At 31.2% G+C, this 72,089-nt stretch overlaps 4 protein-coding genes across 5 annotated transcripts in view; 1 reads left to right on the forward strand and 3 right to left on the reverse strand.

Annotated features, from left to right (window-relative positions):
• Positions 1-6: 6 nt before the first annotated feature.
• LOC132742363 (coadhesin-like) lies at positions 7-9,331 on the reverse strand. Its single transcript, XM_060730738.1, has 5 exons — positions 8,907-9,331; positions 3,043-3,213; positions 2,197-2,378; positions 964-1,147; positions 7-565 (listed from the first exon to the last, which is right to left on the reverse strand). Exons 1-5 carry the CDS (start codon positions 9,199-9,201, stop codon positions 144-146), a joined length of 1,254 nt encoding a protein of 417 aa, XP_060586721.1. The 5' UTR covers positions 9,202-9,331; the 3' UTR covers positions 7-143.
• A 4,519-nt stretch (positions 9,332-13,850) lies between these two features.
• Positions 13,851-38,132, reverse strand: LOC132742361 (coadhesin-like). Of its 2 annotated transcripts, none has more exons than XM_060730734.1 (7): positions 37,713-38,132; positions 37,405-37,575; positions 36,314-36,484; positions 34,656-34,826; positions 16,244-16,414; positions 15,562-15,732; positions 13,851-14,652 (listed from the first exon to the last, which is right to left on the reverse strand). In XM_060730734.1, exons 1-7 carry the CDS (start codon positions 38,005-38,007, stop codon positions 14,231-14,233), a joined length of 1,572 nt encoding a protein of 523 aa, XP_060586717.1. In that variant the 5' UTR covers positions 38,008-38,132; the 3' UTR covers positions 13,851-14,230. The 2 variants fall into 2 exon arrangements, with proteins under 2 accessions (XP_060586717.1, XP_060586718.1); XM_060730735.1 differs by lacking the exons at positions 13,851-14,652; positions 15,562-15,732; positions 16,244-16,414 and adding exons at positions 31,740-31,965; positions 32,373-32,543; positions 33,803-33,973.
• Positions 38,133-51,662: 13,530 nt separating this feature from the next.
• LOC132742362 (uncharacterized) lies at positions 51,663-55,188 on the forward strand. The gene is made up of 3 exons (XM_060730737.1): positions 51,663-51,857; positions 52,342-52,581; positions 53,483-55,188. The coding sequence occupies exons 1-3, from the start codon at positions 51,678-51,680 to the stop codon at positions 53,663-53,665; spliced, it is 603 nt and encodes a 200-aa protein (XP_060586720.1). The 5' UTR covers positions 51,663-51,677; the 3' UTR covers positions 53,666-55,188.
• A 2,475-nt stretch (positions 55,189-57,663) lies between these two features.
• The window catches only part of LOC132742360 (uncharacterized), a gene marked incomplete at its 5' end in the record, with an annotated part of 23,094 nt that continues 8,668 nt past the window's right edge, over positions 57,664-72,089 (reverse strand). The window contains 5 exon segments of the mRNA XM_060730733.1: positions 57,664-58,568; positions 62,987-63,157; positions 66,043-66,213; positions 67,812-67,982; positions 69,853-70,023. Coding sequence (XP_060586716.1) covers positions 58,144-58,568; positions 62,987-63,157; positions 66,043-66,213; positions 67,812-67,982; positions 69,853-70,023 — 1,109 coding nt within the window.

Consider the following 72,089-nt stretch of genomic DNA (forward strand, 5'->3'; position numbering starts at 1 on the left):
TTTAGCAAAAGTGCTTTTAATGTCATCACTAAATATTTGTTTTTTTCACAACCATAGACAAACATTGTTAATTTCCAAAACACTGTATTGGAAATTAGATTATTCTACACTATAGATTTGGTTTTGCCGGAAAAATACAAAATTCAATTGTTGTCATATAGGAGAAATCCAGTAAACGAGGACCAATCCTCCATGTGTGTGCTTGGATCGCTGCATTTAGTTAGGAACACAGTGTCTCCAACATCAAGACTTATCGCAATAGACTGAGATACAGCAGCATGACCTTTGTCTGTGTCATCGTCAGTTGGATCAACTCCTATGTAAATCAGAGATTGCCTATTCTTGTAAAGAAAACAATGAACCATATCAACTCTTGAAGATGCTCGTTTCTTTACCAATGTAACAGAAAAATGGTAAACACCGGATTTGCTACAGGTGTAAGTTCCTGTCGAGATACTAAAATCATTGCCATACTGGTAAATAGTATTAGAAAAGGTCAGTTTATTAATTTCATTGATGTTGCTGTAGGTATTTGGACTTTTGACAGAAAATGCAGACTTGAATGCTGAAAATATATAATACACATGAATAGTGTTGGCAGCATTGACTTGTTCAAACATACTTTATATGAAAATAATACATAGATTATATAGAAAAGACTGTTAAGGTGATACTCTACTAACGTAATGAAACTTAGCAAGAGATGGTCATAAATGTTACATATAAAGGTGCACATTGATATAAGAGGAAAACGATTACATTTATGATTACTTATAAACAAAATATTTTGTTAGTAAACATGAAACTTAAAAAGACACCAAACACAACTTGAAATTAAGTGTATACCTGCCTACACAGTAATGTTGTGAAAAACTTAAAAGCTATTAATTGGAAATCGCTTTTAAATTAGTGAAAGGTCCCAATTTATTTAAACTGTTTAATATACAATATATAATTACTTACTTGGGCAGATTCCTTTTGAGCATTGACGACTCTGTAAACTCTCTCCTAAACAATCCTTTCCTTTATGCTCGGGCATTGGATTCGTACATCTCCTTGTCCGTAGTTGCCTTCCGTTTCCACATGTAACGTCGCATGATGTCCAACTTGACCAATATGCCCATTGACCATCGACTTGAAATAATGAAAATGTTTGATGCGAAATTCATACTCTTTATAAGTTTTGCAACATACATTTGAGTTGAATTGAACGTATTTAACTTAATTTTCTTGAAAATTAATTAAACGTAAATGAACTAATACGAAAATTAATATGAATCGCGTCGTGATTGAATCAAACATGCTTGCAAGGACAGATCTACTAAACTCTAACAGACTAAAAATGAGATTAGCCAACGCCAAATGCACATTGCAAGTTTAAAATGGCCATAATTAAATGCACAACTTTATTTTGATAGTATTTTATTATCATTATTTCTTTTGACAATATTCATATTTATTGTGAATCATGAAAATCTAACAAACTAGTGGCAGAAAAAGACTGAAGATAGACATTTTCCTTAAACCAAGTTACGAGATTCTGTTGATCAGCCTCATTTCTACATTGATTACATTCATTACAATTTTCTTTCTTATAAAAAATTTGACAAACCTATTTTGATATATGGTTTCTAAGGTAAGTACGGAAGGATAACGCGATTTCAATATCCCTTTTCAAATTTTATCGGCGGATGTTAATAAATACTTTTCATCAATGCCTTACGTTTGATATGCATGTGATTAATGGTTTCCTTGACGTCGCATGTGACGTCGCATGAAGCCCCCGTAAAGGTATTTCCTAAATATCTCCTGTAAGATGATATTCGGCTTCGGCATATAAGTTTGCAATGTTTAGGTCATGCATATCTTGGCAAAAGTAAATGTATGAGCAATTGGTTAATTACGGTTAAGAGGTATATAAGCTGACATTACCATTAAATGTATGGCATACTTCTTTCTCAACAAAAGCCGAATTCAAGACATTATGAAAGCAAGTCAAGAATATTGAACTTGAAGCCATTATTGTATGATTATCTCGATTTTATTAAGAATGATAAAATTAACCCAAAGACATGTATTACATAAGAACTTTATTTAAACAAATATAAGAAGATTTTACTTATAATTGTGTGAAAATTATTTGAAGGTTGAATTTGAAATTCTACTATTTATTCCTTTTTATTTTCTATATTGTACTATGCAATGACCTGGACATGCGTCATTGGAACATTCATCTGTTTCTCTTATCGCTCCTGTACAATCGTGTCCACCATTAGCTGGAACTGGATTTGTACATGTTCTCGAACGTTGACGAGATCCTTTTCCGCATGTGACGTCACATGAAGTCCAGCTTGACCAGTGTGCCAATTGACCATTTACTGGAAACATTCTTTATCAATGTTAACAATGTAATAAGTTTATATCTACTTGACTTTCAAGATATTTTCACGAAGTGTTCCCTATTATTATGAAGTCTAAAGCTTATAGTCCGAGTCTATGCAAAGTAAAGTAGTATATTGTTTATTTCAAGATTTGCTAACTTTCAAAGATACATGCTATGATTGAATTAAGAAGTACTATATAGAAAAGTAAAAAAAAAAAAAAAACTATATATGGATATATATTGCCTAAAAACCGTAGGTGAACAAGAGTGCATTTGTTTTATCCGTTTAATGGGCAAAAGAACAAAAACTATTATATTAGTTAATCACGCATTGCCCAATTTCTGCAAGATGGAACTTAGCTTGACATGCTGACCTGAAAAGTTCGAATAATGAATACATGTTTTGCCAAACTATAAACAATATATATTGATAAAAATTCAAATATTGACAATAATTTGCTTGCGTATCTTTAAAATATTATCATGAAAACATAATAAGTTGTCTTTTACCTTTTGCAGATTTTGAAACACAACGAGTATGTGTAAGCAAGTGTGAACAGTAGAATAACTATTAAAAGTTCCTCAGAAAAAATGCGATGTGTGCATTTCTATGTCCCGTCGATATGCTCTTTTTTTATAAAATAATTTAAAGTAAAAACCTGGACAGTTGTCTTTTGAGCATTCACTGCTCTGCAAACTTTCTCCAATGCAGTTACTTCCCTTATTCATAGGCACTGGATTTGTACATGTTCTTAACCGTAGATGTTTTCCATTACCACACGTTACGTCACAGGTGGTCCAGCTTGTCCATTGTGCCCAACGACCGTCGACTGGATTTTAATAATAATGTAAAAGAAGTGTGTTTAGATATAAATAAATAAGATTAATACAGCTCGTATCAAAATCAAAGTGATTGTATTCCTATATGATCATCAATTTTCAGGCTTTGTTTATTCTGTTTCTGTTAAAGTTATAAAGTTATTGTAGGGAAAAAACATTATAATTACCAGACGTTAATAGAAAGTGTCGATTCCATTATTGCAACATTTTTCATAAACTTTTGTTGAAAAGGATCATAAAGAATGAATAGAATAGCTGAACTGACTGGATGTTTATATATTGAAATGTGCACCATATTAAAATATAAGTTGCCAGTCATAATGCAATATTCTAACACGACCAGTTCCCCCTATTGAGCATAGAAGAACCGAAATTGAGTTTTATTATCCAATCAAATCACTGTTGATATTCTATATACATGTATAGACATGTGACGTTAACATTTGATATATGACGTAACCATTAAAAATGCGACGCGCTGAAAATAAGTACGGATTTAAGCTTTAAATAAGGAACGGCAGCATTTATTTGTTGATATCGTTTGAGCATCGAAATAATATATTTCAAAATCACTCTTTGTCGTTCGGATGCGCATCATTATATTATTCCGTCTTTTTCTCTTAAGTACGCTGATTTACATATATAAACTTAATATAAACAAACACCTGGGTAGATGCTTTCCAGCCCATTGACCGTCTACTGGAGAAATATAATTTATAATAATTTATACAAAATCATAGTAAGTATGAATTGTTGTTTGCGTGACAAACAATCTTTCAATATTTGTAATAGTACTATTTAATTAGACTCTTTATTTACACAAGAAAACTGAACACACACGTACAGTGTGGCAATACCACGTGACATTGACGTCATTTTCGGCATCATTTCCAAGACAAATATTGCTCGATTCGGAAAAAAAAATAGCCGTAAATATTTTATTTCTGTACCAATTTCTTTGGGATATGCACCAGTCTACGGGGAAAAATATAAGCTTTCCATAGAATATTGGATCTTCGTCAGTTTATAAGCCGTTTTATCAAACACTTTGCATAACCTTTGAAGTTGCTTGTATTAGAGCGGGCTTCAGTTGCAAGCTATTTCGTTTTCTGGCGTTATCTGGTCTACGCCATGATTAAAAAGTCAGGTTTACATCAACCGGGAGTACGGAAGGCAAAACTCTACCTAAACTGTTCATATTTTTATTATGAATGACATAATTCTTACATTTTTCTTCAATTGTCAATTCTGGCACCAGTTCCAAGTCGAAAAAAAGGACTACAGTTTAAAGCAGATTTTAGAATCTGTTGCAAATGCGAAGCAACATGACTACAGTTCTCTTTCTACAATTTAGTTTTTCATTGTTGATCTTTCACATAGAGATTGTGAAAAAACTGATTGTTCCTTAAAGCAATAACACTTACTTGTATCGCAATAGTGCACGTCAAATCACGTAGATTTAGTCCTGTCGGAAAATAATATTTTGGTTTCGTTTTGAAGATGTTTAAAGTATTGCTTATCTTATCCTATGTAGAAAAATGTGTTTTATTCTATTTCACAATGGTGAAATTGATAAGAAATATATGTGCTCTCAGTGAGAGAAAGAGTTAAAATAAAAAAAAAACACTTTTGTATGTTATGGAAAGGGTAAACTTTAACGCGAGTGTTGTAAAGCTAAAGGTATTTTTTCAGTTTATTTTTGTAAAGAGTAACTGACAAACACTGACACTCGTGAATGTGACGAATAGGTTCTTCTGTCCTCAAAAGAGAGACTTTTAAAAGGTATATATTTTTTCTGGAATTGTTGTATAATAAATTTCTATATAGTTTGATAAACGAAATCACAATTTGAACTTGGAACTTTGTCGTGTAAATCTGATAGTGTTGTTACTTAGTTGCATTACTTATGATTCTCTATTTATCAAAAAGACCCAAAATAGCCATGAATAAGAACGAGAATGGACGCCATGTGGAGTAATCAAAGTAGAAAATAGTAAACAGATAAATAATTTTACAAACCAACAGCCATCGATCACAGTCAAATTTCTTGAAACAAAACATTCAAAAAGACGGAAATAACAATGATTATCAATAATTATATAAATATTTACATTAACATCTGTAATAGCAACATCGGCAAGATCTATGACTGGGGTCCATATGACACTGATGCGTCCATTGAATAATTGATAGCTAACATAAGCTTAGTAAAATTACGATTACATTTGAAGAGTATGTTCAATTTTTTATCCTTCAACTGTCAAATGACTTACTTCTTTATTTACATATCAGATAATTCACTTATTTAGTATATGCGTCATGTTAATCATGTTTTAGATTTTAATGTGTGGTCCTTTTTTAAATCTTAAAATGCTATAAAAAGCCTGTTGAGGACATCTGCAGGTCATGCCGCGTGCAATAATCCATGCATTTACAGCCAATGGCCACATCGATAAGAAATAGTCCCAAATAGCCCTATCAGTTTTATTCAGTTGAAAGAGACATTGTTAAAAAGTTCTACTCGATTTAAATGTGTTCAAACCATAAATATTCCGTTCCCTTCCTCTCTTTACAATGTATATTGGTGAGCTCTCTGATAAAGCTGAGTTGACTGATATAATTAACTAAATTTGTCAGATATGCAGTTTATCAACAGAAATAAATGCAATTATAAAATATATAGTGTTTAATAGTGTTCTTTAGTTAACGAATTTATATCCAGTTTACGAAAAACGGTTACCGTGGGTATGAAAACAGGATGTAAAAATACTTTTGTATAAGTGCCAATGTATTAAAAAGCTCAATCTATCATACTAAAACATTGCTATGGACAGGTTCTTTATATATATACATGTATATGGTTATTCGTATAAATAGCTCTTTACAAAAGAATAAACTTTGACTTTAAAATTGCCGCGTTGAGGCGTATTTTACAGCATACAAATCGAAGTGATCCTGAATGTGCACGTTCATTGGACAGGCTAGCTAAGTCAATCCGAGCCTGAAACATTTTCAATTTCGATATTTAGGGTTTCTGTTTTTTATTCCACGTTTAGTATTGCTAAATGACACAAATAAATTTTTCATAATCATTACCGTGAAAGAACAATGATTAAAGAGCAAATCAATTTCTTTACAAATGCAGACAACAATGTTACGACTTTTAAAATCACTTATAGCGCAGCGAGTAAAAATCATTTAAATATTCATTTGTGTTTATGTGAATCGTATAGTAAATAAAATGTTTTTCATGGTTAACATAATTATAGAAAGAGAACGGTAGGCATAAATTACTTTGCATTTGCAACGGATTCTAAAATCTGCTTTAAACTGTAGTCCTTTTTTTCGACTTGGAACTGGTGCCAGAATTGACAATTGAAGAAAAATGTAAGATTTATGTCATTCATAATAAAAATATGAACATATTTAGGTAGAGTTTTGCCTTCCGTACTCCCGGTTGTTGTAAACCTGACTTTTTAATCATGACGTAGACGAGATAACGCCAGAAAACGAAATAGCTTGCAACTGAAGCCCGCTCTAATACAAGCAACTTCCAAGGTTATGCAAAGTGTTTGATAAAACGGCTTATAAACTAACGAATATCCAATATTCTGTGGAAAGCTTATATTTTTCCCCGTAGACTGGTGCATAGCCCAAAGACATTGGTACAAAAATAAAATATTTACGGCTATTTTCTTTTCCGAATCGAGCAACATTTGTCTTGGAAATGATGCCGAAAATGACGTCATAGTCACGTTGTATTGCCACACTGACGTAAACGTTCTTAAAATACTAAATTTATATTCATTATTTGTACATTCCTATTAACTGCTGTTGAAATTAAAAAGGTCATCCAGAATCAAAATAATAACTTTACTGACAGAATATTGGCACTGGATACGTACGTACAAATGTATGTATTCTAGGCTTAATGAGGGTCCATCCGCCCTTTCAGGCACTGAGAGTACGGACCCCGGACATGTCACCATTCATGTTCTTAAAGGTTGTCAACCATAAAGATGACCTATAAATAACTATTGTATATACAATTTTTTTAACCTTTAGTGTTACCGTTTAAAGTTAAAGTTTCTGAACAATATTAAAATAGACTGTTTTGCCTATTTCAAATCAAATTTCACTCTTTTCATCCAGTAAATGTATATCATTCCTATCTTTTCCAAAAAAAATAATTTAAAGATCGAATCCAAACACATTCAAAGCAATTTTTGTATTCTTATATTTTATAATTTTATAATACATATACCTTGACAGCTTCCTTTTGAGCATTCAGCACGTTGTAAATTCTCTCCAGTACAATGGAGTCCATGATAAGTCGGAACTGGATTTGTACATGTCCTCGAACGTAGATGAGTTCCACGTCCACAAGTGACGTCACAAGAAGTCCAGCTTGACCAATGTGACCATTGACCATCGACTAAATATGATTTGAAATGTGTTTTATTTTGTGAATTTAAATATCAAAATAGTTTCATGAAAGCAACCTTTATATTTTGAACTTTTACTATAGAGATTCAAACTCCATTGTTCTAAAGTTTTTTTTAAAAAAAAAAAAAAAAAAAAAAAAAAAAAAAAGAATCAAATTTTATTTAAAGATAAACAATAAATTTTGAAGAGAAACAAAACAATATGTGAGTTTCATAGAAACAGGATATATTTTAAAATAAACAGTACAGTTTGTAATGCTTAAAGAAAACATTGAAAAAAACAACAACAAAAAAAAAAAAAAAAAAAAAAAACAAAAAAAAAAAACGCAAAGCAACTTACACTAAAGTTTTTTTGTATATGTAATGGTTACTTCTAATAAGACTTGTATTTTTTCTATTGTAGATATAAGAACCGAAAGTGTATAATTATGCAATAATAGAATCGCTGTTGACGTTCTATAATAAGATTTATGATCTAATCATTATACATGTGAGGTAAACACTAAAGATGCGACGCGCTGAAAATAGGCACGGAAATTAATCAGGCCAGATTTAGCTTAATATCAGACACGGCATCAATAAATTGTTGTTTTCCTGTTAGAATCGAAATAACATATCCAAATTGGTGATTTTATCGCTTGATAACATCACTGTTTGTCGTTCGGATGCGCATCATTATATCTCTTGGATTACGTCCTAGTGATATAATTCCTCGCATCTGAACTCCCAAACAATGGCAAAAGTTATTGAGCTTGGGTTATATTATTTTTTTAAATACAGTTCAGTAGTAGAAGTCTTTTAAACTACCCAAGCAAAGTGAGTTTAAAATAATATGATTATATTTCTTAATCTCGAATTTCGTATATTTTCTATATAAAATAATTTAAAGTTAACACATGGACAGTTGTCTTTTGAGCATTCACTGCTCTGCAAACTTTCTCCAATACAGTAACTTCCCTTATTTGCAGGCATTGGATTCGTACATGTTCTCGTTCGTAGTTGTGTTCAGTTACCACACGTTACGTCACACGAGGTCCAGCTTGACCATTGTGCCCAATGACCGTCGACTTGATTTGTATAATGATAAACATATATTCAATGTATGCAGCTAGATAAAAAAACTTAAGTAAGCATGACTTAAAAATTATTGCAATTATTTTTGTACTAAATCATCATTAATTTTTTAAGCTTTTGATATTTGTGACAGTGCTACAAATATAAACTACAATTCAAAGTACCTGGTTCTTTCGGAACGAACAGTACAATGACTAACGTGATAAGAGTGATGTAAACAACACTTATCAACACTATCAATACATAAATCACATATTTCAGTCGCTTCACAGTGTCGTCATCTCCACTTTCAACTTTTCTTTTATCATAATCACCATATTTTAATGTCTCATAATGTTCCTCTTCAGTTTTCTTTGACTGTGATTCGGTAGCGGAATTGTCGGTCGAAATCTTTAAGTTCTCATATACAATCTCATTATTTGATCTACTTGTGTCCATTTCAATATCATCCAATTCCATTTTGAAAGATTATAATTCAACTTACAATATATTTGATTGGAGTTGTAACGATATAACATTATTATTTTAATCTTTATATCTTTTACATATCAATAAGGTTAAGACAAAACAAAATACCCTATTGTTTTAAATTATAGATTTTCAGAATGGTATAAAGACAAATTATTTTCAAACTTCCTTGTGTCAAACCACAACTTGTGTGTAACGATTTGTTAAAAACGGAAACCTACAAAGGCCATCACATTTGCATTCATAATCAATAATTTCATTATAAGTATACGGAACCAAAACTTTAGAATTCAGAGTCTATAAATCAGACAGAAGAGAGTACGGGAACTGACACTTTGTCGACGAAAGAAGTAAACAACAAGTCCAGAAAATAAGATAAATAAAATAAAGAAAAATAGAATCCATAAAGAAAGCCCAACAAGACTAAATTGTAAACTGTTGCAGGCTCGGTTTGATTGAGCCAGTTCATGGACGGTACTGGAAAGTATAAGTTACCATCCATGCCCTCTAGCACGGCTTTAGCAGAATTCAAACATTTAAACATAAATATGTTGAAATGTTGAATTAAGAAACATCCGCAGATGTGTTCATACGGCGGTTATCATGGAACCTTCAATGTGACACTGTAGTGTCATTCCATGAAAAGTGGCGTATGGCCCCCAAGTAAAAAAATGTGTGTGCCCTAAACGAGAAAACAATGAGCGGAACTAAATAAATGGAATTTTGAAAGGGGATCGCCCATAATTGTAACCTATATGATAATAAGGTGATGTTACATGCCAAATACCCAAGCTCTTGGACATATCTTTCTAGTTTAGTTTTTTTAACATTGTTTACATGAAGATTTACGTATCAGATTTGTTGTCTATTCGTACTATTTCCGAAAATGCCGAATTGTTGAAGATTCCAAAATAATCAATTTAATTCTTGATTGATTTGTGTTACATATCTTCCGCCGTAAACACAACATATGAAACATTTAACATGAAACATTTAAAGATTTGATCTTTTAAAAAGTGTACATATTGAAGTAAACATGCCCTCGCTTAGCAACATACTGTGGTTAATATATCTCGAAGCAGAATAGGCATATTTAACTGATATTTGATACCCTACTTACAAACATAAATGTTCAAAGGATTTCAATAGTATCTTTACATTCAATATACAAGATATATAAGTAAATATAAGAACTATTTATGTTCCTTCCTCTACATTGCGGTTGCTTAAAAGTCTAAAGCTCAGATCCATAGACATTTCTAATTTTTTCGTTCACCTGATATTGCAAGGCGTTAATATCAATTTGCATGGTTGATGTGACCACAATGTGCTTCCATAAAAAATATATATCGATCGAATATTAATTAATTAACCACCGACACATCTTGCAATTAACGTCATATGAAGTCAGTCAAGCATAACGTATATTGGTTTGAGTTAATAATAAACTTACAGGTCTGATAAAATTTAATTTATAAAATTTCAAAAAAGTTATACATTATTCAAGTATACACACAATTCATGCATCAATCATTAGTTTATACATTTCATTGATCCTTTACATGTTAATATATCATTTTCTTATTCAAAAAGGAAACTCAATTTATATAAAGGTTTCAGTAGATGCATCGAATATCTTCATTCTTACTCATAATTATCTTTCTGTATGAATTCATCAATTTTTTTGTTATATATATATAAAGGATATTGAACGAGTGCAGATTTAATACCAAAGTTATTGAAGTTATAATAAAACCGACAAATATTATCTTCCATATAATTGTATACGGTTTGAATTGACAAGTAAATTTACACCCTTGAACGCTTACACTTAGCAATTGCAACACTCTCTAGAAATAAATTATTTTAGTGCAGTGTTATTTCATTGCCGATTTGCCAACCCAGTACTTGCAATTTCATTTCGTGATAACGATTTGAAAATGCAGTAAAATAACCTTGGATATAATTTCCGTAAATATATTTTACAGACTTTATTTGTTATATTTAGTTAACAAGTAAAAATTGTTCGAATTTCGATAATTATCTGTATGTCTTAAACATAATTAATCTATAAAAGTGAATGACACATGTACGAAAACATAAAAAAAAAAACAACAGCAAAATGTATCTCTGGAACATTTAATTTTGTTTACCTACAACATTCAGGTGTGTTAAATAATATAAACGTAATATATTTAATTTATTGAACGAGTTGAATAAAAACATCCTTTTCGAGCCTCCAGAGAGCATTATCATGTATAAATGGATGATTTCAATAAGTTTAACATTGAATCGGCACAAATATTATATTCTACCTATCACAAACTCAAAAAAGAATGGTTTGCAGTTAAAAAGAGTATTTTTTTATTGACGCACCTACAGTGGAACATTAGCGAGCTTTATATAAAAAGATTATACTTTCGGCAGTTAAATAGGTCTGTGTTAAATATATCTAAAAGGCTCAATTTCATTTATTATTGGACACATTTGTTGTTGATGACTTTGACAAAACAACTTAAATTAAAAATGAAAGATCATAATATTATAAAGAATGCAATCATTGAACATTACTTCAAATGAATCAGTTGTTGATACTATGATGTATTTTATAAGTTTAGATATCTATTTTCAGTAAACACAATAATGTGTTATATTACGCGTTAACAACACAATAAACGCTATATTCAGTGTAAACTAAAAACTTAAACGTTAACCTTCGTTAACAGAAAAATGAGGTATTTAGTGATCTATTAGAAACATTGTACGCCAAAATTAAATGGTAGCAATATGTTTTTATTTTGAATTCAATACTAGTAGGTATTATTAGATAACTTATATTCAGAATATGTTCGCGTGTTACGGGTAAAATATTGAAAGTCTCCTTGCCATATAGCAAATTATAACCTCGCTTATTTGCCTGCGCTTGATATCTGCAAAAACAAAATACCGAAGTCACTTCCTTATCACCGTGGTGGACTCGAATTCTGTCAGGTAAGTTGGAGAAGTAGAGTTTGAACGAATTGTGAAAATTGACACAAATTGACATTTCAATACTCTTTTCTCAAAGAAGAGCACAAGTTTACAGTTTTTAATTTATTTTTGAGTATATTTCATAATTATACTTTGCATATTTTTTTCTTTTTATCTGTCCCCAAGTTGATCGATGTGTGAAATTCAAATTTTGTGCTCAGTCGAGGTCCTTTAAGGATAGATAGAAAATAAGTTTTATTAAATATTTTAGAAATTTTTGAGTTATCACGAGATCCAGGTTTTGCGGAAGAACGGACTGATTGACTGTGACTGACAGGTAGACAGGTTGGATATTTAATAAACACAGAATCTGTACAACATATCTAACGAGTAACGCGGTAAGAACATGTAAACGTAGCAATAAACGACTTCCCAAACTACAAATGTCTGTGTGTTTAAAAGACAATGTACTTTGTCGTTATAAATTTGTACAACAACGCATATTTTATTTTTTTCGGTATGCCTGAGACAATTGCAAATGCTGTCTCGGTGCAACATTAACGAAATTTGCGTTACCTCAGAAAAAAGGTTCGATCATATATTGCCTGCTAATTTCAGGGTTACTAGTTACACGAGTTGGTAAATTTCATGGGTATATTCAAATAAAAAATTATTAAGTAATATATGCTCTAATTGTATAAATATCGACGAAATAAACTAGAAGTCGTCCGTATGATAGCCAGGTTGTCATTATCACAAATTATATTGAAAAGCAAACATTTTCCTGGATTCTATAATATATATATAATATTAGATTTTCAAATCGATTTACCAGGAATATATTGATCCGTTCATCTACCATATTGCTCGTTTGGACATATATGTATATTGCACAGATTCGGTGTTATTATTTCACATTTTCTGCTTTATTTTCATACACTTGTGTTGCGGTTATACACGGTGACAGCGCTACGGCAATTACGGTGATTTCGTTGGTGCACACGATCACTGATATTATACGATTTGACAGTAAAGCCGAAACTTAGCAAGAAAAAAGTACAATATATGAATGATAAAATAGTTTAATATGATTATAAGATTCACATTTTAGATAAAATAGTAAAGATAAAGTGAAATAGAAAACTTAATATTATTTCGATATTCGAACATAGGTGTAGATTCAGAACTCGGTTATCGATTGTTGTTAACCGATATGCGTAATGATATTGTTACAACTGAGATAAAAATCTAAGTTTTGTTATCAAATTTATCCATTTAACATGTACACATTGTCTTTAACCTTTTCCCTTATATAAGCGTGTTTCGACGGCTTTTTGCCCCCCCCCTTTTTGAGGCCTCAAACAGTGAAAAAATGCCCTATTTAGGCCCCAAACACTGTCTTTTGTTTGAGAAATGTTGTTAAAAAAAGTGACCATTTTTTCGGCGCCGTCCCCCATCCAAATATTACATCAGGGGGTTGCCAGAAGGGGGATGTGCCCCCTTCTGTTTGGGGGGGTTTGAAGGGGGGCGGAGTCCCCCTCATCGCCAAGAAAATTTTGGACTTGTGAGAGACTTAACAGGAGGCTTTTTAGTGAAAATGGCCATTTTTCACAATATGCTCATGGGGGAAAGGGTTAATAACATAATTAATATACAATTATAGTGAAAAATAAGCACCAGTATATCAGTTGTCAACAATACACTCTTTAATCAGTTTAATAAAAAAATCATCTCTCCATCAGAGTTGCATTCATTCACACAAAAATTGTTAGAACCAGTACTATCACCAAGCCTTGAAAATTCTACTGTAAGAAATACTTAGTAATATAAATGTATTACATATACTAAAAACTTGATTTTAAAATATATTCAAAACTTTGTTGGGCGGCTTTCGTTTCATATTAACAGGATGAGGTCACTATTTAGTATCATTGCCACTAAACTTTTAATATTTCAAGGCAACTGAAAACGTAAGGTTATTTTCAAACACATAATATTGCAAATAAGAATAATCGAGTAAAGAACAATATATTCTGGATTAACAGCGGTTTTAACTGTTGTCATATAGGAGAAATCCAGTAAACGAGGACCAATATTCCATGCTTGTGCTTGGATTTGTGCAACCAGATAGGTACACAGTGTCTCCAACACCAAGATTTACCACTATAGACTGAGATACAGCAGCATTTCCATTGTCTGTATCATCATCAGTTGGATCAACCGATATGTAAATCAGAGACTGCCTATTCTTATATAGGTGACAATAAACCTGATCAACCCTCGATGATGACCGTTTCTTTACAAACGTAACAGAAAAATGGTACACGCCAGGTTTGTAGCATGTGTAAGTTCCTGTCGAGATATCAAAATCATTGCCATACTGATAAATTGTACGGGAAAACGTCAGTCTTTTAATGCCATTGATAATCCTGTTGGTATTTGGATTTGTAGCAGAAAATGCAGTCTTGCATACTGAAATATAAAATATACATACATATTTTTACAACACTGACTAACCTTTTACAAACTTAATAAATATAATACATGAAGTAAAGGTGTTTCCGGAGGTAAGTGGTTAATGTCTTCGATTTCAAATCACTTGCCCATAACCGCTTAGTGTACAAAATGGATTCCGATGTTAAACTTTTTTTTTCAGAATTATCCGCAGAAAAATGCATTAATATTTCAAGGACTGACATTTTCTAATAGTCTCGTGTGTGCTGACCTGCTTTCAATTTTCGCCTAGATCCAGTTATCATGCATTGATTGTCTCAGGATGAAGGGAATTATGGCTTTGTGTATACCAATTTACGACAGATCAAGATTCAGTTGTATTTCTTCGAATATTTCGTAATCTAGAACAGTAGTGTCCGCATATAATATATGTTTATGTCTGGAAAGGCAAACGCTGTTATATACTATATAATAAAAAGGATAAAGGTCCCAATATGTATCATTGATTGACTCTTGGCTATGAGCATTTACGAATGTGATCTTTCAACTTTTAATATCTTATAAACTTTTAATAGGGTTGAACACGTTTTAATTTATACAGATGTATATCATGGTCAAGTATCAGACATTTCTAAATCAAGAAATACGTTCCAACTATTTTTTTCGGCAGTTGACAATAGTTAACCAGGCATAGATTAGTATTGTTAATGCTGTATAATCGAATGTTCTTTTTCTAAAGACGGACAGTACCTTAAACATTATACCAGTGTGCACAAAATAACGGTATAGTTGGAAAGGCAATGTGTCGTAAAAATTTCTGAGCCTCCTTAGCACCAGATTTAAAAATAGGCAAACCCGAGCTGCTGTCAGCTTACCGGCCTGCCCTAACTTTTAAAGACGGTTCTTTATTTCAACTAAATAATATACTTGAACAATTTCCTCTTGAGCATTGACTACTCTCTAAACCTTCCCCTAAACAATCCTTTCCTTTATGCTCGGGCGTTGGATTTGTACATGTTCTTATCCGTAGTTGCCGTCCCTTACCACATGTTACGTCACATGAAGTCCAGTTTGACCACTGTGTCCATCGACCATCGACTGTAATTTAACAAAACGTTTAACAAACGTATGGATATTATATACGAGTATGTTGAGATTCAAACTAAATGAAATGCAGCTTATTTTTTAAAACTTTTTTCAATACTAGTAGTTATCTTAACTGTCCTATCATCCTTAAGAAACATAAGCGCTTACACTAGATATTTTTTACAAACCTTAGATATTCTTTAAACAGATGCAGCTGTGTTACGAAATTAATGTTTCACGTCATATAGTATTAAATTGGCACGAACGCTTTAAAAAAGGGTGCATAGGTCACGAAGATGATGGAGTAGAGCAAGCACAGAGCGTTTCGAGAACGGTTGAACAATAAAAGCTCATTTTGCTATTGCAAATCCTTAAAGAAAAAACAACTGTGGCGTTTAAAAATCATAGATGCCATTTAAATAGGATACAATGAAGTAATTTGTTCAGGTTGAACTTAAAATCAAATTCATTTAGGGTTTTTTTCTCTATTTTTTTCAGAAGTATATTCTAGCAATACGAGTACCTGGACAACTGCCTTTTGAGCATTCAGCGGTTTGTAACGTTTCTCCTATACATTTGATTTCAGTACTTGCTGGAACTTGATTTGTGCAAGTTCTCGTACGTTGATGAGTTCCTTTGCCACACGTGACGTCACATTCGGTCCAGCTTGACCACTGTGTCAATTGACCATCGACTAGAAATATTTTATGCTTTTAATACGCTCCCTTAGCAGCTTATTGAATACACAACGTTCCATAAGAAAGTGAACGGTAGTGGAACTTTTCACCGATGCGCAGGAGAGTATGCTTTTATATATAAACTATATTTTTGGACATTATAATGCTAAGGGAAATGCTTTTAACAATATAGATTTGATTTTTTTCACGGTATATGATATAGACCCATTGCACGATGACATCACAAGCACCTGCTACAAGAATTTAGCAAATTTACTGGTTGGCAAGAAGAACCAATATTTATATACATTATATAGCAGCAGAATTTTTAAATTCTTATAACTTTTTTATTTATGGATCGATTTTTTAGATTCTTATATCATTTGAAAATTCTTTATATTCATATTTTTAAAATATAAGCGGAATTTTCTTTTTTTTTGCTTTTAAAAAAGAAAGCTCAGCTATTTTTCAACTGTTATTTCAATTGTTTTCTAGCACCAAGTTTAACTCCTTACCAAGAAAAAATGACAACGCTTTGTTAATTTATTTTTTAATATATAAAATATGAGTAAAATAACCTTTCTAATGATATTAAATACTAAGCTGTTTCATGAAAAATAGGTTTGTTATTATAAATATAACATTACTATATTTTGCATTTTATCAGCCACCATATTTTTTGCCAACCATCCGAAAGTTACCTGTATCTCTTATCAGCAATTTGTTACTATTTGTTACTGTTTCGCTCCATAATACATACCAGATTGTTTTACGTATTTTACATAATAGGCCCTTTGCATGTTATTGTTATGAAATCTATTAATAGTAACAAATTGCTGATAAGAGATACAGGTAACTTTCAGATGGTTTTCCAATTATATACAACATACACTAAAGCACATAATACTATTCAGCTTTAAGACACCAATTTTAAGGAATCAAGTTTTGGGCTTGGTCACATAAGGATAAATCAGCATCTAGTTTTGGGCGGATGCTTATAAAAAGTCATTTAACAAAATATATGTAGGTTCATTTTAACGACCAGGCTAGTACATGTGATTGGGCGTCCAGTTTTGGGCTGGTGCTCATGCAAACTAATTTTTATGTGCAGCCGGATAGTACACCAAAATAAATTAGATACAGGTTGATGTCAATAGTTTTATATCTATCTTTCCTATATGTATAAATATATATATATATATTGTTGCCTTTTGAGTTCATATATTAAGTAGTAGAATAGCAGAGATGGAGTTTTGGGCTTCATTCTCTTTTACAGTATTTTTTTTTACATATTTCAATTAGAAATTACAAACATGTGGATAATGTGCCGAAATTTTTTGTGAAATGTCTAAAACATAATACATGTATAGCAATTTCCTTTATATTTTTCATATCATGTTGTAAATATAGTTAACTATTTTTCTTCATATATTAAGTAGTAGGGTAGCAGAGATGGAGTTTTCGGCTTCATTCTCCTTTCCAGTAGCTTTTTTAAATCTTTCAATTAGAAATTACATACATGTGGATAATGTGCCAATATTTTTTTGTGAAATGTCTTCAACATAATACATGTATAACAATTTCCTTTATATTTTTCATATCTTGGTGTAAATATAGTTAACTATTTTTCTAGTCATATAGTTGTCTTAGTTAGGAATTTATTAGCATTTACTTTGTGAGCTGTATGCCAGCTGATATCTTAAAATGTATTTGAGACGAACTCTAGATATCTTCAACTTAATTATGTTAAATCATTTATTGCGCTTATAAAACCTTAATTATCAACCACCTCTACACTCAGATTGGTTGGGGGATTGATTCACAATTTTTATCAAAATTGTTCACAATTATGGCGGTTTTTCCCCCAAACTTTGTCTTTCAAGGAAAACTTTTTATAGTTGAATTCTTTCTTGTCACATTGTATTTGTTTTATGCAATATTATATTTTCACTTTATCCGTCATTTTATCATTAAAATGACAATTTTCAATTCAACTAACTTTTGTTGTTTCTTTTCCTCTCAATTCAAATATAACCATCTGAGCTTACGGAGGTGGATTCATAAAGAAATATATTGATAGGGCACATTATAAGAGTTCAGGTATTTTACACATGCATTTGTCATTGCCTTATAGAATTAAATAAATATACAATAATTATGGTAGTCGGTTTAGGGATTGAACTGTTTTTGAAACTTCTAACTCAAATGTCTTAGCAAAACCGTGAATAAAATTTGTTTAAGATTTTATGTCAAGAGATTTCGTATGTTCAAGTATGAAATAACAGTAAATCATTATATTTCTTTTCAAACTTTCTATAGAAAAACGTGAATTAAAAAAAATCTTCCTATGTCTTGAAATTAAGATATTTTCTATTACACTTTAGACACACTACCTTGACAGTTGTCTTTTAGGCACTCACTGCTCTGAACACTTTCTCCAATACAGTCACTTCCCTTATTCGCAGGCAGTGGATTTGTACATGTTCTTGTCCGTATATGTGTTCCGTTACCACATGTTACGTCACAAAATGTCCAACTTGACCAATCTGTCCAATTACCATCAACTTGATTAATGAAAAAAAATTGTGTATAGATTTTAAAATATTAAACTGAAAAGCTATAAAGATTTTTTAACTAACATAAATTTAAAATGTATACATATAATCATTAATATACACATTTATGTATTGAATTTCATTCATTGAAATTGTAGGAAAACAACAAAAAACACTAACTTACCTGAATGTTTCGACACAAACAGGATTATAACTAAAGATATAAGTGAAATGTAAAGAACAATTATCAGCACTGCCATGGTATATATCACATATTTTAGTCGCTTTAAGTTATTTTCCTGAATTCCGGTATCAACTTTAGGTTTACTTAAATTTTCTAATTTAAGTGTTTCATAAGGCGAATCTTCAACAGTTTGTGTCCTGAATCTGTTTTGTCTTCTAGAGACGATTGTGGTGTTTTCATATGCAACAGTATCCCTCCATAAACTGGGTTCAGTAATATCAGATTCAATAGCATCCTGGTCCATTTTCATGAAACATAAGATTTGACTATCACCTTTACAATTAACAGACGTAAAGACATAACACTTCCGTTTTGATGCGACAGTTAAAACTTTTATCTAATTTTGACAAAATAAATAATCTTACAGATAAAAGCTTAGTTACGAAATATGTCGTAAGATAGATTCAAAGCTTTAATTACTTCCTGATGGCTTGTAATTTGATTTTGTGCACTGCTTTAAAGGCACATTAACTATAGTAAGGGGCAAAATGTGTTTTATAATGCTGTATTAATAAATTTAGAGCATGTGAATGGCTTACAACTAGTAGACAATAGCCCTGAATGTGAAATATTTTCTATTAAAGAAGTTAATGTTACAAGATGGTATTCCGGCTTCCATAAAAAAACATAAAATCATTACAATGGTAGTAATAACCAAATCGCAAAAAAATCAAACAATGGCTCAGATATATAGCCAAAGAGTAACTTTAATGAAATTGTTACAGGATAACAAAAATGAAAAGCTTTTGAAACGAAGAATTTTTGATCATTTATGGGCCTTATATAATGTAACAAATTATGCAAGAACTAACTAGTTGATAAAATACTGACGAAATATAGTAATGAAGTTAACACTTACCAATAAATGTCGACGGACTTATTTATCTTCATGCTTTTGACAAGATCTTAAAGATCCTGTATGGTTTTATATATACAAAATAATAATTATGATGTTAAAATTAAGATTTATCAATATTGTAAGTTCCAAAAAGCATTATTTGTAAAGATATTACAAAAATCAATATTTCATGTAAATAAAGGGAGGTAATTAGAAATTTGTTTTCTCTAAATTGTAAGTCAAAATTTCCAATTTGTAATGAATGCATATAATTTAATGATTACATTTAATATATACAATATTTGCAATATATATTTTTACATATTCTTCGATGTTTGAAAATTGTTGTATTAGCATAATCATATACATATATAAATTCACTTAAGAGTGGTATTCAACTTAAGATCACAGGTCCCTCACCACTGTAGGTTCGATCCTCACTCGGGTCGAAATCTTTCATGTGAGGAAGCCATCCAGCTGGCTTATGGAAGGTCGGTGGTTCTACCCATATATTTTGTCAATATATATATTTACTTGAACACTTTTTTCCAAGGTCAAAAACAATTACTATGTATGTTTTGAGATTCACCTGTGAAGGAAACAAAGGTAGCTAAATTTAAACCCCTAGACTTTAAAGTTAAGTTATTGAATTTCTATGTTATTCTATGATATATAAATACGACATGCTATATTTAGGAGTTGAAAAATATGCTTTTTAAATTGGAAGGATATTGATTAAATTGATAGACCTAGTTAATATGTAAATTTAAAGTGTCATCACTATATGTACGAATATATTAAATACTTGTGCCACTGCTGTTGTCAGTTTCATTCACATTATAATAAACGTCACTGTTGTATATCCTGTCAGAATTATGATAATTCGTCATGTTAAAAGGTAAAGAGGTAAAGGTAAAGGTCTTGTTTATTATAGTGTCACACCTACTGAAAGGGCCAGCCATTTTGACTTATGAGACACCTTTTGGTTGCATACCATGTACCTCCCAATTCCTACCACTATGCCAGGCGCCAGGCGGATAGAAATCGGTAACCATTCATTTTAACTACCTCGCGGCTCACGAAGTGGCCATTTCGGAACGAGTCCCACGAGAAACATTCATCCTTCAATTAACGCTCCCCGTGGGGCTCGAACCTTCGACCTCCCGATCCGAAGGCGGACGCCTTAACCACTAGGCCAACGGTACCGGTGTATCATGTTTTTGGTATCACACTTATGATATGGTTTGCCTTTTTACGTCTTATGTGTGATATGTACGATTCATAACCCCTGATCTCCTTTTAAAATTCCATTTTCTTTAGTTCCGCTCACTGTTTTAACATTTTAGGCACTCGCTTTCATTTAATTGGGGACCATACGCCGCTTTTCATGGAATGACACGAATGAAAACAAGTACCGTCCATTAACAGCCTTAATCAAAGCGAACCTGAAACATTTTCTGTTTTGTCGTTATGGGCGTTTTTAGTGATTCAGATTATTCACTTAACTATTTCACTGTCTCGAAACATATTTAACATATTTTTTTTCAAATTTTTAAATCACAAAGTGGAATTGTATTTGGGGGAAAGCGAAGACGCTTCAATAGCGACATTATTTTTGGCACGAGCGGATACCTGAGAAAAACCACCGACATTTCGTAAATTTCGTAAGTTAGTTGTATAGCTTTCTTTGTGCATTGCGAAATGTCAACCAATATTTATTCAAAATATCTGGACACTAATATGTAAATGCTTGTCTATGCAACTATCTTCAAAAATTGTTATGCTGTATGATAACGAGAATATATTTAAACATAATGCTTGTAAATATAGATTTATTAATTATTGTGTTATTATAATAAAATTAGATAAACGGTTTGACTTGTTTATCTCTATGAGCAGAAATTAAAGACAAGATAATCATACATGATAATTTTAACAGTTTTTAGAGCACAAAATATTCCAGATATGAACGATTTGCTAACAACGTCATAAAAAGCCCTGTACGAGATAGCTTAGTTGAAATAAACATTTTTAAGGTTCTTAAAAAGTTAATTATATTGATATAGTAGGGGAATGAGGTCAAAGAAGACCAATATTTCATGTGTGTACATGGATTGCTGCACAGAAAAAGGTACACTGTGTCCCCAACATCAGGATTATCTCGAAAGACTGAGAGATAGAAACATATCCGCCTCTTTACCAATGTTGCAGAAAAATGGTATACGCCGGGTTTGTTCCTCTTTAGCTATAAAAGTCATCGCCATACTGGTAAATTGTACTGGAGAAGGTCAGTATCGAATTCCATTGATGTTGCTGTTGGTATTTGGACTTTTGACAGAAATGCTTAAATATATAATACATTATAACATTGATAAAATTGACCAACCTTATGCTATTTATATATTTAATATGATACATGAAGTTTAGGGGCATTCGGGGAAAGTGGTAAAGGTTGTACACTTCCAAAGACTTGCATCTTTCCACTGTTGGTTCATGGGCTAGCTTACAGAAATTCGGGGGCTCTACTCAAGTGACAGCCCGTCTGAAATAAGTACAAAGAGGCACCTGAAGTTTTAAGTTTACCAGTCGAAGTAAAACCATTAGTGTGTGTGGATATCACTTAACATCTAGATGATAAAAGATAAAATAAAAAACACATCATGTTAACGGTTGCGTCTACCAGTTGCAAATTCATATCAGATCAAATAAACATTTATGAGTATCTACATACAAAGGAATTTGTAAATATTTGAAACGCTTGAAACTAAAGAAGACATCAAATACAACTCAATATTACGCGTCTGTCTTTCTACTAAACTGTGTCAAGCGTGTGAAGCTTAAATGTTAATAATGTAAATCGATATAAAATTGGCGGTACTAAGGTCTAATTCATTTATATGGTTCATCATTTCATCTATAATTATATACTTGAACAGTTTCCTCTTGAGCAATGACCACTTTGTAAACAATACAATATACAATCCCTTCCTTTATTCGCGAACATTTGATTTGTACATCTTCTTGTTCGTAATTGCCTTTCAATAACACATGTGACGTCACATTGGGTCCAACTTTACCAAAATGCCCACTGACCATCAACTGGATATAGAAAACAATTTTCTATGTGAGATAGTTATTTCGACTTACGTTATTTTGCCGATTCTGTTTAACCTATTCAATTTCTTTAAAGTTAGAACCTATATGTTTATGAAAGCAATTAGATATTAAAAAAAGTCTAAGATCTGTCAAATCACTTTAATTTATAATTTAATGATATACTATGCTCATCTTTGAGTAAAATATTTTAATTGGAGAAATTTATTAAAACCTATGAAAATCTCACAGAATATGTCTAATTTAAATAAAAAATGAATAATAAACTATATTGAAAGTCATGTTCTCTAATACAGGACAAGTAAAGTTGGTCTTTTCTTAAAAAAACTGCCAGTTTTTTAACGACACTATACTGTATATTCATATTGTGACGACCTAGGTGTGTAGAGTTTTAAACATGACATATTAACTTTGAGAGAAGTCAAAACATGTTTATTTCATATTTACAAAGAGACTGTGTAGCAATTATCAATATTTTTTGATATCATATTTTGGCATAGTATATCTTTAAAAGATATCTTTACATATTAAAAGGTTCATTTTGAATCCTTCACTAGTAAAGCTGGCAAGTCGCCATATGACATTTAAATGCGTTATAATTTAACAGAACTAAACGAAACATATTAGAATTCATTTTCTCAAAGGTTCTTCGTAAGTTTATATAAGTTTAATGTAGAGGAACACAAATACTTATATAATCTGTGAGGTTTCAGAGACGCAGACTATGATTTAATATGATTTGTTAAAAAACATTGTATAGAAAGGCATTAATAAATAAATTTTGTATAAATAGTTGAAAGAAATATGCGTTACATTAAAAATAAAAAGAATATCTAGGATTATTTCAAATATATCTTTATTAGAATTATTCTAAGGTTAAATTTGAAGTTCTTTTATTAATTCCCTTTTTCTGTTGATCTGGGCAGTTTTCTGGGCAGTTGTCTTTTAAGCGTTCGGCAGTTTGTGAATTTTTCCCAGCACCATTGTGTCCATTATTTGCTGCTGGAACTTGATTTGTACACGTTCTTATACGTTAATGAGTTCCTTTTCCACACATGACGTCACAGGAAGTCTAGCTTGACCAGTGTGCCCATTGACCTTGAACTGAAATATGTCAATGTTAACGCTTACCATATGATAAAAGTTCCCTCGGTGCATACCGTTCAACAACCAACGTGATAAGAGTGACATAAACAACACTTATCAACACTCTCAATACATTTATCACACAATTTAGATACTTCATATTATCATCAACTCCAGTTAAGAGAGTCACAAAATATTAATGTTCATAATATTCATTTTCGATGCCCCTTGGTTCGGTTGTAAATTATTCAAGGTATCACCCCCAGCCCTTTATGAATTGTTGTCAAGGGGTAGATTTACTGCCGAATCCCGTTGGTGAAAGGAATGTAAACTCACGTCGTTGTAAAACAAGAAGAGAAGCTGTTGGTGATTTTTTTGTCTTTCTGTCGTGATTCGTACAAGCGGATTGGCTATGCTGTTTGCCTACTTATCGATGCCAGAATTGTCATCATATGAAAGAAACAATAGATACATTCAATTTGATAGAAAAAGTTTGGTCAAAATCAATCAGGTGGTGGTTAATGAGAAGATTTTCTTTGAAGAAATTATGGACAACTACGAACGACGGACACACTGCCATTACAAAAGCTCACCTCTGAGCACTTAGTGCTCAACAGTGCTAAAAACATTAGGTAAATATCGGGGTAAAATCGTGTTGAAGTCCGCTTAAATTAACAAAATTTATAGATATCAGAGTAAGGACAATTTGAATGTATTAATTATAATGTAACTTGATGCTAATGGACATTTTTTATTAGATTCGGAATGTCAGATATGTGATATAATAATAATAATAATAATAATAATAATAATAATAATAATAATAATAATAATAATAATGGTAATAATTATAATGCATATAATACATATACGTGACTGTAAAGGTGATACATAATGTATATGATAATTAACGAAATATACATTTTCAAAGGAATGTTGCCGGTGATTTGCAATTCAAACATTTATGGCGGAATAACGGCGCCTTTTTGATATAATAAAATACACAGAGTACATGGAGTAATACTGTTCTGTATGCAACTTCTACATTTCTTAGGGGAAACTGTTACAAAAGATGGTCGTCAAGTGCCTTGGACAATATTGCCATTCAAATATCCTTATTTGCGAAATAATTGTCCTTTGTTTTTTTTAAACGGAGAAATACGCTTCTGTTGCAAATCCTCCTACAATTTTCAAGTGATATTGGCTAGATTTCACAGAATCTTTGTCATTAAGTACCCTTGCGCATATTGTTAGAATTTCTTGATCCACATATTTTGGCGAAATTCTGGGTCTTTATTAATTGTTGTTTAAAATCAAATGGACAAACAAACAAAAAAAAATAAAGATGTATATATAAAAACGATGAACTGGATTCATCACAAAGCGAATTGTCAACTGTTTTTAAGAATGAATTAAAAAGTTAATTGCTATGATAAGTAGGAATCCAGTAAAAAAAGACCAATATTCCATGTATCTGCTCGGCGGATTGTTGCAGTTTCCAAGATACACCGTATCTCCTATGCTAAGGTCAATGACAATAGACTGGGAAACCGCAGCATTTCCTTTGTCCGTATCATCGTTATATGGGTCAACTTTTATCAGAACCAGAGACTGTCTATTCTTGTAAATTCTACAGTAAACCTGATCTACCCTTGATGATGACATTTTCTTTACTAATGTAGAAGAAAATTGGTACACTCCGGGTATCCTACACTTATAAGTTCCTGTTGAGATGTCAAAATCATTTCCATACCGATAAATGGTACTGGAAAATATCAGTTTATAAATTCCATTAATACTTTTGTACATATAAGGACTCGTAACAGAGAATACAGACATGCTATCTGAAATAAATAATACAATAAATTATAGGCACAACTGAACAATATGATGTTTCTAAAATCTTATAGTCGATGCTTGATAGAGTTGTAATATAGTATTTAACAAAATATTATGCTCAAAGTTTTAGTAGTGATTCATACATTTAGCAGCAAAGATTTCATGAATGCGCCATTTGATTCTGAGAAAAAAAAACAAACACATATATATGTTTTAAAAAAAACAAACTTAAAATGGATATTACAGGCGTAAATATTTTTTTAAAAATATTTTTATGATTGAAAGGAAGGAATCATAATTGTAACAAATTGATTGAAAGAAAATAGTTGGAGTCATATTCCTACTTTGGAGTTATCAGGCCCTGAAAGTTATTTAATTTATTTTCAGTTCATTTTTAAGAGCAGATAACTCGCAGTCAACCATACCGTCATGTTATTTTATCTAAAATTATTCTAAAATAATGTTTTGTTTATTTTCAATCATGATGCAGATTAAATTTTTTTTATCATTCATCCATTTTTCTATGCTTCAATGATTAAACCTTCATCAATTTTCTTCTAAAAAGGGGTTATAAATGAAAAGAAAAATCAAACAAACAAAAACAAACAAATAAAACCACGGTCATTTCGCTCAAAACATATAGAACATAATATATTGCATTTGATATCAAATTAGGTTTTGAGACACCTACTTATGGAAATGACCTAAATAACTGGAAATTAACAAAACCTTATTTATGTAAGAGAAATATAATAATTTATGCTTAATAAATGCTTAAAATTAAATAAAACATATGCCCTTTTCCTTTTCAACTGTTATCACATGCTCACATAATTGACTTGACTTGACACATGAACAGTAAATGATTATTCCTAAATAAATGAGCAACATGCCCCTTTTTATATATTTGAATTTGCCAGACAAATGCTTGGAAAGGATACAAACATAACATAGGAAATGTTTACTGCTATGGTTGTACCTGAATATCATTTTAAATTACACTGAAATATGTTTCCTTGAAATCATATTTGAATATATACTGCATTTAAAATATATAGATTTAAGACAAAATAATATATGAGTGTGGCGTTACATAAACCTTTTTTCTCTAAAGTTTGCATTACCTTACATTCGATTATGTATTAAAGATTTGATTCCTCATATTTTAAATCATCATAATATCAAATACCTTGGCAACTGCTTTTTCACAAAGACTTCAATTTGGTCTGTAACACTTAAATAACTTTGTTATAATCTCTTGCAAATCCTTCTGTAAAATAAACTCTTGATTATATGCAATATAGGTTATGCATTTTATAATTTTCACTGTGAAATTATCTTATGTAAATTTAATTAATCAAATGCCTAAAATAAATGATTATGTGTTATATTTGTTTACTTGATGTAATCACCTGGACACTTGTCTATTGCGCATTCATTTTTCTGAACACTGTTTCCAATACAACCATTTCCTTTATTCGTAGGTACAGGGTTTGTGCAATCTCTTGTCCGTAGGTGCGTCCCGTTACCGCACGTAACGTCACACGAGGTCCAACTAGACCAATATCCCCGCTGACCATCAACTTGATTTTAAATTAATAAAGTGCGTAAAGATTTAAATATATTAAATTGTTACAGTTAAATACAAATCATAGCATAAATTATATTCACTAAATTTATTTTAGCAATTTCATATTATATAATTTATATTATTTTCTTACCTGTATCCTTCGGCACAAATATGATTATAATCAACGAGATGATTGTAATGTAAACAACAGTTATCAACACTTTTACGACATATATCATATTAGTCGCTCCAATTTTGTGTCATGAGTTCCTGTTTCGGCTCCAAATTGTAATGTTTCATAATACGAACTTTCATCTTCCTTTTTATTTCATACTTCAGGAAGGTCTTTCGAAGCTGAATCGTCTGTTTTCATATACATCATTATCATTCCATCTATTTGAATGAGTAATGTCAGCTTCAATAGTGCCCTGATCCATTTTCATACTACACTAGATACAAGCATTGAACACTTAGTACAATACGTTATGGAATTAAATGTAAGATTTATAACTACATTTGTAACTTATCTGTCACACTAAAATGTATTTTTTTCTCTAATTTACAATATCATAAGCAAACAACCATACGCGCGACAGTTTTGATATGAAATCTATATGCGACAAAATCAATTTTATATTATTTTTTTTGTCTTTTAGCAAATTAATGTACTGAAATAAGTTTTAGAACTTGCATGGCATAACCGGTAGATGAAATACGAGGGTTGTCCCAAAAGTCCATATTCAAATAAATTTATTGCTTCACCTCATGTAATATATCAAGTGATTGAAATTTATATTTACTGTTTGATGTCATTCTATTTTTACAAATGAATTGACGTAACTTTTTTATCTGGTTAAACACCAAAAACATATGCCTACAAAACCTACTCCTTGTTATTTTTACATTCATGCATACATATATCAGACCTGTAAAATAAGTAACGCTCGTATGTTGTTAAGTAAAAATAAGATAACGAAATGGTGTTTTGTGAACACATAATGTAATTATTATTTTAAATTCAATTTTTAAAAAGGAAGTTTGATTTATATTATCAAATATTATATAAAGAGGATAAGGTTAAGTTCAGTGTAAGATCGGGATATATTTCACCGATTGAGCACCAAAATGTATATTGCACAGCCACGAGTGAAATATGAACTTTTCGTGTTCACGAGGTGAAATATATTTCGATCTTACACAAACAAAACAAATTTTATTTCATTATATGCAAAGAAACGTTTAGCAAGGCATTTTAATTTAATACTAAATAAATAGCGCGTCAAATTATAATACAACGTCACGTCAATTTAAGACCTTACGTCATTAAGTTGTTTTGCAGTACTGTGCACGCTGTTATTTCACTGAAACAACGCAACGGAACAGTGAAAAATATCAAATTGATAATGTCAATGTTTCAAACAGTGAAATATCAGTTTTTTTATTTCACTGATATATTTCTATAAACCACAGATAAACATGTAACAACACTTTATTATTCTAGTGTGATTGCGCATTTATCAGTTCCATTTTACGAGTTCTCATATCATGTAAAAAAACATCTCCATAAAACCTTTCGTTTAAGTATTTTGTCTCATCCTGATGCAATTTAATGTCAAACTTGCTGTAATTAATGATATAATAAGCGAGAATACGTCCGAGCAGGGACCACTCTCGAAGTTTTCTTATTTCCAAAGGCATACACATCAGCGGAAGGACATTGAAGTTAAACATTTAAGCAACAACAACAACAACAATAAAAAAATACTTGTATACAAAATTCAATAAATATTACACATTTGACCTTGACAGCCGCTGTCACTTACTAATCAAAGTCATATTTTAAACTTTTAGCATGTCCATTGTCACGGTCTAGACCATGGTAAGTCAAGGACATTTTTGAATTGTTCAACATATCGGTTTTCATATTGATGTCATTTTATACAAGTGTGAATTTTTTCGTAAATAAGTAAAAAATTGTCTCAACTTAAGCAATATTCAATAATTTGACTTTGATGGTCAGAGTCATTTTAAGTTTAAGATGGAATCTGAAAAATTCAACATTTCGGTTTTGAATACGTGTTGTTTTGGCCAGTTTAAGTCTTTTAAATATTTAACTTTGACGGTCAAGGTCATTTAAAGGTCAGAGTCATATCTGAATTAATTATCATGTTGGTTTGGTCATAGTATGAATAAAATATGTTAGGAATGTTTAAATTAATTAACAATTAATTATTCGTATTCATTGTCAAGGTGATTTTTATTAAAATGTCATATTTGAGTTTTTTTCCATTATGTTGGTTAAGTCACTACAATGCCTTGTCATGATCATTAGGTATTTTAAGTTTCATGTTGATACATTGTATTTTATAGTTTGAAATCATACTATCAAAAAGGCAATTCTGAATAAGATTCTTAGTAAAAAAGGGAGATTACTTTAGAAATATAGCCTTCAGAATTTACGACCCTTGTCTTACAGCTGCCTCTTGTCATGTTAAGCAAGCATTTTCATTGGACGGACTGACTGACTGCCTTACGGACAGACAAACAGACGGACGGACGGACTAAAGTAAAACTATAGTCCCCTCCGGTTAAACCATTACTCACCAGATTAAAATGACTTACAGTTGGATAAATATTTGAAGCAATATTATACTTCTGATAGCATCAGTGCGAATTATTTGATAAAGCATATGAGAATTTTTGACGTGTTATTAACATTAAATAGAGCGACACAGATTTAAAGATTAAGAATTCACATGTATTGAAATTTATTTCACTACTAGCAATGTGCTTCATGAAACACAACATGCAATTGCAACGTTTGTGGATGTACAGTATTTCGTCATTTTGCCTTAGGCATATTGAAAGAAAATTGAAAGTCGAGTTTAGGAATATGTTTATTGAAAAGACAATCTATACCGAAATGAAACAAATCTGAAATCCGAGTCAATTTCTATCAATATATATTTAACGTACATTAAAACAAAAAAAGTATTGTAGTATGAAATATACATTACAAAAATCGGCTTTTATCTTAGTACCTATCCAATAAACAATGATGTCAGTAACAATATGTACTTGTACTTTTTTAATTGATAATGTTATAGGCTCGTCTATTATGCATTTAAGATTAGTATAAAAAGATAAAAAAAACAACACAATTTATTAAAACATGTTTCACTCAAACAAGCCTCTTCCTAAGTTGATCTGATAAAAAAACATAAAGGAAATGACGGAAACGTATTAAACCGACGCCTACTTTCAAAGACGCCACATCTGGCTCGTAAAAGAAACATTATATAAAAATGTAACTATTACTGTTTAATACAATAAAATATACATATGCATTAAATAATGATTTCTTACATGTTTATAAAGATAGATAACAACTTGTAAATATTTGATGGTGAAAATACTTAACAAAACCACGGGTTTTTTCATTTCTTTTCTCTGCGCTCTGATATCATTATATTGAAAACAAAGCGTTAATTCAGTAATCAATGATTAGAAAATATTCATACTAGCATACAACTAAAATAAAAAGTGACACAAAATAAATGTAATGCAAACATGGTACCCAACATATAAATAATATACATTTTGCACACTCGTATACCGTAATTTTTTGTCTTCTTGAAAACATGCTTGATAACTTTTTCCCAGATTCAAAATTTAAACTAAGTTTTGATGCAAAAAAGTACATCAACATCGAACTTCAAATATTGTTCATTAAGTACATAGCAATGTTCATAAAACTTATTTATAGTTTAACTTAGTTGTTATGATATAGTAGAAATCCGGTTTAAGGAAGACCAGTCTTCCATGTATTTGCGAGGTTGGCATATGCAGCGTGTCGCTAATGTTTAGTTCAATTACAAAAGACTGGGATATAGAAGAATGGCCATTGTCGGTAGCGTCGTCAGTTGGATCAACCTTTATCATTATAAGAGACTGTCTATTTTTGAAGAGTGTACAATAAACTTGATCTAATCTTGATATGATACCCTTTTCTTTACTAATGTTGAAGAAAAGTGGTACACACCATGTAATCTACATGAGTAAGTCCCAGTTGAGATATTGAAATCATTACCAACCTTTATCATTATAAGAGACTGTCTATTTTTGAAGAGTGTACAATAAACTTGATCTAATCTTGATATGATACCCTTTTCTTTACTAATGTTGTAGAAAAGTGGTACACACCATGTAATCTACATGAGTAAGTCCCAGTTGAGATATTGAAATCATTACCATACTGGTAAATGGTACTGGAAAAGTTTAGTTTTGTGGAGGTTCCTTCGATTCTTCTATAGGTGTGTCGACTTTTAACAGAAAATGCAGAAATATATAATAAACATACAGTGTTGGCAATATTGACTTGTTGAAACAAACTTTACATTAAATATAATACACAGAGTATAAAGAAAAGACTGTTAAAGTGAACTCTACTAATATAATGAAACATAACAAGAGATGGTCATAAAGGTTACATATAAATGGTGCACACTGATATAAGAAGAAATAGATTACATTTATGATTACTTATGAACAAAAGATTTTGTCAGTAAACATTAAACTTAAAAAGACACCAAACACCTTTGAAAAATAAGTGTATACCTGTCTACAAAACTGTGAAAAACTTCAAAGCCATTAATTGGAAATCGCTTTTAAATTGGTGTAAAGTCCCAATTTATTAAAACTGTTCAATATGTAATCTATAATAACTTACTTGGGAAGTTTTCATTTGAGCATTGACGACTCTGTATACTCTCTCCTAAACAGTCCTTTCCTTTATGCTCGGGCATTGGATTCGTACATCTCCTTGTCCGTAGTTGCCTTCCGATTCCATATGCAACGTCACATGATGTCCAACTTGACCAATTTGTCCATTGACCATCGACTTGAAGTAATGAAAATGTTTGATGCAAATTCATACTCTTTACAAGTTTTGCGTCATATTTATTTTGAACTTATTTAACTTATTCAATTTTCTGTAAAATACAATAAAAATATAGGAAAACTGTTTGGTTCCTGTTTTATTTCAATTCAAACAGCTAGTGAAACATAAATGAACTAAGATGCAAATTGATATGAGTCGTGTCGTTATTGAATAAAACGTGCTTGCAAAGGCAGATCTATTAAAATCTTATATACTTATAATGAGAATTGCCCATTCAAAATGCACATTTGCAAGTTTAAAATGGCCATAATGAAATGCACAATTTTATTTTTGTAGTATTTGATAATTATTATTTCTTTTAACTTCACTCATATTTGTTGAGTTTTATGTACATCTAACAAACTAGTTGCAGAAAGAGACTGAAGATAGACATTTTTTCTTAAACCATGTTACCAGATTCGGTTAATCAGCTTCATTTCGATATTGATTACATTCATTACAATTTTCTTTCTAATTAAAACTTTGACAAAGCAGTTTTGATATATGGTTCCGAGGGTAAGTACGGACGGACAACGCAATTTCAATATCCCTTTTCATAGGTTAATAACTACTTTTCATCATTTCCCTCAATGAAATGTTTTTTCCCCATTAAAAAAGACGGGTTTTATTTCATCATAAATTTCAAAAGAACATTTAATTTTTATAATCTTTCTTTGTAATGAATACAAACATTTCTTAACATAGAGACTTACAAGTATGGTCAAAATTAGAGGGGTCTTCAAGAATTGATTGTATAACAATAAAGGAAGGTATGCTTGAATGGCGAAATATGGGTGTACATTGAATGTATAAATTGTAGGAAACCACTCACGTTGGAATGCATGTAATTAACGTATTTCTTAGAACAATTCAACACAGCCCCCATAAAAGTCTTTCCCCAATTTCTCCTGTAAGAAAATATCCCGCTTCGGAATAAAGATTTGCAACCTTTATGTCATAAATGTCTTGGTAAGAGTATGTGCCTATGTGCATATGCATTTGGTAAAAAAAGGTGTAACAGTAGAGTTATATGTCATCATTGGCAATTCATTCACTAAATTTATGTCGTACTTCTTTCTTAAAAAATGTCGAATTAAGACATTATGAAGCATCATGAATATTTTACATAGATAAATTTGTTTTAAATTTCTGTGGAGGTTGAATTAAAAATTCTACTATGAAATCATTTTTTTATTTTCTATATTGTACTATGCAACGACCTGGACAGGCGTCTTTGGAACATTCATCAGTTTCTCTTATCGCTCCTGTACAATCAGGTCCACCATTAGCTGGAACTGGATTTGTACATGTTCTCGAACGTTGACGAGTTCCTTTTCCACATGTAACATCACATGAAGTCCAGCTTGACCAGTGTGCCCATTGCCCATTGACTGAAAACGTTCTATGTCAATATTAACAATGTAATAAGTTCATTTTGTACATAAATTATAAGATATATTCATGGATAGTTCACAATTATTATGAAGTTTTAAGCTTATAGTCCGATTAAATGCAAAGTAAAGTAGTTAGTTGCTTATACAAGATCTGATAGCATTTAAAGATACATGACATGATTGAATTAAGATGTAACAAATAATAATGTAAAACAAAACAACTTAATGTGGATATGTATTGCCTCAAAAATTGTAGGAAAACATATATGCTGAAACTGCATTAGCTTCAACCGTTTTATTGTAAACAAGAGCAAAATATAAAATATAATTTAATTAAGCATTGCAAATTTTCTGCAAGATTGTACTTAGCTTGACATGCTGATTTGAAACGTTCGAATAATGAATATATGTCTTGGCCAAAACTATAAACAATATTTTAAATCGATGATATTTTAGAAATTGACAATAAATTTGTCACAATTGCTTGTGTATCTTTAAAATATCATGAATACATGGCAGGTTGTCTTTCACTTTTTTAAGATTTTGAAACACAAGGAGTATGTGTAAGCAAGTGTGAATTAAGAGTACATAAGTAGAATTACTTTTAATAGTTCCTCAAAAAAAAATTCTCTGTCCTGTCGATATGCTCTTTTTTTATAAAATAGTTTAAAGTAAAAACCTGGACAGTTGTCTTTTGAGCATTCACTGCTCTGTAAGGTTTCTCCAATACAGTCACTTCCCTTATTCATAGGCACTGGATTTGTACATGTTCTTAACCGTAGATATTTTCCATTACCACATGTTACGTCACACGATGTCCAACTTGACCATTGAGCCCAATGTCCATTGACTTGATTTTTACATAATAATTAAAAAGTTATGAGAATAAAGTATATATACAGCTCGAACAAAATTGACATTGATTGCATTTTAATATCATTATCAATTAATCAATTTAATTTCATTATCCAAACAGTTTACAAAAACATTTGTTGAGAATTAGAGATCATAAAGAATCTGAGGTCATATATTTATCATTGAAATGTAAATCGTATGTTTCCTATCAAAATAAAAGTGGCTCATCATAATACAATAAAATGGCATTAATGAGCATTTATGTATCATATATTAATCACGGCAAATGGAGTCAAGGACCGGGTGCTCTCTATTATTTTGCATTTATACCGACAAGAATTAAACTATGAAATAAAAGATGGTTATATAAATACATGTAATATTTTTCAATGATTCTTAATCAAACTAGATTCAATATTGGGACAGACCTAGATCAAACTCCAAAACCATGAAATACAAAATCCCTAAATTATGGTGAAATGATAAATGTACACAAGCTTTTAAATTAAGAGAACAAACAGATGAAACTTAAAAGCTGAAAAAACACCTATACAATATGAACTATGAGAAAAGTGCAAGATCTACGACAGAAAAAAATCAAACTATTAAACAAGCTAAACGTCAATCGTGGAAACAATTCTGCTGTAAAATCATTACATATAACAAAGAATTCACTCTTTTTGAAATGAAAAAGGCCCTTCAAAACGGTAAATCTGGAACTCCCAGGGAAGACAAGATATAGTTTGATATCATAAAGAATTTCCCTGATGAAACTAAATTAATTTTATTAAATCTATTTAACAAATCTTGGAAAGTTATACATTTTAAGTTAAAATTTTACACCCATTTCTGACTTTTATAACGACCGAGATGCAGAACCATGAAATTCTTTCTCCCGTCATTAGAAAGATAGAAATGCTTGCAATCTTATAAATAATCGAGTGCAATTTGATTCATCATAAAATTGTTTGCTTTAGTCACATCATTTGTGCTTAAAAAGTATCTTCGTTATACAATAACGTCATATCATTTACTAAACGAACGCCATTGTTTATATAACAAGGCATTATCAATTAACATTAACAATTTTAACGCCTTTTTTGCATGATTATTAAGACATGTATGAAAGTAAATGAAATTCTTGCGATATTTTACATTTAATCCTTTCTTACTACAAAAAGTTATGTTGAAGACATCTACTTGGTTATAATTTCGTCATTCTTACCACTAAGCCACCTGGCAGTATTTATTAGTTAAATAATCACGACCTATAGTATCATTAAAATCTTAAGCGTATCATAGTCAATTACGGAAACTCACAAAAAGTCCCTAAAATAAATGATTCTAACGTGGCGTCGTTTTTGCATGCAGATAGAAAGATGTTTATGTTAATTAAAAGTAGAATGGAATATGTTTTGCACTAAGAATCCAAACACATCCATTTATGAATTTTTATATCAATGAACTTTATCATACAATTACCTTGACAGCTCTCTTTTGAGCATTCAGCACTTTGTAAATTATCTCCAGTACAATCGAGTCCATTATACGCTGGAACTGGATTTGTGCATGTCCTCGAACGCAGATGAGTTCCTTGTCCACAAGTGACATCACAAGACGTCCATGTTGACCAGGGTGTCCATTGACCATTGACTAAGTGTTATTTGGAGTGTGTTTAATTTTGTGAATTTAAAACTCGAAATAGTTCATGAAAACAACCTTATTATTTTAAACTTTCTTAGGGAGATTCAAACTCCATTGTTCTTTAAAAAAGTTCACCCAAAAAAAAGTAGCAAATATCATTTAAAGGAAAACAAAAATATAATGTAGAAAAAATCAGTGAGTTTCATAAATACATGATATATTTTAAAATAAGAAGTACAACTTGTAATGTTGAAAGAAAACATTGAAAGAAAAAAAAACAACAAAAAGAAACCGCAAAGGAACTTGAACTACATACTTTGTATGTGTAATAGTTAATTCTTACACGACCCGCATTTTTCCTTATTGAATATAGAAGAACCGAAAGTGTTGACGTTCTATAATTAGACATATGAAGTAATCATTATACATGTTACGTAACCAACAAAATGCGACGCGCTGAAAATAAGTGCGGAAACAAATCAGGCCCAATTTAGCTTAATATCAGGTACGGCATTATTTATTTGTTAATGTCGTGTTAGGATGGAAATTATATATCCAAATTGGTGATTTTATCGCTTGATAACATCACTGTTTGTCGTTCGGATGCGCACTTTTATATCACTTGGACTACGGGTAACGCCCTCGTGATATAATTCCTCGCATCCGAACACTAAACATAAACTAAAATCACTGTTTGGGATATATTATATCCAAAATATAGTACAGTTGTAGAAGTACTTTTAACGACCCGAGCAAGGTGATGTTATTGAGCGATAAAATCACTGTTTGGGATATATTATATCCAAAATACAGTACAGTTGTAAAAGTATTTTTAACGACCCGAGCAAAGTGAATTTAAAATAATATGATTATATATCTTTGTCTCGAAATTAATTAAATTTCTATATAAAATAATTTAAATTGAACACCTGGGCAGTTGTCTTTTGAGCATTCACTGCTCTGTAAATTTTCTCCAATACAGTCACTTCCCTTTTTCGCAGGCACTGGATTCGTACACATTCTTGTTCGCAGATGTGTTCCGTTACCACACGTTACGTCACACGAGGTCCAGCTCGACCATTGTGCCCAACGACCGTTGGCTGCTGTATTTTTATAATAATAAAAAGATAAAAAACTTAAGTTAGAATGACTTATTTTTGTACTAAATCATCATATATTTTTTAAGCGTTTTATACTAGTGACATTGCTAACAAATATAAAACTCAATAAAAAGTACCTGGTGTCTTCGGAACGAACAGTACAATGACCAACGTGACGAGAGTGATGTAAACAACACTTATCAACACTATCAATACATAAATCACATATTTCAGTCGCTTTACAGTAATGACATTTCCTGTTTCAATATTTCTTTTATCAGATTCACCATATTTCAATGTCTCGTAAGGTTCCTCTTCAATTTTCTTTGACTGTGATTCGGTAGCCGACTTTTCGGTCGTAATTTTTAAGTTCTCATATGCAATCTCATCATTTGATCTGGTTGTGATCATTTCAATATCATCCAATTCCATTTTGAAATATTATAAATTTAACTTAAAATATATTATGCATCTAATAATAATTTGTTGTTGAAACGATTTTACTTATTTTTTATCTTTATATCTTTATAGAAGTTATTGCGGTAAAAGACTTAACAAAGTCCCCAGAGTATTATAAACTTGAGGTTGACTATAAGTTTTAAAAAGCTTTTTTTTTTAAAACTTCCTTGTGTCAGACAGTTACTCCTTCATAACGATTTGCCATATACGGAAACATGTAAGGGCTATTTCATTTGAATTGCATTATAAGTATATAAAACTAAGCGCCTATAAATCAGACAGCCGAGAGTACGACGAAAGAAGAAACAGCACGTCCAGCTTTACAATCTTAACGAATAAGATAAGTACTACAAAATTATATAATAATTTGCACAGTAAAAATTTTACACTACCATTTAAAATTGTAACTTCTTGGGACTTTCCGTTAAACTTCGAATAGGAACATCAGAAACATTAGTATTTATAACACATTTAAACATACAAACAAAACAAAAGAGTAGTTATCGCCTTTTATCGCTCACAAGAGATATATTGCATGAAAATGTTAAAGCCAGTAATAAGGTCATATTTGGTTTGTCATTATTTTCCCAAGGCTGCATAATTGTAAACTAAGACCATCGGTTGCGGTAAGTTTTTGCCCTAGGGCATAATACAGAACTTAAATAAAAAAAAACATAAGGTGGTGCTACATGCCAAATATATAAGCTATTGGTATTGTAGTTTCAGCTGAGAATCCTTTTAAAATTTTTACTAAACAAATTAAACGATCCCAGGGATGCATCAAATTCTCATCCTAGGGATATTATTTATATCATTTTTAAAGAGGTGTACTTGGCGATATTACAAGACAAATATCTTAGATCTAGGCATTACAGTTTCATAAAAAAGACGTTATTTATTTTCCTATAATAGCCTATGCAAACTAAATGACTTACTATTTGCATCAATTTTATAGAAGAATACTTAAGGATAATTCCTGTAAATTTTGGTGGAAATCCATCAGGTTGTTTAGAGAAGATGTTGTTTAAAGCAATTTTGGACAAAGACGGACGACAAATGGTGGAAACACAGGCACAAAAAATACACGAAGCATTTATTTTCTTTTTTTTCGCTCATGCTGTCTAGCTTTTTGTGTGTATTTATTGGAAAGTAAAGTGCAGATTTATTTCAATAAATACACATATGAACCTAAGTATATTTATGGCTCTTTATGTTTTGGATTTTCTTATCCAAAAATATTACTGTGCGCAATTACGTTTCTTTCCGTCGAATTGTTAAATTGAATTTTTTATTGTTTTGTACTACATGGCCTTCGCTATTATCACAAAATATCAAACATATGAGTAACATGATGCATTATATCAATGAATATGAACATTTAATTTCATGAGGTGAAGCATTCAAGATAGTGTTCCCCTGGTAAAAAGAACAGTAAATACACATGGCAATATTTTAATTATAATTTCAATTTAGCTTGGCATCAAAGTATTACACTTTTTTTAGAGATGGGGCACTGACAATAATACATAAGTAGATATTTTTATGAATATAAAAGTACAAGCTCACTGCGAAAAAGACATGGATATACGGAAGTGTACGGAATTCCGTATATCATTAATATACGTGTAAGAATACGGGAAACTTGAAATACGGAGATGTACGGGACCGTATATTATATCAGTCCGTATATGACTAGTATACGAACTCCGTACACTCGTAATATACGGGAACTTTGATGTACGGAGTCCGTATTTTACTAATATACGGAATTTTTATAACAAGTCCGTATATTACTAAAATACGAAATTCCGTATTCGTGCAAATACGGATTCTGTATATAAAAATAGCGAATGAAAATTTACTTCTGAATAGCCTATTTCTTGTAAGAGTAAAGAAATAGTCTGATCATATATTTGTCAGACATTTGACAATTAACACAATGCAAAATTTCCTGGAGTTATTAACGCGTCAATTGCGTACAAATAATATCGTCAGTGCACAGAACGTGTAAGACATCCACCTGTAACATGCAGACGCGTTATTCTAGCTCAATAGCGCTTGGTTTGCTTTTTAGCATACACCCGCAGATAAATAGCGAATATTTTGCGATTGACGATTAGATAGTACTTTTTTGCATTTTGCATCTACGGTGAATCATGTTATTTTGTAATTTCCTTTTCATTAAACATGAGAAAATGATAAAGTTGAAATTGTGATGTTGAAAACATGAATTAATTATAATAAAATCGTGAATCGGTGAAGTTGAAATCGTGAAAGTTACAATAATTGTGAAATCACGAAGATGAAATCGGGATTGTCCACACAGCATTTAAATTTTACGTTTATATATGTCCTATTAAAAATAGGCTAAACATAATATAATACATATGTACTTGCATATGTAAAAAGAACAACAATGATATCTCATTCATTCATTCATTCATTCATTCATTCATTCATTCATTCATTCATTCATTCATTCATTCATTCATTCATTCATTCATTCATTCATTCATTGAATCAATCAACCAATCATTCATTCATTTATTTATTAATTCATACGTTCATTCATTCATTACTCCTTTACTCATATATTTCTTATTTATTTATTTTTTTTTTTTATTTATTTATTTATTTATTTATTTATTTATTTATTTATTTATTTATTTATTCAGGAAACAAAGATTTGCGTTTCTGTACACAAGTTTTGAATATAAATCTTATGAAGTTCCGAATTCCCTAATTTTGATTCTTTTCGCGCGGTCTCATTTATGACATAATATTGTGTATTAGCCACGTACTGTATTGCCATAATCGAAGACAATACTGATTAAGCCGGATATTGATCCGGATATTGATCATAAACGCAGCAGGGTATATCGAGTGTCGGTTTTCTCCGATTACGTAAGTTAGCGCAATTGGTGTTGAATGTCTTAACGGTATTTTTTACTGTCAATTTCTAATATAATTCATGTACGAAATAAGAGAATTAAATTGTGATCTCATAACCGAGTCTCTATGTGATTTTGTTCCAGATATTATAAAGACTCTAACCCGACATATTAAATGAAACAGACATAGCTGCTATATTCTTTCCAATGTTTTTCGTGTTGTTGTTATCCTTTTATTTGGCGGAATTCGTCATTTAAACAAGACACAATTAAGATTTATCTTAAAGTAAACTTTGAAGTACCCTGCCGCCAGGTCCATTGATATCTAAGTTAACAAGCTAGAATCAGATGGATGTCACTGGGGTGTATGTACATGTATTGTTGATAGATGATGTCAAATTATTCGAAATAGCATTTCTTTAAAAATGCCATCATCATCTCCCGAGTTTCCTCGTCTCCCATCAGCCGTGTTTCTGCATAATTCGGTGACTTGAACATTGTTCAAACAATTGTTATTGAGAATCTCGTCAGTTTAAATCTTGAACTTGATGTATTTTAACAAATAAATGCAATTGTTTTAAAAGATAATTTAATTAAGATTTAAATTTAAAGGTACAAAAGTTCTAATTTGATTTATTGTGTAATTTGTCCTTATAATTCATTGATGATATGAATGTTTTTATGTTTACTTTTTTATATATTGTGCAGTACAAATTAATGTAAATGAATATTTTCAGAGAATCGCTTTTCAAAGCTTATCAAGGAAATAAAAGTGAAAGGCGCATACTTGTTTAGAATTATTTGAAGTATAACCTAAGTTCCCGAACACTGGGCATGTAAAAAAGATAGTAGTAATCAGTCTGGTCTATAAACCTTAGGGGGGCTTTTGTTTGATGGACTGGGCGGCGGTCTTTTGTCCTTCCTGTTTTTTTTTATGGGGGGAGGGGGGCTTTTGTCCTATGTGTAAATTTAATGGGGGGGGAGGCTTTTGTTTTACCCGCTTCTTGTTGTTGTAACAAAAATTTGTGTAATTTATAAATATTTCTTAGTGCTTCTAAAACGTCTTTTATTATTGTCATAAATATTATTATTATTATTATTATCAATATTATCATCATCATCATCATCATCATCATCATCATTATTATTATCATTATTATTATTATCAATATTATCATCATCATCATAAGTATTATTATTGTTATTATTATTTATTATCATCATCATCATCATCATCATCATCATCATCATCATCATAAGTATTATTATTGTTATTATTATTTATTATTAATATTATTATTATTATTATCAAAAAAAATAAATAACCGATTGAGCATTAGAATCAAAGTTTTACCTATGAAAAAGTATCAATGGTTATGCTATACATGTATGCAAAGTTATCGTTTATGGATACATGATATTTCCAATTTAATATTGCATTATTTTGGATCGAATAAAGGTCTTATTATGCTGGTTTCTTCCGCATTATCACTGATCTAAATATAAATTCGTTGCATTATTAATGCTAAATGCTTTATTACACAAACGGTATCTAGGCATATCACGCGTTTTCAAAACAGCCAATGAGTTTAAAGCGTTGGTTTTGTATCACGTGAATCCTATCAACCAATCAGAAATAGCGCGGGCGAAATGAAAAAAGAAAAAACGGGATTGGAAATGGAGGTTAATAAAATTCAGAATATTGCAAAACAAGGTAGGTTAAAAGTTATTTTTTATCGTTGCAATATCAATATGCGATCAATAGAATAGTTGCATTTTGTGAACAACAGCTTATTTCAGGGTTAAACTGATTTGTTTTTAGAAAACTTTAACACTGTTTAATCTGTTTCGCTAGCCAATATGGCCGCCGGGTTAGATAATTAAAGCAGGGATATATCCCTAAATTTAGACTGGGAGGATACGAGTTTGATTTTGATTTCTAAACTGTATCTTGTTTAATTAATAATTTGTATGAAAAGTGCAAAAACAAAAAAATGAAAAGGGCATTTGATAAATGCGTGAATCATAACTTCCCTTCAGGGTAAAAAAGACACCGAGTTAAAATTACGACATTTAAACATCGAAGATGTCAAGGTATTACAGCCCCTGGACATGGTAGTACAAAGGGATTAATCAGTGTGTGTGACACGACCTATGTATGCTTGATTGGTCAACTAATTGGACTTTATAATCTTGAGCGATCTCTATTATCACTTAAAATCAGGGGTGCGAATCAATGTAAATCAAGCTGAAAAGAGACACTCAAATTCTATTTATTTTAATAGTAATTTATGAAATTGATAGCCGAAACATAGGTAATTTTTTTCTATTCAATATAATAAAAAAATTTATCAGATTAACATATTATAAAAGAAAATTGCTTAGTACTTCTAAAAAATAGGTTTATAAATTTTTAGATAAAATTGTTTCTCAGTCTTGATAATTTAACGAGCAGAATACTTGTTTTATATTCGCAGTTTTTATTTTTATACAAATCCCCATTATTTGATGCAAACATAAGTCAATTTAAAGACTCCGCTCTTTTCAATTTTATTCACTTTTTTAAGTTTCTGTACACATGTTATATATTTCTTATTTATATTAACCTATTCTTAAATGAATACAAATCTTAGCAAACAAATATTTCTTTGTTATTTAAATCATTATACATTTAAATGAATAAATAAAATGAAAATATTTGTCAAAATTTTTTATTTATATTAATACAAAGAATGACAGATACATATCTGTATGATTGCATGTTATATGGCCGACAGGTGTTAAGTTTAACAGTTAACTGTTAATTCACTTACCCTTGGTGTCAAAAGATATGAGCCGCGTCACGACAAAATCAACATAATGGGTTTGCGACCAGCATGGATCCAGACCAGCCTGCGCATCCGCGCAGTCTGATCAGAATCCATGCTGTTCACATTGATACGAAGATTAGATCAGGAACCTGTTGTCGGTGTAAAGTTTTTAAAACTCGTAAATATAACATATCGCAACGAACCAGAAGTTTTAAAACGGATTTGTTTGTATTGTTTTAGCATTAATAGTAATTAGCAAGATCGAGTTTACTCGCAATTCAGGACAGACAACTCTTGGTTTTCATTCGATATTTTTGGTTATTTATCTACGTTATTCAGGATTACCCAGATTTTAAATTGTATATACATGAACTGAGTTTTCAACATTTACATTGGATTTTTTATTGGACAAATTAAAATTTAATTATTTGTTTCTTACTATAATTAAAACTCTTTGTTTAGTTTTTAAGATAAACATTACGCATAAGGTGATATCGCATTGGTTAGTCACAAACACGCGCCTGTTTGAGGAAACAGTTATTTAATATTTCGTTATACATAAATATGACTTATATTTCACATAAAGCAATATGGTAACACACGCACGCACGCACGAACACACAAACATACATAACTGCACATGCACATAAAAGTGAACACGTTCCTACAGTATTAACACTTTCACACATGTGATCACTTATGAAATATTTTCAATGTGCTCTTTATCATTTTATGCTGAAGTTATATTATGATTTTTTCAGGACAGTGTACAGCGTGTTTAAATCTTCTAGAAATGCAGCTGTGCCCTCTTTACAGCAATTATAGATGAAGCAAAGTATGGTAGCAAGTCATATAGATGTAAGTTCACGTATATATATGTTGTGTTTTGTGAATAAAATAAGACAATTACACGGATGTACTGTCTGTAAAGAAGAGTTACCCAGACTCATATATTCCCATCTGTATTGACATCATGTGTTTTATTCTTTCTCAAGGCAAAGTCAAATTTTCTTAATTACACGCATTTATTTTGAATTGAATAAATGTGGTTAGTTATAAATACATTGGTTTTTAGAATCAATTCTTAGGCGGAATGATGTCACACTTCATAAAATGACGTCAATTAAGGCATATATGATAGAAGCATGTTGCCAAGATTTTGAAAATGCTAAAATATACTTGCTTTTAATATGCAAAAGTCAAATATATAAAATATAAGAATTAACTCGAACACACACAATGGTTTGATATAGATGCACCGTGCATGCAACTTTATTTTATTAAATTAGTTTTCTTTTCTTAAACATGTTACTGTATCAAAAAATATGAGCCGTGTCATGAAAAAAACAACATAATGGGTTTGCGACCAGCATGGATCCAGACCAGCCTGCGAATCCGCGCAGTCTGATCAGGATCCATGCTGTTCGCTTACCAAGTCTATTACAAGTAGAGAAACGGATAGCGAACAGCATGGATCCTGATCAGACTGCGCGGATGCGCAGGCTGGTCTGGATCCATGCTGGTCGCAAACCCATTATGTTGGTTTTGTCGTGACACGGCTCATATTATGTATTTCTTTACAGTTTAATCACTTTGATATATGTTAATGATAGTTTTTTTTAGTTACTACGTGCGTAAGCGATAAGTACGCCGCTTTGATAAAGTGAGAGTGACGTTACATTTTCTTTTGTACATGTACACTAAAGTTAACAACATTAGTCTGAGAAGGTAAAACAGGGGTTTCAAAGCGAATATAATGTAAGATAAGAAACAGAATTTGAAATGTCTTGATGGCAAAGTAAGTAAAGTCATTAGAACTTCATACATATTAAATTTTATCACAAGTTCGAGCCTCACAAGTTGTCTTACTTTTTTGCGTTTGTCTTTCAATATATTCTTTTTTAATTTTACATTAGAAAAATGAATTGGGATAGAAAGGCAGTTTTATTATGATATTTAATAATTTAGATATACATGCACGGATGATAGTGATTTTTAACCTGTATAGTATGTAGTAGTCATAGTACTTTTGCAGTACAATAGTATTTCGTGCAAACTTAACTATAGTTGAAACAGTCTGTGTACCGTATCATGCATTCCGTATAAGTTTGCACCAACTTGCTAAATAGGGCTAAATATAGCTACATTTAAAACAAAATGAGAAGTTAATAGAAAATATCACAGCATTTATAATCTTTACAATAAATGATACAAAACTTTCTTACCTGATTGATAATTATATAAAGCAATATTTTTGGAAAAAAGGTGCAATCCGAGACTAGCTGTCTTGCATTGATATTTACCACAACCTTACCTACTGCATTACGCTGAGAGTTGGTAAATTTGTTGATAATTTAATTTATATAGCCAGGCTGTTTGAAGATAATAAACACAATATGATAGCTGTTTTACACCTGGATAGTGGACTTGACCACCTCGTCACTTAATTATTATACTAAACGCACAGTACTTGTGCGCACGTAAAACATATTGCGTTGATACGTAAATGTTTCACGTGCGCACGTAATAGTCGAATTCGCATGTATTATCTAAAATATTTCCTATGTTATTTTAATGTTATTGTCACATATGATACGTATATTTTATCATCTGAATTTGATTTCATACTATCAGATTAATGCTATAGTATAGGCAAGGGAGGATAGTTTGATTTATATTTTGTGAGATTAATCACTTTATTTTTAGAGATAGCACACTGTTAGTTAAACAGTCTTAACAATAAAAAAATATTAATCTACACCATTGTATATTGAAGGTATTCAATCGTTGCTGAGATAGTTTTTGAAACAATTGAAATTGAAACAAACAATATTCCAAATTTGTTAAGATTAACGTTTTTATACAAATGAGAAGTATAGCTGGGTATTCCGCCTTTTACTTAACTGGATATCATTGTGCAAACACGGATCTACATATGAGTAGCAAATATCTGTACTTTTTAAGCCTTTTTTCAAACGAATTGAATCCTACTAACGATGCTAATATACATCGTAAAACGATCAAAAAGATTATGTCAGCACTTTTTCCCAATACAATGTTATTTTGTATTAATATATTTTTTATCAATAAAACACTCTTTACATAGAACAAAGATACCATTATCATTTATATTACAGGTGTGAAATAAATATATTCGTAAAGGTTTTATAACAAACACATATAACATATCATCCGTCATAGATTAATCATTTCATTTAAATCCTGTGTAAATGGTTGCTTATAAATGACATCTTTATCCTAATAATATATAATAATTTTGAAATTTGCGTAAGAAAAAAATGTATATATGTATACGCTTAAAAAATGCCTGTGTATAGTCTTTTTGAAAGATGTGATAACTATTTCAAGACACTATTTAAACAAGATTTTAAACTCTCTTTTTCAGATACACACATGCCGAAGAAGATTGTAATATCTGGAGATAACATTTCCTACGTCACGAAATAGACACCGTCACACTGGTCTACGTAGCATTCATATAGATGCTTGATATACATGTATTTAAGTGCTTTTAAGAACTGTGTTTGAATGACGAATTTCTGTGAATACGGATTTTTAGTTATAATGATTATTATTAAAACTTTCTGTAATAATCAATTTGTGCTATGGACTCATTTTCCTAAAATATTATGTGAATGTTAACACGAACAAATGATATGAATATCTTTAAAATGTTTTATAGGTGTAATACTAGTGGCTCATAAAAATCATTGTTAAGATAAATAGAAAAGAACTTCAAGTTGGTATAGTTGTTTCTAGATTTAAATAACATGCAATTCATAAAGGTTACGGCTTGAAAATATCGAAAACTGTACATGTATAATTCGATCTCTAAAGAAAATATCGCAGTGCGGATTTTCTCCACCGTGATGCGTATTTCATGACTCTGTATCGCAACATAACGGTATATCGCCGTTCCGTTGCAACGCTACATTAATTTGTCCCTCTGGAATAAGGCTTGCAACAATATATGACTGTTGTAGCGAAGACATGTTTATTTTGTTTAATATATGTATACATATTGAATATATGTTTATGAAATAATAAATATTTAAGAGTGACTCGATTTGGTTTTTACTTTATCATTTGAAATACTCCAATTGTGAAGATAAAGTTCTTAAGCATATGACTTTACAGTTCCCATTCAAAATGTGTAATAAAACATGTTCTATTGTACACGTCTGCATTTCGGTCTAGCATACGTGTCACTTATATGTAAATGCATGCTTTTGATATTATCTGTATCTTCTTTTATCACGAAAATACAGTTCTGTATTCCCTGTGGACAACTAAAAATGCAATTCCGTATATCCCCTGTATATATTGAAAATACGATTCCGTATATCCCCTGTATATGTAGAAAATACGATTCCGTACATCGTCTGTATATGTAGAAAATACGATTCCGTATATCATCTGTATATGTGGAAAATACGAGTCCGTATATCCTATGTATATGTAGAATATACGGTTCCGTATATCCTCTGTATACGTAGAAAATACGGGTCCGTATATCCTCTGTATATGTAGAAAATACGGTCCCGTATATCCTTGGTATATTTATAGTATACTAGGGATAACAACCTTGATATAGTCCGTATACGGGATTAAATTCTCCGTATACTTCAAAAGTACGAACAAATATACGTACATGTATATGGAGCAAATACGGAATTCCGTATATGCCTGATGCATATACGGACTTCCCGTATACCCGGTGTTCCCTATACGGACTCGTATACTTGGTCCGTATATTCGACGAATACATCCCGTACACGCCCGTATATGTCAAAAATACGGGACCGTATATTCCCGTATATCAGAATCTTTTTCGCAGTGAAGTGGCATACAATAATAATCATCTTGCAGAACAGTTGCACAGGAAATACATATACTATATTCCCTATGAACAGTGTATTATTTTACTTTCTCTGTTATTAGTTACGAGTTCTAGCCCTACCAGTATTTAATCAATCAATTCATATAACAGTGGTAAAATCTTCAACCTCACAATAATAACGACAGCTACATATTTTTCGATATACCATTACAGCCAAATTGCTAAGATTTGATCCTATCAAAAGTATATCTATTGAAGTAAATATAGTTTTGGTTAGCAGCATATTGTGTTTCACTAATTAATCTATTCAAACCATTTTTAATTAAGCCACACTTAAGGTGACCATTTTTTATATTGAATTTCTATTATATAGAGTCATTAAAATTAGCATCAGATAAAACATTTTGCATATTTATATCTCGAGGCAGATTAGGTAGTTTTAACCAAACACTACTTTTAATAGATTTAAATAGAATCCTCGTTTTAATTACATTCAATCTTTAAAGTATTTAAGCTACTTCTTGTACTGTTTTGTCCCTCTATATTGCGATTGCTTAAAGCCCTTAGGATCAGATCCGTATAACATGATAGACACAATTTGCAAATCAAAAACACTCTGATCCTGGTAATTGGACAACCCTTTATTCGAATACCCGGCATTATCCGAAGTAAATTGGCGGGTCATTGTTTATCTCTATAAATAAATATAAATACAAATGTGTTTTTTTGAAAAACGTTTGATATGGCAAACAGTATATTTGTACACTAAACATCAAATTCATTTCATATATCAACGTTCACGTACGAATATCAAATTCTGTAGTATATTTCCTATACTTCTTATTTATATGGCGCTTTTCATTTACATGATATTACAAAGCAAATCGATTAAGTATTTATATCAATTTGCAATGTTATTGTGACCATAACGCGCTTCCATAGAACATATCTTTGGGGATTAACCACCAGCTCATCTTGCATTTATCGTCAAATGTCATACATAGAAGTAAACAAAGTCAGTCAAGCGTTACTGATATAAGTTTGAATTTAAAATAAAATTTTAACCTACAGTTATTCATTGAAGGAAATTCAAATTATATAAAGGCTTAAGCTAATGCATAAATTTCTATATCCTCATTTTAAGCCATCATTATGAATTCTGTATGAATTAATAAAAAACGTCCTTTGAATAGTTTATCAAATTTATTTCATTTAAAATGTATAAATCCATAATTGTAAAACTTATAGATAACTAAATGTTTTGATTTTATAATGTTTTGGTCTATTCTTAATAGAGTTGTAACAGAGACTGATTATATTATTTAACACACATTCATGTTGTACATAGTCAACATTAAAGGTTCCAGAACAAAATGTTGCTTTTTAAGGTAAAGTATTTTTCTGCAATGATTTTGTGCATGTGCCATTCACTTAAAAATAAAAAGTACATATTTCATTCATACAGGCAGGGTTTTTCAAATAGAATGGTCTGGAGTCGGACCAATTTTATGAAAAAAGATGGCTCGGTTGAATCCAAGATTAGGTTATCTACGAACCGTGATCTGGCATATTACATCACCATTCAAAATCAAATAATAAGATAATGTTTTGTTAAATCAATCAAAAAAGTTACTGAAAACTAATCCTGGCTACTTAACATAATTAGGTTTTCTTTAAAAAGTAACAATTTTACAGATTTAAATGGAATTTGGAATTTTTCGTAGCTGGTGTCAAGGTAAAAATTTACTACTCATATTTGAAAATGCGTCCGAGTTTTATAACCTTTTTAAAATTTATGCATTGTTCAATGGGAAAAAATATTGATTTTACAGAGGAAAAATGTTGTTTAATCGTATCATGTAAAAAGTTTAAAGGTAATTTGAAATTCTTTTTTTGAATTACTTGTAACCTATATACATGTACAACAAATATAGAGGTTTCCAAACTTAAAATTATATTTACGGAAACAATTATTTTCAAAGGTAATGTTACTGCAGTTTTGATTCATTAACCCGAACTATTTTATATTGTAGGGTTATATTCGAATATTATTGTTGTTTCCTAATAAGCATGTATACTACTTAACTATTGCTTGGCACCAAACGTTTCTCCTTATATTATAAAATTTATTAAACAGATTCATTTGTTTTATTTAATTTAGCATTTTTTAGAGATGGTTCCGATGCAAGATGTCTTATCGGGTTCTCGCAAAGTAATAATGGAAAGCATGTATCCCACGTTTTTCAGTTGTTTAATTGGAGCAGAGACATATTATTGTCCCTATACACCAACAATACAACATTATGGTCATTCAAAGGTCAGACGTTTTTACATTGGTTACTTTGACATCATGGAAAACCCTATGATAACGACATTGGAGTGAAGCAGAAATGTGTGTGTTGGGGGGGGGGGGGCTTTAGCTTTTGCGGAGCTTTTGGGCATATACCGTGAAGTTAATGCGGCGCATTATCACCAGTTAGGACAAGCTACGAGCAGTACTATCAGTATGGTTGACCTGTCAGGAGGCATAACGGAGGCAGGCAAAAAGGTGAATACAGCAGGCCAAGACCGATTCCAGGACCGTCGTGAATGGTTTACAACAGCAACAAATCTTTTTAATGACCTTCTTTATCCGTGGAAATGTCTGCACACGCTGTCACTGCTAGGACTTTCGGAAACCTTATTATTACTTTTGTTAGTTTACAAACGTAAGTAATATACTTTATAAATGGAAATATTCTGTATGCAAAACTCTTTTTTTTCATATTGTTTTGTTCAATTTAAACAAACGCTTTGACTTTCAACATATTATCTGATTGACGTTTATGAAATAACAAATGACGAATCGTCCGTTTAACTATTTGCTCAACAAACGTGAGGTTAAATGTGGAAATAGAAACTTTGTCAAATAAAAACAAAATGTTTCAATAAAAACATTGCTACATGAATACATTTATTTACAACAAATTATACATAAAATATTGATCTACACAATCATTTGATACAAAAATTCTCATGATATTATAATATGTTTCACGAATTTTTGGATAACTTAATGTTATCCAAAAAAATCCCAGAAACATGTCAGTTACAGTAATTATCTATATTTATAGATGTGATGTTGAAGAGTTGCAACACCTGTGGTGTGAGGTCAGAAAGGAGGCCATCAAAATGGAGGAGCTACTGTCACAGCGTATAAAAGCCATCATGGCCGGCAATGAAACTTACAGTCCCTTAGATGCACTTGAAATTATACAATCTGTAAGTAGAATTTAAATGGTATAATTTTTTGGTAGAAATGAATTTTAATGGTATAAACTTGGTATGACTTTTGGTAGAAATGAGTGTTTAATGGTGTAAATTTGGTGGATTTGTATTGAATAATAATACTATGTATAAGTATGTTTTTCAGTAGCATAAAATCAATGATTTGGTTTTATAAGTTCAATGTTATAAACTTTGTGAAATTCGATATTTGTTCAATGGTATAAATTTGATGAAATTTATTCATGAAATGGTATGATGAAGTTTTTGAAAAAAATGTAAGTTGGATGATGAAAATTCAGTGGAATTTGTAATTTCACAGCTAAAATGCAACAGTATACATTTAATCTTCATAAATTGTTTGCATTATAGCATAAGTGTCTTTCATAAAGATATGAGTACACATGTTCTTTGACATCTTCACCAGTTTATATATTTGATTTGCATTTTTAGTGATGAAATAATTATAATTGAATTACAGATGATAGATTTGTTACGAGAACAATTGTACCACCAACAAATGTGTATCGGAAGGGACGTTAGTTTCACGGAAGATGAAATCGAGGCTGATACAACCAGGAGCCAATCAGCTTGCTCCAATATGTCGTCAGTAAGTGAGTCATGGATGTCGGATATATCCAATCAGATGTCAGATATCAAATCTTCACTGGCTTCAGCTGAACAGAAACAGGCTGAAGAACTGAATCAAAGAATAGCAGAGGTAAATATTGCAAAATTTCAGTAAAAGGCACATTATGACTCTGAAATCCATATGTATAAATTTCTTTAGAGCATGTTACATGTTAAACAGTGGAAGAAAGTGACGCTGAACTACAGTTATGTGTCGTAAAGGTAGCAAAACATAAAGTTATTTTGACTTCATACAAAATACTGATTCACAATGATTATAGCAATTTCCAACAAAGAAAAAGTAAAGATAGTTCCATCTGTTTGGCAAACCGCAACAAGATACCAAAAATAAAAAGTTTTTGAGAAATTAGAATGATAGCAATTCTGAGGCCTTGATGGGCCTTGAAATGCTGGAGACATTTCATTTTAGTTAAGAAGAAAGGCAGACATGTTAAACATAGTGTTTTCTATGCTACTGCTATAGTTATGTGTACAGCAAATAAGGCTATAAATTATTATACTGCTATATTTGTTCTGTTTTGAAACTGAACTTTACAATCAAGGATTTCAGTATGCAGTAATGAGCTTGGATATTAGGCCCCAGCCCAACTCTAGTAACTGCCACATTTTCTATAATGATGTAGAAAAAGGGCAATTCCTTGGAAGCATTAAATCACAAGTAAATTACATGAAAATTGCGGACTTGGTTTGATTGAGTCTGTACATGAGGGATAGTGAACAAGTGCAACATTGCTCATGCCCCCTAGCACCGACTTGAGTGGTACTTGGTTTTCACCAAGAATGAAATACTTGTGTTATTAGAGTAAGAAAAGGATAAACAAATATGGCAGCCAGAAAAAAACATCAATTTAATCAATAAGGGTAGAGTTTTTAATTGGCAAGCATGCATAAATTTGTTAATCACCATATAATAATATGCAAACAATTCTTTATTTTTCTAGCCTAAGAAAATTCTGCTACTTTAATTACAGTTGAAGAAAAGCCTGCTCTCCGAGGTCAAAGGTGAAATGTCAACGACACAGAATGCCAAAATGTTACAGCTGCAACTTCAGGCACGTGACAATGAAATTCGGCGTTTGAAAATGGAACTGTTGTTACAGAACGTTAATTCTGGCGGTACTCGAAAGAAGCAAATGTTTGAGAGTGATGTGTGAACAACCTTGGAATTAGACTCTATAGATAGAGAAGAGAAACAAATCTGGGGTTGAAACACGTGCCTGAAACGTGCTTGGGTGCTTTCTGGATTGTTAACATGCCTTGTCATGTAAACGGTGCTTTGTCGATAGATAAGAACATGAGATAAGTTTGTCATGAATAATGATGATGTGTTAACACGATTATGTGCTATATATTAAAATGTACCAAAAGTTGGCAAAATGCCATTAAAAGACTTAAACATTTTACACCAAAGCATTTTTAATGACTTTTCGTAACTTACAAAATTTATTCTTGTAAGATAGCAGTGTTAATGTAATTTAGAAACTAATAGTGGTTACTTTTACACACACACATACAAAGTTTTGTTTTGGAACTTTTTTGTGTGTCAACTAAGCTGAATAATTATCAAGAGTTATCACTCTTGGCAACTAAATCAATGTATTTATGAGATGAAGTAAATCAAACTAAGTTACATATTCCAAAGAAACTGCATTCCATAAATGATCATCTAAATTCATATATATTTTTAGAAACTTCTTCAAAATGTATTTTTTTACCCATATATTTTAAATGTAGTCAGAGTTTGTGTTTTGTGTCTGTTTTGTTCCGTTAATGAATTTCCCTCTCATGATATGTCTGTTATTATTTCTTTCTTTTGTCCCATTATCTATCCTTTGTCACTATCTATGTACTTTAACTTAATTTAAAGTCTTTGCTGAAGTTTCCTTACTTTTTCTTGATTTTGCTTTCTTTGTGTTAGTTTTCTTAGTCTTGCCCATCTTTCTTGTCTTAATTTTTTTCTCAAATCTTTCTTTCACTAAATGTCCCCCTTGCTTACACCTTTCTTTTTTCTGTTTTTTCTTTTAGCAGACTTTTTTTTTGTAGAGATCTTTGGTGTCATTTATGTTTTACACACTTATTTTTATTCTATATTTTCCATGAATATTGAGGTTTGAAAATCATAATTTCTTCTTGAAATTGGAACTCTTTGTCTGATTTTTCTTCTAGTCAGTTGATTATCATTTTCACATGTATAACATTCCATTTTGTCTATAGTTTTGAAATTATGCTCATGATAAAGTTCCTCTTACACTTCTCCTTGGTGCTTTGAATTACTTTGTAAAGGGAGGAGGAAACTTTATTCATATGTAATTTTTTTTTCAAGATGTCTACTTATTTTTTTAAATTGTTTTCAAAATTGCCTCATTTAGATACATTTGTTGTACTTTAAGGTTTTGAATAGAAAAACAACAATAAAAACATGTCTGAAAAAAATGTTTCTCTAACAACACAGGAGGTTTGAGCATGTATCTTCATTTTGAATGTAAGCCACTTTGACCAATTGCATATAAGCTGTTGCTTACTTTTTGGCTATGATTTTACATGTTGAAAACGATTTGTGTTCTGTCTTCCAGGATTGACTCTTGTTATTGTTTGTTGATTTTTACATTATTGTTATTGCCTATTATGTAGATATACAATGTTTTATAAGGATATATTAAATATTCTGAAGAAATAATTCAATGTTTGTATTGATTTGTAGATACATTTTTTCGTTCTGCCCATAATTTAAAGCAGCATGCTTCCAGATTCATGCTAATTTTCATGAAAATTTTGAAAACATACTCTAAGTAAAATATTGTGAAGTGAACAAAGAAAGTAATTTACACTTACATTCCACGCAAATTACCAAAAAGAGGTTAAAACATGCAGTTACACAGTAGAAATTTGGTAATTCGAACATGTAAATTATTACTTTAATATTGAATCGTTTTACTTAAAATCTTAATACATTTTTGTGAAATTATTTGCCATGAACAAAGTAGTATTTTGACTTCGATATAAAATATTAAATCACTATAACTGTACTTATGGCCACAAATCAACAGAAGACTGAAGATGGCAGGTGAGTAATGTTTTGGAAACCATAGAAGTACACCAAAAAATAGAAAGATTTTAAGAAATGAGAATTAAAGCATTTTTTGGCCATAATGTGCCTTAAATAAAACAATATAGTAAAATTAAACAAATATCAAGAAACCATTACACAACAAGCACACAAACCAACGGATATAACCTATCAAATTAATTTGATATTAAATTAATAAATGTTTGAATTTGGGTGTCATTACCAGGATTCCAGTAAATTCGATTTTCTTTTCAAATACACAACATGTCTACATTGTTTATTTAAACAGCTATTATTCATATTCAGGCATTTTTAAGTTAAATAGCGTTTACATATCCGCAAAATACTGGGACCACTAAAAATCTGATAAATGTTGACTAACCACATGCAGTCGGTGCTTGCTTTTAATTTCATCCATATATTCTACAAATTATTCAAAGTATATATATGGATGAAATTAAAAGAACCACGCACCTATGGAACTAACTAGCATCTTTATGGAAGTTTAGAAAAATAAAAATATCATAACTTTACAAGTTGATCGAAATTTTGTGCTTGATCCTAAAATTGATCCTTACTTTGAATGAATTATCCTTATATTTTACAGTGTTATGTTTCTATATATCAGCAATAAATTTTATCTAAAACTATGGGTTGAAATAATAATTTATCCAACCAAATCGTTTTTATTTTCATAGTCTTTGATACAGTGATTTAATTCTTTAAATCTGCACCAACTTTTCATTTAATACTACATCGTTAAATCAGCGTGTCTTACTCTAGCTTTGTTAATTTCAACCAAGTGTTTGTTATATTGTCATTAACTCCATTAAATCTGTCGCGCGACTGTGTCGCTTCAGACAGATTTAAATTCATTAACGTTTGCTAACAAACACTTACCTGTTCAACGTTTTTTCATGTACTATAAAATTTAAGCCCGATGTGACCAATGTTGGTTTCAATATAATCAGGACGTTTGGTCCTATTTGGTGAACATGGAGCCTGGATAAGAAAAGAACATTGGGGCCTGAATAATAAAAGAACACTGGGACCTGAATAATAAAAGAACATTGACAAATAAATGTTTCGATAGGTTCAGGACTTCTATACGATGAGTGTTCTAGTTATTTTCTGAATAAACAAGGAGAGTAACCATCACTTTCGTCAGTAAAATATCAGTCAGAGTTAGTGTTCAAATATTGCATGTTAAACTGCTATTTAAATATATAATAAGATACCATAAACAAGGTAATAGCTGAATATACAATCTTATGCTCTACCAATACACATAGTTGTAAATAGAATATCAGCTTGTAAAGAAAAGAAATTATTTAATCTATGTTTAAACTAATATAACAAATCTATTACAAAGTTTCAAAACTCAAAACATTATATGCTATAATGGAAGTGCAATTCAGTAAAGTTTATGAGAAAGACGACAATTCCATGAAGACACCCAGCATGACAACTGAGGTAACCATGATACGTCAGTGGCTCCAATGTCAAGGTTAGTGTGTCAATGCTGTCATGGTAACTAAATATGTATAACATGTTCATTTACTGAAAAAGAAACTGCTGCAAAAAGTACTGCAATTTGTCAGTATAATACGAAAGACTTCTCGAGTTCTCCGGTTCAATTTCTTGAATTGACAATTTCAACTTCATAAATTCACGATTTCGACATACAGAATTCTGAATTTAAACATATAAGAATATACGAGATTCACTTTTGAATTCAATATTTCATCTTCATGAATTCACGATTTAAACTGAAGTCACGAATTCAACTCCATGAATTCACTATTTTAATTTCATGAATTCACAATTTCAGCTTCGTGAAAATGAAATCTTGAAATCGGGAAGTTGAAAACATGAATTCATGAAGTTGATTTTGTGAATTCGTGAAGTTTAAACAGTGAATTCATGAAGTTGAATTCGTAAGTTGAAGAGTTAAAATTGTGAATTCACGAAGATTAAATCGGAAATTCATGCAACGGTCTTTAGATGTTTTATCACATTTATAACTTAATAATAACTGCTCATTTGTTAACTACTAAAAACTTTATTCTGAAATTGAATACTATGTCTTGTACACAAATTTATTTATTTAGTGAACAGACATGAACTTTAATAACATAATCAGACACATATTTAGTGAGCAATTAGCATCAGTCAATCTTATTCCAACAATGCATTCTTATCAGTTTAATAAAAAAGAATACCATCTCCCTGATTCTGTTGCATTCAGCAAAAGCATAATTTCAGACAAAATTGTTATTTACAAGCACTGCAAATCTTTATAAATGCGTTACTAAGCATCAACGTCTTAGTTGAAAAAACTTGATATACAAAAAAAACCATCTAAAATCCGATGAGCGGCTTTAATTACATAACAGGATGAATTCGTACTTTTAGCAAAAGGGCTTTTAATGTCATCACTAAATATTTATTTTTTTCACAACCATAGACAAACATTGTTAATTTCATAAGCACCGTATTGAAAATAAGATTATTATAAACAACAGATTTAGTTAAGAACAATTTTTTTCCGGACAAATGCAAAATTCAATTGTTGTCATATAGGAGAAATCCAGTAAACGAAGACCAATATTCCATGTATTTGCTTGGCGGATTGCTGCAGTCAGTAAGGAACACAGTGTCTCCAACATCAAGATTTACCACTATAGACTGTGATATAGCAGCATTTCCTTTGTCTGTATCATCATCAGTTGGATCAACTCTTACTCTTATCAGAGTCTGCCAATTCTTGTAAAGATAACAAGAAACAAGATCAACCCTTGATGATGACCGTTTCTTTACCAACGTAACAGAAAAATGGTAAACACCGGATTTGCTACAGGTGTAAGTTCCTGTCGAGATACTAAAATCATTACCATACTGGTAAATGGTATAAGAAAAGGTCAGTTTGTAAAATCCATTGATGCTGCTGTAGAATTTTGGATTTGTAACAGAAAATGCAGACTTGAATGCTGAAATTTATAATACACACATTTTGACAATATTGACTAACATTATACAAACAAAATATTGTAATGTAATAGATGAAGTAAATGGGCCTCCGGAGTCGAGTGGTCAAGGTTGCCGACTTTAAATCATTTAAAGGATAAAAGGTTTTAAACAAAACAACATTAATGTTTGAAAGACTGTAGTGATGTACTTGATTTTACATGTATTATTCCATATCATCATGCTTTAGTAAGAAACATTAGCTTAATGTAGTTGGTACGCGGTCTGTATTTAACAGAGAATAGGATCGAAATGTATAATTGAAAGACGATCGCTCTAGTTTCTTAATGCGTTTTAAAAGGGCAATTTCAGTGTTTATTATTTACACACACTCTCAATCAGAGCTCCTTATACATTCTGCACAATAACATTTTCGAAATGTATCCGTCGTATGAAAATGTGTGAAACGTACAGGTGCTAATCAGTTGTAGGTGGTGCCGAACGTGATACGCCCCTGTTAACACTCTATCACGATTATTTTGATATTTGAACACGAATGGGACATCTTTTACAACGATAAAAAATGGTTTTCAAATTTTTTTACATATATGAGAAAAAACAACAAAAAACGTTTACCATCAAGTCTCAATAAAGTAAAGATTGCAGGCATATATATATCTATGTTGTCTGCGCTTTTTTACAAGTACTATATACTCTATATCGTCTGCATTTTACTATATGTTCTATACTGTTAATAAAAGAAATACGTGTCTGCAAAATTTATTTTCACTATATATCTATATTGTCTGCGCTTCTTTGCAATTACTATATACTCTATACAGTCTGCATTTTACTTAAGAAATAGCATCGGCCTGAGAGGTGTATATCGGCTATTTAACACCGGTTTGGACTTTTGATGCGTAGGAATTGACCACGAAGGCCGTAGGCCTGAGTGGTTAATTTTGACGCATCAAAACGACAAAACCGGTGTTAAATAGCCGATATACACCTCTCAGGCCGATGTTATTTCGATTCTAACACGATAAAATAAGGAAAATCACTAATGTTATTTTTCAAGCGGAAATAACTTCCGGTGCCGATTTTCGCATAACGCTGTTCGATCCTCGCATCCTACTGTGGCGAAGATATAGAAATTATTAAACAAAAGAAATAATAAGAAAAAAAAAAAACGTTATTTTATCAAGTTTTCAACAATAAAAACTTATGTCGTATTGTGTTTACATCAGCGCCCCATTTATCATTCTTGTATGTATGAAATAACGTCAGCTTGTTTATCAATGAGTTGTTTACTTAGGATGACGTCATTACGCTGCTTACGGATTGGCGTCGTTTTGTCAAAATATTTATTAACTGATATGGATCTAATATGTCGCGTTAGTGTATGTGAGATATAATTTCGGTATTGTATGAAAAAAAACATGATACGAACTGAAAATATAAATAAAAATGTTTTTTATTGTTGCTTTAAAATGCTTTGTAAACTATACAATCGAGGGTGAAAACATAACAGCGCATATACAAGTAGTCCCTAACCGGTGTTTATTGGCAGTTTAACACCAGTTTTTTTCCTTCTTTGTCTATAGTGACAAAATCACGTGAGTGTTAGAATATATATTTTATACTGTTAATAAAAGAAATACATGTCTGCAAAATTCATTTTCACTATATATCTATATTGTCTGCGCTTCTTTGCCAGTACTATATACTATATATCGTCCGCATTTTACTTCATGTTCTACACTGTTAATAAAAGAAATACATGTCTGCAAAATTCATTTTCACTATATATCTATATGTCTGCGTTTCTTAAAATTACTATATACTCTATATCGTCTGCATTTTACAGTATGTTTTACAATGTTCATAAAAGAAAAACATGTATGCAAAATTCATTTTCACTATATGAGCCGCGTCATGACAAAACCAATATCCAACATAGAGGGTTTGCGATCAGCATGGATCCAGACCAGCCTGCGCCTCCGCACAGTCTGATCATCATCCATGATGTTCGCTATCAGTTTCTCTACTTGTAATAGGGTTTGTAAGCGAACAGCATGGATCCTGATCAGACTGCGCGGAGGCGCAGGCTGGTCTGGATCCATGCTGGTCGCAAACGCATTATGTTGGTTTTGTCATGACGCGGCTTATATATCTATATTGTCTGCGTTTCTTACAATTACTATATACTCTATATCGTCTGCATTTTACTGCATGTTTCACACTGTTAATAAAAGAAATACATGTATGCAAAATTCTTTTTCACTATATACTATATTGTCTGCGTTTCTTGCAATTACTATATACTCTATATCGTCTGCATTTTACTGTATGTTTTACACTGTTAATAAAAGAAATACATGTCTGGAAAATTCATTTTCACTATATATCTATATTGTCTGCGTTTCTTTGCAAGTAATAAAAAATCATAAAAAAATATTTTATTTTTAAGTTCTAATTTATTATCAAATATTCATACCTACAAATCTCTAATATCTTAAAATTTTAATCTTAAAAATAATACATATACACATGTTTTATTGTATTACTTATTGTAATATTATAACGTTCCTTTTACGCGCCAAATGTGACGTCTATTAACGTAGACGTTTGTTTTGTACGTTTACGTCATTTTTATTTATGTATTAACTGAGGAAGCTGAATAAAGCGAAATATGTTTTGATACTTAATTTGTGTTGGTTTTTGATCCAATTATCCAATCTTAAAAATACAAATCTAAACATCTTTTTAGTGTCTTATTTACACCTTCTTATTCTATATTGTCTGCGTTTTGTGAAAACACTCTATATCTATATTGTCTGCGTTTTACTATATATCCTATATTCTCTGCATAAGCGTCTGAGTTTTAGACCGACCCAAGATTGCAGACTCCAAAATGTAAACACTAATAAAACCGTACAAGTAAAATGGTTTCCTGCGGGAAACATTTTTAATGATATAAAGATATTTCATTTAACTATTTTCAACATTGTTTGGGGAAAAAATAAATAAACGTTTGTATCAGTAATATAGTTGAAAATAATCGATCAATAGAAGAAGGTCTATGGAGACTGGTGACCGTTGAAGACCGGCGACCGGAGAGAATGTCGAACATAAAACCATTACGATATTTCTTTTTAAGAAAATGATTAAATACCATTGTATGAATAATTCCGTGCAAAAATAAAGATAACACACAAGTTTACACAGAAAATATCTCTATTTATTATCGCAGATGCAACCACGAATGTTTTAATTGAGTAGATTTTCACTATAAACAATTTATTGTTTGTAAAATTTGAGATAGATATTAAAGAAACATTGATAATATTTTTTTTCAAACACATCATACAAGATTTTTCACCTTAAACGTTAAAATAATTATAGAAAATTGGAAATATCACGTAATAGTTTATTGTGTAATTCGAGGTAAATCCGTAACGTACCGGCGAACGGTATTTAGCTAGGTTTTCGAAATGGTCAATTAACCAATCATGTACGGTAAATAGATCACATGCTCCTCCATGTACCGAAAACAGGTCACGTGCTCCTCCATGCATCAAAAATTAAACGCGTACCAATACCCTGCGGGCCCCGGCCCGCAGGGAATAAATCATTATTAGATAAAGCTTATCGCGACTTTTCTGGTGTAAATCAATAGAAAAACCGAAAATAAATTTTGCGTTCTGTCCAGAGTTCCCGGTCTTGCGTAGAGCGCTTGTCAAGCCGGTAAATAAACGGTGTACATGCTGTCGACTATTTGAGCATTCTGTCGTCATGTTCCGGGGTTATCTGTCTGCAAGCGCTCGTTTTAAAGACAATTATTTGTAATAACACTAATACCAAGATGCACAGTGTGTTGTTTCCCAAGTTTGTTATTCTATATAATGTACAATATAGATATTTGAATTTGGCGGTCATATTGGGTCTCCCGAAAGTGACGATTTTGATACAAATTTCGTCGTGAGAAAATTATAGTGTTTGGTCCCGGCTCAAAAAAGCGAAACGAGAGCGCAGACATATGCTAGGCTCAGGTCGCGTTCGCAATCTTAACTTTATTGAGACTTGATGGTATACGGTATTTTGTCATATAAAAATGTGTAAAAACCAGTTTTAATGTTGTAACAGATGTCCCATTCGTGTTAAAAATATTAAAGAAGTTTTGATAGAGTGTTTACAGGGGCATATGACGTTGGGGGCGTATTGAGCCTTGATGGTATACGGTATTTTTTCATGTACTAGTATGTAAAAAGTTTGAAAACCAGTTTTATCTTTGTAACATATGTCCCATTCGTGTTTAAATATTAAAATAGTTTTGATGGAGTATTTACAGGGGCATATCGTGTTGGGGTAGGATCTAACCCCATGCGTCTGTGGTAGGAACAAACACAATTGGCGCGTTATTTCATCTATTAATTTTTACCTGTACAGCTTTCTTTTGAACACCGATTAATCTGTAGACTTTCTCCAATACAATCCCTTCCTTTATTCTCGGGCATTGGATTTGTGCATCGTCTTGTCCGTAATTGTCTCCCATTGCCACACGTGACGTCACATGAGGTCCAGCTGGACCAGTTTGCCCACTGACCATCGACTGGAAATCAACAAATTAACAAAACATTTGACACGACACAAGTATTGCATGCTTAAACAAGAATAAATACAGCGTCACAATTTCATATTTCAAAATAGATACTTGTTGCTCAAATCGTTCTATATGATGACCATTTTCGGTTTTCTAGAAAATAACTTCATGTTACTTTTACCTTCAATATAAAATCAGTATGATTACTTATTTGATAAACGAAGGGTCCACGAATGGAATACCTTGTATTTAATTAGACGAGTTTTTCCCCTTATTTAAATACAAATTCTTGACAAGATAATTGAATTAAAATCTCGCAATTAGTATAATTATTTCCTCTTACAAATGTATTTCAAAAAAAGCTTAAAGGCACAGTATGCGTCAGAAGTGCTATCTTATTTTATTTCTCAAAAACCTTTTTATTTTATTATTATTATACAGTTTTAAAAACAATACTCATTTGCCATATACATAAACTATCTTTTGCCGCTTTTGTTATGTTGGCAATTGGTTTAATTATGGTGAATTGGTATTTTATATGGAAGTCAAAATACTACTTTTTTTACATTTTGCTACCTTTACACACATTACTTCATGTTCAGTGCTATTTCTTCAGCAGAAAAACATGTTTTATTCTCTTTATCCATTCACAAAAAATATTAAAAAGCATTTCAAAGGAATGTAAAAAAATATGAATTCCTGAGGCAAAGTGTGCCTGCACAGTGCGATTTTTATGGTATGGTAATCATAATATCTTTAGTTCTCAAAATAATCTCACTCATATACTTCTTATGCTATAAAATGCACGTATAATACGCTCACAGTCTTTCGGGGTAAAACACTATACATTGTTAATCATATATCAACTCAGAAAGATGTCAAACCTGCGAGACAATATGCCGTCTTTTATGTGACTGGTAAGACAAATTTAAGCTTTTCCCATAATTCAACTCGATTATGACAATGTAATGTAATATATGGGACGTTTGATACTGGCTTACCTTAAAGCAAGTTCAAAAACTAGTATTCACTTACACACAGACCTGACAAACATTAATATCAAAGGAATATAAAATGTATCAGTCCAAAGAGTTTAATTCTAATGCATATTGCACCGGATACAATTTTTAGAGGTCCCAAAAATCAATATCAAATGTATATTGTAATTACAGGAACAAAGTTCTGTAAAAATGTCAAAGAATGTGGTATTAAATAATGAGGACATTCACATTGATGAGAACGATACTGATAACACAGCTACATAATCTATACCGGACTCGGATAGCACCGATAATTTTGACAGCTCTGACATTGTCCAATAGAATTCAGTATTATACTAACTATATATCATAACCTTACATTATTTTATATTAACAAGTTAGAAACTGTGTTTTACCCGTGTGATAAAGTCCATATCACTGTTATCACTGTATACCTGTTTATAATCCGTATATTTTGTAAATTAACGTGAAAGCTAATTGGTGTGTTTTATTCTAAATGACACATATCATGATTCAAATATCATTATTTCTCTAAAAATGTTCAAAGCAATGTTGACCAAAAACTTGAATAATTTTTGCAGTATTTTCGTAACTGTCGAACGTATGACGTCATCTTTGCATGTGTCCTAGTCCCGCTCTTCAACGAAAATTGTCAAAATTTCTGTTGTTTTACTTCTTATGTATAAAAATGTAATGCTATAAAAATATGTTGGTTTTTCGGGCAAATGATATATATTACTCATCAGAGTAGGACAAATCACATTTTAATCGCGTATTCTCTCAAAAGAAACAAACATCCGCCATATATTGAAAAGAGAATTAATATTTGAGGTATTAGTTGGCCGAACGATTGATGTATATAAATATACCGAAAAAAAGCCATTTCATAATTTTTTATATCAACATTCATTTAAACAATAATAAAGAAAAGCAATTTTTTCGTATACCTCTGTTATTTAAGTAAATAATGATTTTTAAAGCTTTATACAATTATGGAGCAGATAAAAGTTATATGTATTTCGTTCAAGATATATATTCTAACAATATTAGAACAGTCTCAATTGCATTAATAACTGTTTGTTTCCTTCATCTGTAATACTATCTTTCGTTTTATTAAACTTTTCCCTCATATAGACGTGTTTTGACGGCTTTTTTGCCCCCCCCCTTGAGGCCTCAAACAGTGAAAATATGCCCTATTTAGACCCCAAGCACTGTTTTTCGTTTGAAAAATGTTGTTAAAAAAGTAACCACTTTTTCGGCGCCGTCCTCCATCAAAATGGTACATCATGGGGTAGACAAAAGGGGGATATGCCAAGAAAATTTTGGACATGTGACAGGCTAAAAATGGCCTCAGGTCGATCTTAGGTTAACTAGAAACCGACGCTGAAAAACCTTTAACTCTATCTCAATTCAATGAGAAGTTGCAGCACTTTGAAATCAGTCTTGATGAAAAAAATAACAATGCAAAAATAGTGACTTTTGGCAATTTTGAGACGTCCCTCCGTTGCCATGGTAACAGGAAATTTAAGCTTTTAAGTAAAACAACATTTATGTTTGAAGGACTGTAGTGAGGTACTTGATTTTACACTTTACTATTCCATATTATCATGCTTAAGTAAGAAAAATTCTCTTGATGTAGTTGGTACGCTGTCTGTATTTAACAGAGAATAGGATTGCAAGACGATAGCTCCCGTTTAAGAATGCGTTTTAAAAGTGTTAATTATTTTCACACAAGCTTGATCTGAGCTCCGACAATAACATTTTAAAAAAGTTTCTACGAAAGTACTTCCGTCGTATGAAAATGTGTGAAACGTACGGTCTAAAAACGGAATATTGCTGATCAATTTTAGGAACAAGCACAATAAGTGCGTTATTTCATCTATTATTCTTTACCTGTACAGCTTTTTTTTGAACATTGTTTATTCTGTAAACTTTCTCCAATACAATCCTTTCCTTTATTCTCGGGCATTGGATTTGTACATCGTCTTGTCCGTAATTGTCTCCCATTGCCACACGTGACGTCACATGAGGTCCAGCTGGACCACTTTGCCCACTGACCATCGACTGGAAATCAACAAAACTTTGACACGATACATAAGTATTTCATGCTTAAACAAGAATCAATGCAGCATACTGTTCACAGTTTTATATTGCGAAACATATTCTAGTTGCTCAAATATATGATAATCATTTTCGATATTCTAGAAAATAACAATATGTAACTGTATGAGAACTTTAACCCTCAATATAAAAGCAGTTTGGTTACTTATTTTAGTAACAAAGGGTCAACAAATGGACTACATTGTATTTTTTAAATTAGATAAGTTTATTTCCTAATTGAAATACAAATTCTTGACAAGATAATTGAATTAAAATCTTGCACTTAGTATAATAATTTCCTCTTGCAAATGTATTCTAAATAGCTAAAAGAGGACCATAACTTACTGATGCACATTGGGATTTTATGGTATTTGGTTATCATGATTCCGTTATACTCAAAACGTTTTATTCATAGACTTCTTATTCTTCAAAAATGCAGCATTTCATCATTTATTCATATTATCCATATCAATTCAGTTAAACAATAAATGGACTTAGCCGAGGGTAACAGTATTTTTACGAGCTGAAATATTTTTTTTATTGTTTCTCTCAAACTTAATATGTGTTATCTATTTTATTACCGCGAGGAAAATATTGTAATTCAACTAAATCTTACTGTAAAAAAAATTGAACCAAGAGTAACAATAACAACAGTAACAATAAGTCAGTTTGTCCTTAAGTTTTAACTGTACTTGAGAAATTATTTTTCTTTTATCATTTTAGCAAATGGTGATTTCTACCAGTCATAAACATTACAATAAGCTGTGTTTTTTTAATACTTTTCCCTCATATAGACGTGTTTTGACGGCTTTTTGCCCCCCCCCCCTTTTTGAGGCATCAAAGAGTGAAAATATGCCCTATTTAGACCCCAAGCACTGTTTTTCGTTTGAGAAATGTTGTTAAAAAAGTGACCACTTTTTCGCGCTGCCTTCCATCAAAATGGTACATCAGGGGGTTGCAAGAAGGGGGTGTGCAAAGAAAACTTTGGACATGTGACAGGCTAAAAATGGGCTCAGGTCGATTTTAGGTTAACTAGTAACCAACGATGAAAAAGCCATTGACTTTATCTCAATTCATTAAGAAGTTGCAGTACTTTGAAATCAGTATTGATGTAAAAAAAACAATGCAAAAATTGTGATTTTTGGCAATTTTGAGACGTCCCCTCGTAGCCATGGTAACAGGAAATTTAAGCTTTTAAGATTTTAAGCAAAACAACATTTATGTTTGAATGACTGTAGTGAGGTACTTGATTTTACACTTTACTATTCCATATTATCATTCTTTAGAAAGAAAAATTATCTTAATGTAGTTGGTACGCTGTCTGTATTTAATAGAGAAAAAGATTGCAAGACGATCGCTCCCGTTTAAGAATGCGTTTTAAAAGAATAATTATTTGCACACAAGCTCGATCTGAGCTCCGACAATAACATTTTAGAAAAGTTTCTTCGAAATTTCTTCCGTCGTATGAAAATGTGTGAAACGTACAGGCTAAAAACGGAAACTTGCTGATCAATTTTAGGAACAAGCACAATAAGTGCGTTATTTCATCTATTATTCTTTACCTGTACAGCTTTTTTTTGAACATTGTTTACTCTGTAAACTTTCTCCAATACAATCCTTTCCTTTATTCTCGGGCATTGGATTTGTACATCGTCTTGTCCGTAATTGTCTCCCATTGCCACACGTGACGTCACATGAGGTCCAGCTTGACCACTTTGCCCACTGACCATCGACTGAAAATCAACAAAACTTTGACACGATACATAAGTATTCCATGCTTAAACAAGAATGAATGCAGCATACTGTTCACAATGTTATATTGCGAAATATACTCTAGTTGCTCAAATATATGATAATCATTTTCGAGAAAATAACAATATGTAACTGTATGAGAACTTTTATCCTCAATATAAAAGCAGTATGGTTACTTATTTTAGTAACAAAGTGTCAACAAATGGACTACATTGTATTTAACTAGATTAGTTTTATTTCCTAATTGAAATACAAATTCTTGACAAGATAATTGAATTTAAATCTCGCACTTAGTATAATAATTTCCTCTTGCAAATGTATTCTAAATAGGTAAATTAGGACCATAACTTACTGAAGCACAGTGGCATTTTATGGTATTTGGTTATCATGATTTCCGTTATACTCAAACAGTTTTATTCATTGACTTCTTATGCTTCAAAAATGCAGCATTTCATCATTTATCCATTTCAATTCATTTAAATAATGATAGAGGAAAGGCAATATTTTCGTTTACCTCTGTTATTAAAGTATTAAATGATGATTTTTAAAGCTTTATACAATAATAAACGGATAAAAGTTATATTTCAAGATATATTTTCTAGCAATATTTGAACAGTCCGAATTGCATTAATAACTGTTTGTTCCCTTCATCTGTAATAGTATCTTTTTCTAAATACCCATGTATTAACTTGCTTATGTTCAGATCAATATACATGTATATAAATAACACATAGGTTTGTGATAAGCAGTAAAATATCATTCCGAGGAAAGTACTGTTACCCAAGGCCGTAGCCGAGGGTAACAGTATTTTTACGAGAGATATTTTTTTTTATTGTTTCTTTCAAACATATGTGTTATCTATTTTATTACCCCGAAGAAAATATTGTAATTCAACTAAATCTTACTGTTAAATAATTGAACCAAGAGTAACAATAACAATAGTAACAATAAGTCAGCTGTCCTTAAGTTTTTACTGTACTTGAGCAATTATTTTTCTTTTATCATTTAAATAATCTGTGATTTCTACCAGTCATAAACATTACAATAAGCTGTGTTTTATTAAACTTTTCCGTCATATAGGCGTGTTTTGACGGCTTTTGCCCATCCCCCCTTTTTTTGATGCCTCAAACAGTGAAAATATGCCCTATTTAGACCCAAAGCACTGTTTTTCGTTTGAATAATGTTGTTAAAAAAGTGACCACCTTTTCGGCGCCGCCCTCCATCATAATGGTACATCAGGGGGTTGCCAGAAGGGGGGTGTGCGCAGAAAATTTTGGACATGTAACAGGCTTACAATGGCCTCAGGTCGATCTTATGTTAACTAGCAACCGACGCTCAAAAGCCATTAAATTTTTCTTAATTTATTTAGAAGTTGCAGCACTTTGAAATCAGTCTTGATGAAAAAAATACAATACAAAAATAGTGATTTTTGGCAATTTTGAGAGGTACCCCTCGTTGCCATGGTAACAGGAAATTTACGATTTTAATATTTTTAAGCAACACAACATTTATGTTTGAAGGACTGTAGTGAGGTACTTGATTTTACACTTTACTATTCCATATTATCATGCTTAAGTAAGAAAAATTATCTTTATGTAGTGGGTACGCTGTCTGTATTTAATAGAGAAAAAGATTGCAAGACGATCGCTCCCGTTTAAGAATGCGTTTTAAAAGAATAATTATTCGCACACAAGCTCGATCTGAGCTCCGACAATAACATTTTATAAAGTTTCTTCGAAATTTCTTCCGTCGTATGAAAATGTGTGAAACGTACAGGCTAAAAACGGAAACTTGCTGATCAATTTTAGGAACAAGCACAATAAGTGCGTTATTTCATCTATTATTCTTTACCTGTACAGCTTTCGTTTGAACATTGTTTACTCTGTAAACTTTCTCCAATACAATCCATTCCTTTATTCTCGGGCATTGGATTTGTACATCGTCTTGTCCGTAATTGTCTCCCATTGCCACACGTGACGTCACATGAGGTCCAGCTTGACCACTTTGCCCACTGACCATCGACTGGAAATCAACAAAACTTTGACACGATACATAAGTATTCCATGCTTAAACAAGAATGAATGCAGCATACTGTTCACAATGTTATATTGCGAAATATATTCTAGTTGCTCAAATATATGATAATCATTTTCGCGAAAATAACAATATGTAACTGTATGAGAACTTTTATCCTCAATATAAAAGCAGTATGGTTACTTATTTTAGTAACAAAGTGTCAACAAATGGACTACATTGTATTTAACTAGATTAGTTTTATTTCCTAATTGAAATACAAATTCTTGACAAGATAATTGAATTTAAATCTCGCACTTAGTATAATAATTTCCTCTTGCAAATGTATTCTAAATAGGTAAATTAGGACCATAACTTACTGAAGCACAGTGGCATTTTATGGTATTTGGTTATCATGATTTCCGTTATACTCAAACAGTTTTATTCATAGACTTCTTATGTTTCAGAAATGCAGCATTTCATCATTTATCCATTTCAATTCATTTAAATAATGATAAAGAAAAGGCAATATTTTCGTTTACCTCTGTTATTAAAGTATTAAATGATGATTTTTAAAGCTTTATACAATAATAAACGGATAAAAGTTATATTTCAAGATATATTTTCTAGCAATATTTGAACAGTCCGAATTGCATTAATAACTGTTTGTTCCCTTCATCTGTAATAGTATCTTTTTCTAAATACCCATGTATTAACTTGCTTATGTTCAGATCAATATACATGTATATAAATAACACATAGGTTTGTGATAAGCAGTAAATATCATTCCGAGGAAAGTACTGTTACCCAAGGCCGTAGCCGAGGGTAACAGTATTTTTACGAGAGATATTTTTTTATTGTTTCTTTCAAACATATGTGTTATCTATTTTATTACCCCGAAGAAAATATTGTAATTCAACTAAATCTTACTGTTAAATAATTGAACCAAGAGTAACAATAACATTAGTAACAATAAGGCAGCTGTCCTTAAGTTTTTACTGTACTTGAGAAATTATTTTTCTTTTATCATTTAAACAATCTGTGATTTCTACCAGTCATAAACATTACAATAAGCTGTGTTTTATTAAACTTTTCCCTCATATAGGCGTGTTTTGACGGCTTTTTGCCCATCCCCCCTTTTTTGATGCCTCAAACAGTGAAAATATGCCCTATTTAGACCCAAAGCACTGTTTTTCGTTTGAATAATGTTGTTAAAAAAGTGACCACCTTTTCGGCGCCGCCCTCCATCATAATGGTACATCAGGGGGTTGCCAGAAGGGGGGTGTGCGCAGAAAATTTTGGACATGTGACAGGCTAACAATGGCCTCAGGTCGATCTTATGTTAACTAGCAACCGACGCTCAAAAGCCATTAAATTTTTCTTAATTTATTTAGAAGTTGCAGCACTTTGAAATCAGTCTTCATGAAAAAAAGTACAATACAAAAATAGTGCTATTTGGCAATTTTGAAAGGTACCCCTCGTTGCCATGGTAACAGGAAATTTACGATTTTAATATTTTTAATTTCTATCTGGAAACAGTTAATTTATAATTATCTACTACACAAACTTTTCTATCTCCAACGTTTCGAGGGGTTAAACCCCTCTTTATCAAGGAGTTACTGTTTATTTTTATATAAATCACATATTTATCTTCTTACATGTCTTATCTTTAACTATGTTATGCATACAGGAAATGACGTCGTTGACGTCAACAATAAAAATTACGCAAAATATGATGATGACGTTTTCCGTCAACATTGTTCCACTGCATAACGTTGCTCCCCTTATTTAATATTATTTATAATATTACCATAGCAAGAATTATGAAACTTATTTCATTGAAAATACATTAAAAATAATAATAATTATTATTATTATTAAAAATTTTGCTACTAAAACATTCCAATAATATTTATATGTGAGAAGTTAGCAGCGCACTTAAATTGAGATGCCTTTTTGCTTGGCTCGCTGTTCGCTGCTAACTTCTCACATATAAATATTATTGGAATGTTTTAGTAGCAAAATTTTTAATAATAATAATAATTATTATTATTTTTAATGTATTTTCAATGAAA

Source organism: Ruditapes philippinarum, unplaced genomic scaffold, assembly GCF_026571515.1.
Source record: "Ruditapes philippinarum isolate M1 unplaced genomic scaffold, ASM2657151v2 ctg5931_1_1_1_1, whole genome shotgun sequence".
NCBI lineage: Eukaryota > Metazoa > Mollusca > Bivalvia > Venerida > Veneridae > Ruditapes > Ruditapes philippinarum.

Bases quoted from the DNA above. Each gene is read 5' to 3' on its own strand.
- LOC132742363 (XM_060730738.1), bottom strand. From the start codon at position 9,201: ATGGAATTGGATGATATTGAAATGGACACAAGTAGATCAAATAATGAG. The intron at 1,148-2,196 runs GTACAATATAGA...CATCAAACATTT, and splicing joins CATGTCCAGGTCATTGCATA to TCATTATTTCAAGTCGATGG. The intron at 566-963 runs GTAAGTAATTAT...ATATATTTTCAG, and splicing joins CTCAAAAGGAATCTGCCCAA to CATTCAAGTCTGCATTTTCT.
- LOC132742361 (XM_060730734.1), bottom strand. From the start codon at position 38,007: ATGGAATTGGATGATATTGAAATGATCACAACCAGATCAAATGATGAG. The intron at 16,415-34,655 runs GTTTTTACTTTA...AAATATTTCTAG, and splicing joins CTCAAAAGACAACTGTCCAG to TCGATGGTCAATTGACACAG. The intron at 15,733-16,243 runs GTACTCGTATTG...GTTAAATTACAG, and splicing joins CTCAAAAGGCAGTTGTCCAG to TCGATGGTCGATGGACACAG.
- LOC132742362 (XM_060730737.1), top strand. From the start codon at position 51,678: ATGTCAGTTACAGTAATTATCTATATTTATAGATGTGATGTTGAAGAG. The intron at 51,858-52,341 runs GTAAGTAGAATT...ATTGAATTACAG, and splicing joins CACTTGAAATTATACAATCT to ATGATAGATTTGTTACGAGA. The intron at 52,582-53,482 runs GTAAATATTGCA...CTTTAATTACAG, and splicing joins TGAATCAAAGAATAGCAGAG to TTGAAGAAAAGCCTGCTCTC.